The sequence below is a fragment of the Acomys minous genome (assembly GCF_964271855.1).
Source record: "Acomys minous genome assembly, chromosome: 6".
Taxonomy (NCBI): Eukaryota; Metazoa; Chordata; class Mammalia; order Rodentia; family Muridae; genus Acomys; species Acomys minous.
The window spans coordinates 92,517,415-92,578,795 of NC_140487.1; the positions used below are offsets into that span (position 1 = coordinate 92,517,415).

General features: G+C 49.0%; 1 protein-coding gene and 1 long non-coding RNA gene across 2 annotated transcripts; both read right to left on the minus strand.

Moving 5' to 3' along the window:
• Positions 1-26,749: 26,749 nt before the first annotated feature.
• LOC311599294 lies at positions 26,750-60,202 on the minus strand. Its single transcript, XR_014779858.1, has 3 exons — positions 57,417-60,202; positions 57,254-57,324; positions 26,750-26,855 (listed from the first exon to the last, which is right to left on the minus strand). It is a non-coding gene; the product is annotated as an uncharacterized lncRNA (long non-coding RNA).
• On the minus strand, positions 52,631-55,961 carry FOXD2 (forkhead box D2). Its single transcript, XM_084785051.1, has one exon. It carries the CDS (start codon positions 55,168-55,170, stop codon positions 53,692-53,694), a length of 1,479 nt encoding a protein of 492 aa, XP_084641177.1. The 5' UTR covers positions 55,171-55,961; the 3' UTR covers positions 52,631-53,691.
• Positions 60,203-61,381: the final 1,179 nt, after the last annotated feature.

Sequence of the window (61,381 nt, forward strand, 5' to 3'; positions counted from 1 at the left end):
TTCCCAACCATTCGTGGAAATTCGTGGATATGAAGCAGGATACAAGCGGTCTGGCTACAGGAGTGAGGCGGGAAGGAGGAGTACGCCTTCTGGAGCAACCTGAGTGATCAGGAGGAATAGAGACCAGATGTCTGAGGGAGCATCTCTCCTCACCTCCTACTCGGGCCCTGCGCTGAGGTCACCACTGTAGAGGAAGGCTTGGTCCCAGACTGCACCACACCCAAAGAGCGCTAAAGCAGGATGGTAAGAACAACCAAGCCCTAGTCCATCCAAGCATGGGTCTAGCAGGAAGAAGGCCCACGCTGGAGTGAAGTCCTGAGTGCAGGGAGCTGCGGGACAGGTAGTCGCATATAAGCGGAGAGCGGACACGGGGCAGCGTGCACAGTAGGTGTGACCCCTGAGAGGCTCAGAGACCGTGACTGCAAAGCAGTGGTTCTCAAACCTTCTGAGCACTGTGACCCTTTAATACAGTTCTTCATGTTGTGGTGACTTCCCTCCCCCCCCCCCACCCCCGCCATAACATTATTTTCCTTGCTACTACATAACTGTAAATTTGCTAGTGTTATGAATCATAACATAAATATCTGTGGTTTCCGATGGGCTTAGGTGACCCCTGTAAAAGGGTCGTTTGACCCCCCCTAGAGGGGTTGAGAATCACAGGTTGCGCACCACTGCTGTCACGAGAAATACGAGCATAGGTTCAGTGGGGTGTTCTGTGTGGGGAGAATAATAAGGACGAGATGGGAAGAGAGGCTGAGAGTCTTCTCCTCCGCGTCCTCCACTGCCCACTATGTGTGAGATGACTGCAAGCCACACAGGCCTGGGCCCTGCCGCTGGGCTGTGTGGGACCCATCAGAGAAGCCGTAGGGTCAGCAACTCCCCAGCTGTGGGAGTACAGCCACCACAACACACTGACGAGTCCGGGCTTTAGCCTAAAAGCCGCTCGGAACAATGAGAAGGGACATAGTCAGCTTTATATTTTATTTTGTTTTACTTTACTTTTTGAGGCAGTCTCACTATGCACACCCAGTTGGCCTCAAACTCAGAGTCTCGCCTGCCTCTGCTTTTCAAGGGCTGGGATTAAAGACAAGCTGTATTTCCTTACGGATTACCCAAGATTCTCTAGAGAGAAAAGATCTGAGGAGACAGTGTAGAAGAGACCTGCTGGGGCAATTAAAAAGAGCAGTCAGTGACGGTGGCCTGGATAGGACATCGGGCAGAGCGGAGGGTGGATGTACTGTGTTCCCAGCAGCACTTAAATTCATTGCCTTAGGGCGATTGTAACTAATTGTTAACCCCTTCCACCATTTTGTCGTCTGTGAGACAGCCAAAAGGCTGCTGAAAGGCCTGAGTGAGTGGACTCCTGGTCATGGTGACTGTTGGCTGGGAAGTTGCAGGGAGGAGAGAAGCCACTATGGACGCCTTCAGTGGGAAAAGCTGTGGGTGACCTGGGTGAAGCTGTCCTGGGGCTTCTGGCTCTTGGGAAATCAGTCAAGAATAAACTGGAGCTATTGGAGTGTGCAAGGTATCCCTAAGGCTATGGGGGAAAGGAGATGCCCTAGGGACAGAGTGCACACACAAATGGTTCAAGTGAGCACTTTGCCTTTTGTGGCTTCCTGTGCTAGATGAGGGGGGGTCTGGGCCCTGCTCCTGGATCCTCGGAAAAATAGCAGAGATAGCAGTGGCTTTGGCAGTGCCCTATGGAGATAGACAGGAATTCATCCTCCTGACCCCAGTGGCCTTGGCTGCTGGCCCCTCCTTGATTCCCGGGGGAGGCAGGCCTGAGTCAGCTCCTCTGGGCCCTGAACCTGTCTGAGCCTTCAGACCCAGGCTTAGGCCGCTAAGCCCCAGCCCGTGCTGACAAATCCCTTCTAATAGAGAGATCAACTTTTCAATACTTCAGTTGCCGCTCTCGAGACATCCCGGGGCAGCAGACAGCGCACTGGTCCAAGAACTGTACGGAGCTGGCATCCCAGCACTGAAGACTCTCCTCGAATGGCCTCACTGACTTGTCACCACCCACTCCAGCAGCTGCAGGGACTCCTAGGGCTCCTGCTGGAGCCCCATGGGGAGACACGGGTCACAGATGAGGAGTCCCTGTGAGGCTTATGGACCAAATCACATCATGGTCCTTAAGAACTGCAGCAGCTTCTACTCTTATCTCAGGGCCTTTGAAGCTATTCTTTCTGCTAGAAGATTCTTCCTCTCAATATTAGCGAGGCTTCTCCATCGACTCTAGTTTTTATCAGAAAGTCGGGCTTTCAGGGAGACAGACTCTCTAATCCTTTTGAAATGGCAGACACACTCCCGAGGTGCTGCCTTCCTTTCTCCTGCCGTCTTTATTCTTTCTGGAACGTAGTCACCATCTCCCACTCTGTACTTTACTTCTCATTTGTAATTGCTCATGTCTGCCATCCCTGAGAGCAGAAATCCTGCTTCTGCGGTCTCTGATGAATCTTCAAAGGCTAGAACTGAGTCTGGCCCAATAGACAACCAATTATTTGCCTATTAAGTTATGGATGGAGAAAGGGAGAAAGAGAGAGAGACAGAGACAGAGACAGAGAGAACAGGGGTGGCTGGACTCAAAGTCAGAACTTGCATTCTAGTTCCATCTACATCCTTAGTTTCCACATCCCTATGACAAGGGTTGCGATGCCTGCCCAGGTTTGAAAGCCATCACAAAGGATGGGAAGTAATACAGGTGGCAAGGCAGGAAGAGTCAGAGCCAGGGCCTGTGGAGTCAGAGCAGAGAGGTGGGGCTCATGGGAAGTTGGCATTGTCAGCTAGGCTACTCATTGACCTATGAGGCTAAATCTGGAAATAAGTGGGTTGCTAGATGACCCATTTGACTCATTTTTTTAAATATGGAATGCTTCATGAATTTGCGTGTCATCCTTGCGCAGGGGCCATGCTAATCTTCTCTGTATCGTTCCTATATGTGCTGCCGAAGCAAGCACTTGACTCATTTTTGAGTCCTCAGCTTCTACCATGAGATGCTTCCTTCCCAGGTCCAAGCCTTCTGAAAGCCTACCCTCTCTAGCTTCCAGGGTCACCCTCCAGGAGGAGCCTCCTCATCTTCTGTGAGAAAGTTCCCTAGGAAGCCAAGAGAAACTTAGAGAACACACCCAGCTGGTCCCAGTTACCATGGATGTGGAAGGCTTGGAACACAGGAAGGGACGGCCACTCCCTACACTGAGTGGCTAAGGAGGCAAGCTGGAGTCTTGTGAGACCTGCCCACTACCCCACTCCCAGACTGACAAACACCTAGCATGGCCTCCTCTGAGAAGCCTTTATTGATGGCTCGATCCACTCAGTTCATCATAAGGAGACCCAACCACTTCCTCATTTGAACACCCTGTACCCTAGCTAGGCATTCACTCTTGGAAAAGAGGGTGAAAGGTGTTGTTGTTGTTGTTGTTGTTGTTGTTGTTGCTGCTGCTGCTGTTGTTGTTTGAACACGTGTGCCATAGAATGTGTGTGTGGAGGGGTCAGAGGACAACTTTGTAGAGTTGGTTCTATCTTTTCACCTTTACATAATTCCAAGGATGGACCTCATGCTGTCAGGCTCGCACACCAAGACCTTTCACCTGTTGAGCCATGATGTCACTGGGCCTGGGGGTGAGTTTTTATAAAGCGCTCTAAGTGTAGGCTGAGCCCTAGGGGATCTATCCTGAAGGGGTCCTCTGAGTGCAACGCCATGGTCTCCCGCGAGCTCACCAGCTCCCTAGAGCGAATGTGTACCAAGCCTCTTCAGTCCGTCACCACTTACCTGGCTACCTGGCTACCCTCACTCAGCCCTGGGGCCCGCAGACAAGCTTCCATCCACCCGGGAGACAGTACCCCCGTGAAAGCCATTATCTGTTAACATATGTTTCCTGCCAGTCATCCCTACACCTAGAAACAGTTAGCCCAGCGTGAGGGCTTGACTGGTGCTTGGAGAAAGGGAAGAGAAAGGGAAGAGGGGAGTAATGGGGGAGGAATAGAGGGAGCACTCTGACACCCAGACCATCCACCTCTGCACGCTTAGATCTCTCCCTTACCCTTCTGAGATCTGGCGCCCCAAGCTACTCACCCCATTACTTCAGTGTGGTCCTTGGATCTACAGCAAAACCTCAGGCCAATTCCACACTGGCTGGATCTGAATGTGCAGATCAGCAAGATCCCCAGGTGCCGGACATGCACTTAGGCAGGAAGGAAATTCAGTGCCCAGCTCCAAGGAAGACACTGCCAGCCTCACCGACCTCCCAAGAGAGTGGAGAGTGTCAAATGGGTGACTAATGAGAAAACATTTGGATCCTGGAATATACTGGGCAGAGGAGATAAATTGCTCTGACTATTCTTATGATTAATAATAGTCCTCACCAACAAAACCACTTTATAGATTTGTTTCTGAAACCTCATTAAACTCTGTTCAAATGTGCCATTAAGAGTTACGTTCTAGTCCACTGAGTTTTGTAAACCCCAAGCCTTCAAAACAGATTGGAGCCTGGGCTTGGGGACAGGAACATGGGCCTTGCTTGTGATGGTCGCCATGGTCCTGATTGAATGCAAATTTTTTTCCCACAACACCCTGCCAACTGATTGATCCTGGGGAAGCAGGAGATGTTGGGAACTGGTTCCTCAGAGAAAGGAAAAACTAAGTAGAGGCAGAGAGTGGAAAAAGACAAGCATGGGGTTTCACGCTGGTTTGCGGGGTTGTACTGCATGCCTGTAATCTTCTGCCTTTCAGCCTTTGCCAAGCCATGTGGAAGGAAAAGAAGAGAGCAGAAGAGAAGGCAGCAGACGCTGGTGGGGATTACCTCAGCCACAGGCTGGGCCTCGGGCCACTGCCAACAGCCTTTCAGGGGAGAACCACAGGAGCAGCTGTGAGGCGCTTCAGGCTTTTGATGCCCTGACCACACTGGACCCATCAGCTCTCCTCTCCAAGATAAAGGCAAAGAGCACATTGTGGAGGAGCATCATGGATGTAAATTTAGGGAGGAGCCTGAGAGTAACAAATATGGTTACATAGGGTAGCAATTGATAACTGGTCTATGCAAGAAAAGCAGTAAGTCCCCTGTGTTCAAGGCCAGGCAGCCTCTTCAGTCAGCATACCCCGCCAGGTTGGCCACTAGGAGCAGGCTCTCCAGTGGGGACTCTCTGTGTATCTGGAGAATGTGGTTCAACAACAAAAAAGAAAAAGAAAAAAAGAAAAGGGGAAAAAAAACCCTAACTCAGTTTCCCCATCTCTCTTATCTTCTGCCTTATCTCTCTTTCCAGGTACAAACTTACCAACTTTTTAGCTCACATCGAAGCTGCCAGCCTAACTCCATGCCCCTCAAACTGTAAGCCCGAGGTGGAGTAGAGAGAATTCACTTATTCTCCAAGTAAGTTAGTCAGTCGCTATCCAAACACTCCCTGACCTTTCCACCGCGCCAAGCCTATGTGAGCTCCAGAGATGGGGAAAGGAATTGGGCCTGGAGAAGTCTTCAGTCCAGAGCAGAAAGAACACAGAGTAAGTTCTTTCGTGGGGGAGATCGGGGTAGCAGAGAACCCCAATGGCAACAGGAGTCAGGCAGAGACCTCTGCTGGGGGGGGGGGGGTCTATGCTAAGACCTGACCAATGAGCAGCTTCGTGGATAAGAGGAAGTTGTGGGCATTGGAGCGGTCACTAGCGCTCAGAGGTACTCAGCAAGGTGAAATCCGTCTCTGCATCCATCATCCCGGACATATAGTGGTTGAGCACCTGACCCCTAGTGTACTGTCCAGGCCCAATCAGGCAGAGCTCAGGGGAGCTATCTTCCGCTTCTAACAAAGACGCATGCCCTGATCCCTGGGAAGAAAGGCGTGGAAGCACTTACTGAGGCACTGTTTGGCAAAGAAGAGGCATTGCGTGGCTACAGCACATATGGCCGAGGAGTGATTGCCTAGGCTGGCGAGGGATATGCTGTGATATGGATAGACCTTAAAAATGTGTCAAATGAGAAAAAAATCAGAAACAGAAGGTACAGTGAAGGGAAATGCCAGTTGTGTAAATTAAAAGCATACGTAAAGAAAACAACACCCTATATTTTTTCAGAACAACGTGCATTCCCAATGACATGTACCAACACAAGCCAATAGGGAACAGAGAGGTGGGGAAGGGGTTAGGCGTTGGGGGGGGGGGGGCAGAGAATACAACGAAGACTAGGAGGAAAGATGATGCTGTGCAGGCGCACAGAGGAAGGAACAGAATACACTTGTTGTACCTACCCAGGATCATTTTAAAAAGGGAACTCACAGAAATAACCTGGATAGAGGCAAAAATCAAGGGGTGCAGGGAGACCCTAAGGCCTTCCTTAGGGAAGAGAGCAGAGAGCAGGAGAATGAAGCGGAAGGATCAGGCATGATGCACACTGAGGCTTGGACCAGTAAGGGTCCCTGTGCCATCATGAGGGTTTGGAATTTTATCCTATATCCACTGAGCACCCCTGGAAAGGCTTTTAACTGGCTACAGCATGCACAGATATGGGTCCTCAGCATCCCTAGAGAACCACAGACACAAAAATGTCATGAAAAGATGTGGCCATGGCCTTGCAGCTCCAAGACAGAAAGGTCACCTCAGATTTTATTGACTACAAAGCTCTTTCACACTTAAAGCCTGAGTGGACCCCAGAACTCCTCCTGTGGGAGAGGTGAGGCCAACGTTACTCTTGTATAGAGGTCACTGAGGCTTGGGGAGTCAAAAAGACTAATATTCTGGAAAAAATAATAAAGAAAGAAAGAAACAACATCCCTCTTTCCGCTGCTAGGAGATCCAGACTCATCCTGTCGATGAGCTGACTTCAAATATGTCAAGTGAAATTATGCTAGCTCGGTTTAAATTAATTTGCATGGTGCTCAGTTGAATCCATTCATTCATCGAAAAAAACCATTTTTCAGTGCCTACTGTGTATCAGCCTGTGGCAAATGTGAGGGACAGAGCTGTGTGGAAGACAGGCCTGACTGCCCAGGGCTAACAGAAGAGCAAAGGGAGGCCAGCTTTACATCGTTCTCTTGGATCTCACATTGTTCCAGACACGCTTTCCTCCTCATCCTTGAACACACTAGCCTCACTGCTGCCCCGAGGCCTTACTACTCATTTCCTGTTCTCGGAAAATATTTGCCCCGGAAAACTAGAGAGCTCTCCCTCATTTCTTCCAGATATGAGCGCAAACATGATCTTAAGGAGGCTTCCTGTGGCCACCATATTCTTTAATGGCCACCAGCCTTTACCCTGATGGGCTGGTAATCCTACCATTGTCTAATATCACGTACCTATGAAGCATACGTTCATACAGGGTAGAGACCGTCATAATGCAGGCCATTACTGTAGCACTCCCAGCACCAGCTTTTCTGGAACAGAGTTGAGCATGTTGCGCAGCTGATAGGAATGAACTTCAAAAGTCAATCAAGCTGACTTAAGAGTTGGGTAGAGTAGGCATGGGGTAGGTCGGAGGAACCGAGGTCATTAGATGAGGATGAATGCCCTGAGGAAGGTGGGATGGATCAGGTCTTCATTGGACTGGGCTCAGGAGAAGCAGGAAGGCTTTGTTCAACACGCCAGTTCATAATCGCATACTGACCACCTGCTGCGGAGAACGTAGGTGCTGCATATGCTCCAGCCACACTAAACACGCTTCCGTGGACTTAAAGGGCCTGCACACAGCTCAATCAGGTTGAGCTGAGGAGAACGCTGGGATTCAGAATGACTTAAACAAATGAGGATGCCCTTGTAGAGCTCATGTTCTTTTAAATCAATTTTTAAAGATTTATGTCATTTTAATTATACATATGTGTATATATGTATATATATATATATGTGTGTGTGTGTATATATATATAATATATATGGTATGTATATGTATATATTAAGCACAGGAGTGTGTAGAGTCCAGACAAAGACATCAAATGTCCTGAATCTGTTGTTACAGGCATTTGTAAACTACCCAATCTAGGTACTGGGAACTGAACTCTGCTCCTCTGCAAGAGCAGCGCATGCTCTTAACCCCTGGGTTCTAGAGTCTATATGCTAAGGAGAGTTACTGAAGAGTTAAGATATATCAGAGCAAGGAAACTTCAGATGAGCTTCACTGAGTCACTCGTAGTCTGAATTGCTAGGCTGGGAGGCACAGGAGTAGCCTCCACCGACACAGCACAGCCAGTCTATGCGTGCTGAGCCACACGGAGCACTCTTCCGTGGAGTGAAAGGGCCTGCACACAGCTGCACTGTATTAGCTGGAATCAGGTTGAGCTGAGGAGAACGCTGGAGGCATCACGTGTGCTCTGTAGGTGCTTTGCTCTTCACTGGCTAGAGAGGGCATGCTAGGTCGGAGACTGAGGTTATTGGATTAGGGTGGATGTCCTAAGGAAGGAGATGGAGCAGGCCTTCACTGAGCTAGACTGCAGAGAAGCTGTGCTGAGTTTCTGTGATGGCTCAGGTCAGATCAGGTCATGGCTCCTTTCCCTAGACCAGAGATCAGTGGATTGAGATTACAGGATCCGAGAGCAGAGCTGCTCCTAGCTGTCCTCTGAGTCAAGAAGGTCTGTGCTGGGTTAGCCTGCCCACACTTGCAGGACCTGAAGAGCTACAGCCAGCAATAGAGCACAGGCTCAGACAGCTTAGAGGACACAAGAACCCTCCACACTATGTCTTGTCACCTGTGGTGGTGACCTACCTTCCTACTAGGCTGAGACCATCCACACCTTCTGGCTCTCCAGCCTCACGCTGGTCTGGTAACTCTGCCAGATAGTCACTTCAGATCCCTTGGAGATCTCCAAAACCGAGTCTCTCAGCTGTTCCCACTTGGGTCCTCCATCTCCACCACCTTGTGCAGACGAAGCAAGCAATGATTGATGACACACAGTATCTGTTCCCCCTCCAGCTTCCTGGGTGGGTTTCGTCATGGTGGTCTGCTTAGAGACCAGCCACATGGGTGTTCTCAGCCTTCTCGGCCATGTACATGATAAGCACAGTGGGACTTGGGGCAGCAGCCTCTAGGTGCCCAGCAGCATTGGAGACCTGCCAGAGGGGTCTGCCCTCATGTTGGACCCCAGGACACCAGCAGCAGAACCTTCAACAAGCTGAAAAATATATCCCATTACTGCAGTGGTGATGCTCTGTGCACTGCCACACACATAATTTGGTTTTGTGTTTTTCAAGGCGGGATATTTACCCAGGCTGCGATGGGGCAGTCTGACACATTAAGAGGAGGAGGAGAAGGAAGAGGAGGAGGAGGAAGAGGAGGAGGAGGAAGGGAAGGGGAAGGGGAAAAGGAAGAGGAGGAGGAAGAAGAGAAGTCTTTGTGAAATTACAAAAAAAAAAAAAAGGAACCTGAGCCAGAAGAGGAAACTAAATAAAAAAAAAAAAAAAAACAATGGAAATCCTAAGTTATGTCCTTTTGAGAATGGGAAATGGTAGAACTCAAGATGCAAGAAAAGTCTTGATGAGTCTTCAAGAAAAGAAAAGGATTCCTGCCAGCTTCTTCCCTGCCCCTCCCACCCCCAAGGAACAAAGAAGAGAAGGCAGCGTGGGAGCATCCTGTCCACAGGAGAGATATTTCCACAAATCTAATGGGATGGGGAGCAGAGCTCTTAAGCAGCAGAGTCTTGTCAAGTGCTGGGTTTTTCCTACCTCTGGACTCAAGTACGTGCAACTCTCTGCCAAGAGTGCTCCCCTGACTTGAGAGATACAGCATATAACCAGTTCCTACATACCCTTCAGGGCTCTCTTAGGTGTCACTCTCTCAGACGTGTCTCCCTAACTCTCTCAACCATCCGGTGAGCCTCCGAGCACTACACACCCTCTGTGCCGCAGGGATCACCACGCTCGTGTGGCACACTGAGCATCTCTTCCATCAGAAGCTTGGCAAGGCTTGTTGTCTGCTCCCCACCATAGCCCAGCACCTTGTACATAGAAAGCTCAGTTAGCATCAGTGAATATGTAAGTGCAGCCAATATACACATGTGCAGCACACCACACAGAGAGCTAGGGAGGGTCACTCCTCACATTCAGAGCCAGTGATTGGGCCAGGACAAAGACTCAGACCTCCAGTACTGAAGTATGGAACCAGCTCTTCTGCCATGTCTTGACAGGATGCTCTGGTCTTCAAGCATGGGGCGAAGCAATACCACCAGAGAGTCTGCTGCTGTGAATTAGGTTGGTCCCCAGCTCCCTGGCCTCCCACTCCATCCTGAGCATCTCTCCTCTCCAAAGTGCCTGCCAAGGACCAGGCTTGGAAACTGGGTTCCCAGTCTTAATCCACTACATCTGCTATCAAACTCTGTCTTGATTACCCAGGGCAGAGACACAGGCTCAGAATGGAAAGAAAGGAACCTTGTGTGCCTCAGAAGCAACAGTCTGGCAATCAGTCACTCCTGGGCCTTGTATGGCAGTAGGCAGGCAGCTTCTCAGCCCTTGGAAACCGTCTTCAGCTCCCCGTGTTCTACGAGACATCATCCACCCAGTGTGTGCCAGGTCTGGAAGGGAATCTTACTGTGGCAAGAACGTATAGAAGTACACAGTGCTATCCCACTGTACAAATTAAGAAACTGGGGCTCAAAGAGGTCACCTACTTACCTAGAATCACACATCAAGAAGCAGCAGGGTAAGATCCACATGCCTGCAAAGCCACACGCTGTGCTGCCATGGCACCCCACGCTCAGCTAGCCCACACAGTCCATCTCATGGATGTTAGTGGAGTTCTTCCAATCAGTTGGTCCAAGGAACTCAAGAAAAGGACAGTAAGGAACAGAGAGAAAATCTGACAGGCAGAGTTCAGAGCTAAGCCCAAGAAGGAATATACATGTGAACAGGTACATACAGACACATGGACAGACAGACAGAGAAAGAGAGAGACAGAAGGAGAGACAGAGAGACAGAAGAGAAACAGAGACAGAGACAGAGAACACTTCAGTGAGGGCAGAGTCTCCACCACTTTGCCACACCGGACAGGTCTCAACAGAGGTTCTGTGGCTCCAGCTGTCTGAGGGGCACCACGGCCTTGAGAGCCTCTGCTTGTGTGGGTTCAGTTGGCTGAGTACTCATCCAAGTGGACAGGTTGCTGTCCAGGCTCCTCTGCTCCAGTGCCTTCATGTCAAAACAGGACTTACCACCCTCCAGAGGCAAAGTGAGGACTAGTGAAATCCAGAGGAAACATGGAGGGTTGGGGACTGGAAGGAATTAGCTAGAGGGGCAGAGGCCAGAGTCAGAGAGAAGAGTAGCCCTGCCCATGGTCAATCTCAGTTAATCCAGGAAGCATGCAATTTCAGATCCAGAGGCGTTTCGCTAAATAACCAAGCTAGGCTCCTCCTCAAAAGTGCCATTGTCAAGAAAGACCCAGAAAACATAAACAGAAAAGCTGGGAGACTGTTAGAGCTTAGAGACTACATAGACAGGGCAACCAGAATGGAATGTTCTAGAATCTATTATTTAATAAATTGACACTTTTGAATGATATTATATGTTAGATGATAGCATAATTTCAGAGCTACAATTTTAGGGCAATCATTGTGTTGCACTAATGGAGAAGCATGCTTTTTGTCAAGATCCATGTGCCAAAATTGGGTGATAGGACAAATAGAGGAGGGAAGGAGAGAGAGAGAGAGAGAGAGAGAGAGAGAGACAGTGAGCATATGCACACTGGGGAGTGATGAGGGAAGAAAAGAAAGAAGAGACAAATTATACTAAGGATTACTAACTCTAAAAGACAAAGAAGTGTTGATTCTATGGTTCTTATAATCCTTCTGTTTTTCATCTCCCTCCCCCCCAAAAAATGTCAGAGAGGGTCTGAGCATGTGTGTGTGTGTAAGATGTAATATATGTGTGGTGTATGTGTGTATACATGATGTGCATGGTATATGTGTGTATATGATGTGTGTGTTGTGTGTGTGGTGTATGTATATGTGTGTATATGTGTATGTGTGTATGGTATGTGTGTAGTGTAGTGTATGTGGTGTGTGTGTATGTGGTGTGTGTGTGTGTGTGTGGTGTGTGTGTGTGTGTGTGTGTTGGTGAAAAACATAGCAAGAGGGCAGAGGATGCTGGTGGAGAAGACCCAGGCAGGGCTCCCTCTGTCCAGGAAATCTTTCTCTGGAAAGGAGGCTGATGGAGGCAAAAACACTGAGAAAGGTGAGGCACTCTTTCCTTCCTAGAGCAATGTCCCAGGCTGAGGCCACAGCAAAGACCTAAGGCTTCTCAAAGGGGAAAGGGGGGAACTAACACTGGCAGAAGGCTAGAATGGCCCAAGAGCAGCATCAAGCAAACCAAGGATGGCAGAGGAGGAGGGAGCAGCCGGTGTGACCAACCCTCTCAAAATCACCCTGCTCTGAAGCTGACAACAGATGAACGGGACACTCGGGCAGAGCTCACCTAATAGCCCCCCGCACGAGATGAAACATCTGGCCTCCGGTGACAACAATGAACGCCAAGAAGTGGTTGGATAGTTAGTTCCCCTTCTTCAGACAGTCTCAGTAGGTTGCCTAGGCCGACCTCAAACTCAAGTGCTCCTTCAGCCTCAACCACCCCAGTAACTGAGCCTACCCCAGTGTCGCCATGCCTGCCTGATGAGCACATTTTTGAAGGTAGATTGCGAATGGGCAGCATTTCCTGCAGAAGCATGTGACTGTCCTGCCTCGGGTTAGTGAAGTCTAAGGAACTCTTCATGAAAGGTCTCCAGTGTGTGCCAGGGCAAGAGGCATCTGGAACCCTTGCAGGACCACATGGAAAGCTACAGATGTAATCTTCTACCTTGCAGGTCTCCCCAGAGCCCATGGCCCCTCCCCAGCCACTCCCTGCCCAGATGGGCCCACAGAGGCCACAGGTTACAGAGAGGGAGTGAACACCCCAGCAAAGATTGATGCCTTTTAAACAGACCCAGAGCGAGAAGGACAGAGAAAGTCAATATTTGTCCGAGCAAGCCAAACAGGCGGGCTCGCCCAGGAATGTGAGGGAGGGGGAAGGCCAGCGCCCAGAGAACATTATTTCAACAGACAGATATTTGGAAACCGTCGCTGTCCTGGGGGTGGGGGAGGGGCTGGCCATCCAGCTCTGCGTCCTGCTGGGAAATGGATGGGCCCAGGCCAGGTGGCCAGAGGCTGGCAGAAGAGCTGACCCACCACTTCACACGCCTGGTAATAAGGAAAGGAGTTTGAAGCAAGACCCACAGGCCCAATTGCCCAGCATCTTCCAACCTTTCAAGTTGAGCTGCAGGGTCTTGCTGACTGCTATACGTGCATGCTGCTGGACCCAAATCACACCTAGCTGTCCCATCTCACCTTGCTTCACACGCCTGCCAATCTTAGCAACTTAGCTCCCTCCCTCCCTCCTGCCCGCCCGCCTGCCACCATACCCTCGCCCATGGAAGGCGCTAAGCCACTCTTCACCATGCTTTTGCTCAAATCAGTCCTCAAGATACATCTTCAAACCTGGTTCAAGGTTCACCTGCAACCATCTTCCCCCCCCCAACACACACACACACACACATACACACACACACACACACACAGCCTTCTAGCTTTGGGATTAGAGCTTTGGGGGGAGCCCAAGAAGGGCTAGATGTGCCTGTTGCTAGCTGATTACTTAAGCACCAGTGACTCCATCCTCCTGAGTCCTGGTGTTTTCATCCACAAGCTGCTGCGGCAGGCTGCAGAGCCCTCCGCAAGATGTCCAGCCCTTCCTCCCAATGCCTGGGCGTGGCCAGTAAGATCTTACAGATGTGGTTATACTACGGATCTTGAGATGGAGAGATGGTCCTGGGACATCCAGGTAGATCCAGTACCAACACAAGGGCCCCAGGAGAGGGAGGCAGGAAAGTCCTGGTGACAGGAGGGATGACAGAAGCAAAGACTTGAGTAGGCAGGGCCCATGGTAAGAGGAACACAGGTGGCCACTAAAAGATTAAAGAGTCAAGAGGGTGGATTCTCCCCTCCAGCTGCCCCACCATGACCCTAATCTGGTGAGGTGTGCTGTACACGCCACCTCAGGACTGTTAAGGTGGTAAACTTGTAACGAATCTAGATTCCAGCTTCTAAAGTGTGGGTCATAACCTTATATGGGGTCATACAACTCAGGGTAATGGTTGTGACATTTTTTGGGCAACACTAATGGTTTCTGAATGCACAGCCAACAAATAATTTAAAATCAAGCAAGTGATGAATGCCGAGGTGTTCCCAGGAGTGCTCGTACATGCTGTGTCACCGCCACCTCGAGAGACACTGCACACACCCTGACACCAGGAAATGCCCCCAGGTCTGCCTGTCCCTGCCATCTAAAACACCTCAGCTCAGGGCAGAGCCGACTGTAGCGTCTGAACTGCAGAGTTTTTATTGTATATACACATTTTTTGTTTTTATAGACACAGTGGCTACAAATGAAAAACAAAGACTTTTAACATTTTCTTTTTTGTTTGTTTGTTTGGTTGGTTGATTGGTTGGTTGGTTGGTTGGTTTTTCAAGACAAGATTTCCCTGCATAGCCTTGGCTATCCTGGACTCGCTCTGTAGACCAGGCTGGCCTCGAACTCACAGCGATCCACCTGCCTATGCCTTCTGAGTGCTGGGAATAAAGGCATGGGCCACCACCACCTGGCTCTTTTAACATTTTTTTATCACCATTCTTTAACATATAAGCATCAAAGTAGTATATCTTTGGATTGGATTGGATTAAGGATGTTTGGCTTTTAAAAACAAACAAAACAAACAAACAAAAAACCACTATTTCCAAGCAGGTGAGATGGCTCAGGGGGTAAAGGCTGACACCAAGCCTGAGGACCTGAGTTTGATTCCTGAGACCCACATGGCAGAAGGACAGAGAAACAAATCCAGATTTACATTAAAGAGTAAACATAATTTTTAAAAATTGTAATTGTTTCGATTCCTGGCTTGAATTTCATTTTTTTAAGATTGTTAAATAAATTTGGCTTGGTGTTAGGACATAATTGCCAACAGCTTCTGAGATGACACAAAACACACTTCTGCCATTTTACGTTATGTATTTATGCAAAACAATATTCTCAGAATTGGCAACTATAGAACCAAGATACTGGCCAACTATGAAAAACACTGGAGATGTTCTTCGTCTTGCAGGACAAAATATTCAGCTAAGATTTAATCTGTTTTCCTTCTTTCCTTTTTAATGTCTGTGTGTGCAGGTGTATGTGAATGTGCATGTGTGGAGTGTATGTGTGTGCATGCGAATGTGTGTGCATGTATATATGTGTGCACGTGTATGTGTTTACATGTACATATGGAGGCCACACGCCTCAGGCACTATCCATCTTGTTTTTTGAGACAGGGTCTCTCACTGAAACCTGGGTTTCACCAATCCGGCTTGGCTGGATGGTCAGCAAGGCCCCCGGATCTGCCTGTCCCTGCCCCCTGCTTCAGGATTATAAGCATGCTTTTATCTAAGTTCTGGGGATTGAACACATGTCTTTATGCTCATAGACTTATTGACTTAGCCACCTCCCCAGCCCAAATTTTCATTATTTAAAAAATATATATTTCCATTCTCACCCTCCCTCTCAACCCCCAAATCCCTCTCCCAATATTTTCTCCTTCCACCTTCATATTCTTATATTTTTTAATAGCCCACTGAGTTTGATTAGTGCTGCCTGTGTACACAGGGATGTGGACCATCCACTGGAGTATGGGCAAACTACCAGCAGCTGCACTCCCAAAGAAAGATTACTTCCCTTTCCCCAACAGCCATTGATGTCAATAGCTCCCAAGCTAGAGGTAGGATTTTATGAACCCCTCCCTCTCCCATCAGTGCTGAGATTCTGCCTGCCTTGATCTTGTGCAGGTAACCGTAGCTGATGAGAACTCTTAAATGCAATGGTGCTGTTGTGTCCAGAAAACAGCATTTCACAGCATCCCTCTCCATCTTCTGGCTCTTCCATCATATTTCCAGAGCCTTGAGAAGATGGGTAATGTAAGTATCCCATTTAGGGCTGGGCACTCAGCAGCCACTTATTTTCACCCATGAGTCTCTGCATTGACTGCCTACAGCAAAAAGAAGTTTCTGTGGCCTAGGCTGAGAACAACACTAATCTATGTGCATAAACACACACGTTTAGAAGGCAGTTTGGCATGCACATCTAGGAAAACAACAATAGCATGCTCCCTTCTAGAACCTATGGCCTCAGCATCCATGTACTTTTGACAAGTATCAAGCATAAGTTCCCTCCTTTGAAACAGGCATCAACTCCAATCAGAAAGCAGCTGGTTGCCCCTCTCACAGTCAGGCCATTGTTGTAGCCATAGGTACTCACTTGCCTCACAAGTCAGTGCTATAGCATGCAAAGCCCAGCACAGGGCAAAATTACTGGTGTCTTTTCTCATCCTGTGGCCTGCATAGCACCTTCCTGCACTATAAAATCTAGCCGGTAGAGAAAAGTCTCCAAGGCCAGTTCCAGCTTGCTTTCTCTAAGTGTTGCAACCAAAGTGTGGTTTGTCTTCCATCTAGCTATATTCCATATAATGTTATGAAATGGTTTCTGCTGTTTGGGGTCCTAACTGACCAGTAACTCTTAGGAAAATATCTCACACCCGGCACTGAGTTTCCATTTAATAACTCATGTCTTTTGTGGGAAACATTTGCTACCCATGCAGGGCACCTCCATTCACGTTCTTTCTTTGTTTTTGTTTTTTTAATTAAATCTTTAATTAACTTACAAAGCAGTGAGTTTTTGTACATCTTTAGTTTTGGTTAGTCCACCACTACCCCTCTCTTTTCTTGCCCGCCTTCCCCATTTCCATTCTTATTTAGCCAAGATAGAATTCTTTAACTAAAAATAAACAAGGGCATCCATCTCATTAGAATACAAATTCATTTTCACTCTTAATAAATGATAACATTATATGCATTCTAAAGAACTATTTTAAACAGTGGTCTATATGATTTCCTGTCATAAATGTTTGAGTTGTATATGTATTTTATGTGCCTTATGCCTGGGGTTAAATAAAGTCTTCTTGGGTAAAAGGGGGCAGGTGGAAAACACTTAAGAAACCCTGGTCTGGTCCAGAAAGCTTATGCTAACTTGTCAGAGCTATAACAGGAAGCTAATTGATTTGAGCATCACCTTCATGCCTCCAGGACTCTGAGAAACACTAGTGACATGACACTTTGAGAATGCCTAGCCTCCAACGGAGAGAAGGCTTGGGAGCTGCTGGACATCCCCACAGGTGCTACCACATCCATGGCCCCTTCATGGTCCCCATGATCCTACTTTGCTTGTTTCCATGTCTGCCTATCCCTCCAAGATAAGAGCAAGTTGAGGGCAGACATGAGGTAGCACATTTATCTCCGTATCAATAATTCCAGCCTCTTAGTAGGGAGTCAATAAATTGTGCATAAACGAGTGAGTGGATGAATCAATGCTGCTATTTGTCCACACATAGCAAAGCTGAAGTCATACAATTAAAGGCAGGCAAATCCCAGAGACAGAGTAACAAAACTCTACAACCCTTCAAGCCAAATGAAAGCATGGAAGTGCTAGAAGAGGAACTTGACGCCAGCTGGGATCCATAGAGAAGGCTGGTGGATGTCTCTCTTGTCTACATTACAGGGTTCCCAGTGGCCTTTCCTTCCTGGCACAAGGAAAGGCTGAGGCCTCTCAACGTGGGTTTCACACATCCCTTCTTTCTCTGGTCAGAGTGGAGTGCATGTGGCCAGCAGTTCCAGGCATGGAGCATGGAGACGCTGAAGTGCATGGCCAACAGCTGTACTGCATCTCAGGCACAACAAAATCATGATCGCACCTCATGTACAAGTGTCTATTAATATTTGCCAGGGACTAAACTGGAGACCAGACAGGTGGTGCAATCGATCCACAGTCACACATCTCACTGGCCTCACCTAAGAAATCTGCATAGACTCTCAGGACAGCAATGTTGCCTGGGGGTACTTATCAGTGACTTCTCTACACTCATCCAACAATTACTTGTCAAATCTTCTCTGAGTCCAAACTTGTTCTGGGTTAAGAACAGAGATATGACCCAGTCCAGTGAAGAGACAGACCCTGGAAAACTACAGTATAATAGTGGGACATGGCGGGGATGTAGCTGGAGACCCAGGTATGGGCATCTAAATCTGATGAGCATCAGAAATAAAGCTCTCTTTGTAACAGCCGAGCACATGAAATTGGGCTGGTGAAATTTTTGGAGGAGGGAACTTCAAGCTAAGCAGGCAGTACACACAGATGCCCAGACATAAAGGGAAAGCACGTTAAAAAAAAACACAGGACAGTTGGAATGACAGAAAGGTAGTGGGTAAGACAGGGACAAAATTGAAGAGGACAAGGACCAGACAGAGCCCTGGAGGCTAAGGCTGCCCTCACACCTGAGGGCAACGGGACACATTGGAAAGGATTGCAGCAACAGAAGGGCCTTGGTCAAATGTTATCTTTCTAAAAATAACACCTATCTTGTACGCAGGATTTACGAACTCTCAACCATTCTTCCAACTGCATTGGGTCGACTTCCTCATTTGATCCTCCGGAACGTCATCCATCGTCTTACAACATCTCAGTCTACAAATGAGGAAGCTGCAAAACAGATAGGTTGACGGCCATGTCCAAGGTCACACAGGTAGCAAGTGGCAAAAAAAAAAAAAATGAGACTTGAACACAGACACTCTGGCTCCAGAGTCTAAGTGCTCACCCCAGCTCAAGTGTTCACTCAGAAATGAGGGTTTGGACGCGTTTTGCATAACACTGGAGCCTTGCACAGGGCCAAGCAAAGAGGAGGCGTGCATCCAGGCTGTCAGACAAGCGGCCTGGCTCCAAGAGAGAAATACTGTTCTCCACGCATCTCTGGGCACGAGGTCAATTGGACTTGGGTGGGCAGTCACTGATGCTTCAGAAACACTTCCCCTCCCTCCCCCTACCTCACTGCTTTGTACCCACCAGCCCCGCAGTGCTGCACCCCAAGCTTTGGAGCACTTTATCAGCTTCCCAGATTTCTCTGGGGTTTCTCCCAGCTTGGATTTTCTGGAAGTCCTTTCCGCCTTGCTGCTGATCCTATCTCCTCACGTGGTTCCCATTAGTGGAGCGATTAGCACTCATCCATTTGCATAAGCTGGGAGGCCCCCCACACTCAGGAGCTCTGCCTGGCTGGAGAGAAGCCTACAGAACCGGCCCACAAGCTTTCTGGGAACCCTCTTGACCTTGTTAGATGCCTTAGTTTCCTCTTGAAGGGGGGGGGGGGGGAGTGGTGACATGTCACCCTATGGTGACACGCAGACAAAACATTTAATCAGTAAAGAACCAGACATAGGTGTTATGAGTGCAGTCCAACCCATCATTCCCAGTTCTGTCAAGCACACTTTTCACTTAAGAGAACAGTATTTGTTGAAAGATAAAATTGTGTGTATTCACAGTATACAGATGATGTTTAAATATATACATTGGGAAAAATAGCACAATTGAGCTAATTATAACATGTTCATGTCTCAAAGTTACCATTTATGAAAACATGAAGGATTTGCTGCCTTTACAAACTTCAGTTGTAAGTCATGTGATGTAATTAGCCACCGTCACCATGCAGTTTCTAGAGTCCACAACCTATTTGTATTGCACTCCTGAAACTTGGTACCTACCCTCTGCCCAGTGCCTGCCTCCTGCCTCTGAGTCAACTTTTCCAAGTTCACCTTGTAAATAAGATCATAAAGAACTTGTCTTTCTATGGCAGGCCTGTTCCATTTTGCAAGACTTTCGGGTTTACCCGCATTGTCACAAATGACATGCTTTCCTTCTTTTCAAGGATAACTCCAGTGTGTGTGTGTGTGTGTGTGTGTGTGTGTGTGTGCGCACACGCGCGCGCGTGCGCGCACGCACACGTGTGTACTTCTGACTCATTCATCTGTAGATCTTGCATTGTTTCCATACCTGGGCTGCTGAGAACTGTTGCAATGAGCACGGAGCATGCAGCAATGCTCTCGCTGTACTGACTAGTCGTCTCTGCCTGTGCACCGGTTGTGGGATTGCCCGGTCTGCCACAGCACAAAGGACAAAACCTGCACTCCTTGTTTATCGGGCCATAGGGATCACCATGTAGCACACAGTGAGCCTAAACTGATGTTCTCTCATATAATTCTCGTCATTTCTTATTAGAAAAGAATTGTTATTCTCATTTTACAGACAAAAAAAAATTGATGTGTAGAGATGTATGGTTACTAAAAGCAAAGTCACATGTGCTTGTGAGCCCAGGTCAACTACCACACCTACTGCCCTCACAGTCACCCTGCTCAGACCCAGGCCTCTCCAGAAACACAGGAAGGTGACGGGCCTTGTGGAGCTGAATGGGCCCCTGCCAGTGCATAAAATAGACCAGTAGGAAGTGCCCTGCTCACTTTAACATAGGCGAGAGTCAGCATTTCTTCAATTCATTCTAGATGCCAGCCTTCTTTTTTTTTTTATTATTTAAATTTACTTTTTAAAATGTATTCACTTTACATCCTAGTGGTAACCCCCCCCTCATCTCTTTCCAGTCCCTCTCTCTTCCCCCTTATTCCCCTCCCCTATTCCTGGAGAGGGGGAGCCCTTCTCCCCTACCATCTGACCCCAGCCTACCAAGTCTCATCAGGACTGTCTGCATCCTCTTCTTCTGTGGCTCAGTAAGGCACCCCACCAGGAGAAAGTGATCAAAGTGCAGGCAACAGAGTCCATGGTAGGGACAACCTCTGCTCCCTTTAATAGGAGACCCATGTGGAGACTGAGTTGCCTATCAGCTACATCTGAATGGGAGACCTAGGTCCTCTCGATGCATGGTCCTTGTTTGGTGCATCAGTCTCCACCAGATGCCAGCCTTCAGAACTGCCCTGTAATATTAGTTACCCCCACTTCACACATAGAGAGACTAAGGCACCCAGAGGGAGAATCCATTGCCTAAGATCATGCAGTTAGTAAACAAAGTGGCTGAGCCAGGATTTGAACCAGACCTCATGCCTTTTTCACACAGTACCAGAGATGCTAAAATGCTCAGAGATTCAGTGAAGAATGTCCCCTGCCTCTATCTCACACACACACACACACACACACACACACCCTACCCAGGTGTTCTCAATGATCCAGGCCACTGAATCCATCTGGCCTGCCCCACCTACTTTACTACATCCAAGATGTCCCTGAGTGAGGATGCCTGGGGTGTGGCAGTATGGAGTTTCTAAGGAGTCAGCTTCCTGCTGTGGAAGGAGGTGGCCAGCACACAGGAGGTGGGCAGCCCAAGGGCAGTCTCCCTATCAGGGCTTGCTGCTATTTACATTCTGTGGGCCTCAGATCCTGCTCATGATAGGAAGATTTGCTGCTATTTTCCTCTGCCCTCACCATGATCCATCTGTTACCTCTTAGAAGGGCCTCAGTGGCCCTGTCTGAGTTGCTGGGAAGCAGAACCCACCCTGCTACCTGCAGGCCATTCACCCCAGAAAAACCCTCAGGCTTCTCCCTGTCCCCCATCACTATAGACCCCAAGTATCTCTGCAGGGTACCAGGTTTCTAGGAATGGCCTAAAGGAGATGCTCCTGACCCTCCTGGGAAACTGGCAGGTTCTAAAGATGCCCGGCACAGCCATCTGCTCCCACTCAAACTCAGTATCCCATCCATCTGGACCGCCCAGCAGAACCAATAGTGGATGGGGTAGATGAAGTCACTGTCTACACTAACAGGCCAGATAGAGGCTGGGGAGGAGAAGAGAAACTGTTGTTGAGAGCGTGAACACAGTACAACTCCTCAGAGCCTCCCAGAGGCCCAAGCTCCTTCTCCTCCTCTGTTTGTTCCTCAGCCTTCTAGACAAGTCAGCCATCACAATGAACTCAATGCCAAGGTCAGAATTCAGCTTCTGAGTCCCATGCCTGGCTTCCTGCGTTAGTTACCTGGGGAAAGATCTTCCCTCCCAAGGCTTCTCTAAAATGAAGGCTTGGCCCTGCAGCCATCTAGAACTCTGAACTCAAAGGCCCTGGTCCAGAGTGACTGGGATGCTGCCTCCAGGCTCTTAGAGAAGCGGTCCCTAGGGAGAGCTCAGGTCATCACAGATGTGGCTGCCAGTCAGTCCCCCTCCATCTCACCCCATTCTGGCTGGCCCTCATTCTGTCCCTTTATGTAAGAATAAGCCAAGAGGCCAACGCTGGGGCAGGCTTAGGAAAAGATTCCCAGAGTGTCTTAGATTTGCCAGCGGGAGGCAGGCTTGCTGGCTAGAAGCCCTAACCCCTCAAGACAAGCAATGGTCCCCTTAATCAAATGCATACCCCGTACTCTAGAGACAGCCAGTGGGAGCTGACTCACTTACACTTGGACCTGCTCTCTGGCTCAGAGTAGGAAGTAGGCCTTTTAATGGAAATGACTGGAGCTTTTCCCCCACTCAAGAAAAACAATCTTTTTCTTAAAAATAATAACAATAATAATTTTTTTAAAATTCTTTCAAGTAAACACAAGTTTGGCCAAGTTAGAGATTCTGCTACAAGCTCTAAACCACAAAGTCCAAGCCTCCTTCCTCCCATCACCCCTGGGTTTCTCTCCTCTGTGGGCACAGAACATGCATAGTGACTAGAGTCACATGACCAGAAACTTTTGAGATGCTCCAGGAAATGGCAGGTTAAGATGGAAAAACACTTGAGAAGGAATAAAATTATTTATCTGAGTAGACAGGAAGTGCAGGTGAGCAGCTTCCAAAATGAGAAAATGACAGAGACAGTTTGCTGCCTGAACAGTCACCCAAAACTCTCTATAACCTTGGAGCATCATCTTCAGCTTTCTAGCCCAATATTTGTGAGGCACGAACTATTGAAGACTTGCTCACCCTGTCTCGGCAGAGTTTGGCCATTGACTCTGCCTGCATCCAAGCTTGCTTGTTTTTAGGCAGAATTCTGTTTATAGCAGAAACAAGGACATTTTGCGCAGTGGCTGGTTTGCCACATTTGAAGTCATCTCCAAAAGGAGATTCATTGATGCTCATTATCTTCTTTGAAGTAGGCTAGGTGTTGCCAGGAGTTAACATGTCTTATTGTCAAAGAATTTTTAAAGCAATAAAAACATCTTTAAATAATTTATTCTGAAGGTCTCTGAGATTTTTGAGGACCTTATCTGGCTATTTTACCTTATTAGGTCTTGATAGATGTTTTGAGTTGATAGATAAGATATGACAGATATTGATTTCCATTCAGAATTTTAGACACACCAAGAGAGGAAAGATGTTTTCTTCAAGGCTGACAAAAACAAAGATCCAAAACACTATGGGTGTAACATTAATATAATCCCTCCTTGTTTCGTGGTTCTCCTTGCTGTAGGTAGTTGATTGTATATGTGTGTAATAATATAAATGTGTATGTTAAAAAAAAAGATGGACATACACTACCATCTTCTCAAGACCCACCTCCTCAGTCACCTCCTGCCTCAGTCTCCCCCCCACCCCAGCCCCTTGTGTTCTGTCTGCCTCCTCCAGATCTCCATCTCCATCCATGCCGAGGGCCTCAAACCCCTCACCTGTCCACCACAGGTATCCTCTCAAATTCCGATGAGAGCCAGAAAATCCAAGGACTTCTCCCTTCAGTTCAGCCCCTGAGGTGGGGAACCCTTTGTTTCTCCTGGGACCAGGCGCCTGTTCACAGAGCAGGTACAGGGCCTGGTCTAAAGCCCAAGTTTAAACAAATCTCATTTTTTCGTCTACTCCTGCCTCCCCACCAACCAGGAGGAGGGGTGAAGGTGGGCCTCTGACTGAACAGCCCCTGTGGTCCCATGGTGTCGCACACGTGATGCCATGGCTGACGGATCCGTTTTGCAGCCTCCCCACCCTCACTTTACTCCATGCTGCTTCTACAGTCACTGCCCTCAGCCATGAGTGTCCCCAGATTTGGCTTTGCCTATTTCAGAAGATCATCCCCATACGCAGGTGGGAACAGAACCAGCTCTAAAGAGAGTCTTTCTACAGTACTGAGTCCCTCTTGCCCTTGTATGCCCAGGGCGCCCTGTTATTTGTAGCCCATCCTATTCCACATAGCTTAGGTGCTTCCGCCTTCCCTAACTTCAAACGGAGCCTGCTGAGACGGCACTGGAGCAGGGCCGCTATCGTCTCTCCCTGAGTGCAGGCTTACAGGATCTGAGGGGTTTGCCTCAGCTTCCCTGACCCTGCTTGCACAGGAGGCCCGCGCGTCACTAAGCAGACATGGCAGGGCTCCCTGTACCGCACACTCACTGCGGAAACAGCAGCTGTAGCTGCAGTCAAGATGAACCTTGGGAAGTTGGGACTTTGAGATGAGTGGAGGATGGCCTTGTTCACTGTGCTCCCAGCGACCTCAGCGACAGGCTTACCACTGAAGGAGCAATCAGGAAAAGCACAAATCGATTTGCATAATGTTTGTGCTCAATTTGCTTCTTATTTGCATAAGTCCGTTAGCCTACCCTCCTGGGTGAATCTCTGCGTGAACACAGTCTCTCGTATCCTAGCAAGTGGAAGTCTGTCTTGTAGCCTCTGGAGGCTCCTCTCTTTAAACTGGGTAGGTCACCTAGGCTGGGGTTGGATCCCTAGAATCAAGCACCAGGCTGATCAGAATCCTGCATAAGGACACACAGGCATGACTGAGCTCAGGGAGAGGTGGGTGTCGAGGAGAGGCACCTGTCTGTCTCTGTTTGTTCTCGCTCTTTCTCACCATCTTCATATCTTCATTTAAGAAAAAAAACCCTGGAACAGTAACAGAGAGGGAGGGGGTGGGGGGATTCTAACAGGGGTAGAAAAATCAAGAAGGATTTTCAGAAGTGAGTTCCTGAGCTGGGTTTCCAAAGATGAAGGAGACTACAGTGGTGAGGGGCAAAGGTCATGTGCGATATGATTATTTATTCTTCAAATTGGGGCATAGATAATAGATGGCAAGTGGTTGACAAGCCATAGACTTATAAGCTGAATCAATAGATGATAAATGATTGATAGGAACAAGAAGACAATTAATATAGATAATTGACAAATGGCTAAGAAATTATAGACGATGGCCAGAAAATAAATACTAGATCTACATAGATGGATGACAAATGAGAAATGCTGGACAGTACATATATGGATGAATATTTGACTTTGTGCCACATGCCAGAGAAACAGTGATGGTTAAGCATGCTCCCTCCAGCCTGTGAGGCAGACCAGACAAGCAAGCAATTAATTAAAATTCAGTGTGGAGAGAGCTATGCTGGAGAGATGTGCAAATTGTTGTTGGAGTACAGAGACGGGGGACTATTAATTCATCTGGGAATGGAATAGCAAAAGATGTGGAATAGACCATGTTGCAAGGTTGACATGTGAGCTGAGGGTTCTAAAGAGTTAAAAGAAGGTCACCAATAGCTCAGGAGGTGGGAGGTGGGGGGCGGAGAGCATTTAGGCAGAGAAAATGGCCTGAATCAATGTGTGCAGGTACAGGTGAAAAGAGCAAGGCCTAGGGAGGATCTACTGAGAGACAATAAGAAAAGGCCACCACCATGCTAGCAAATAAACAAATGCAGAATCAGGAAAACTACACCCCTTAAAGGATGACAAATGCTCTGTACAAAGTACATATTTTCAGCCAGATAGAGTGAAAAACACCTGCAATCAAAGCACTCAAGAGGTAAGAAGTGGCAATAGTACCAGGAATTCAAAGCCAGTATCTGCCTCACAGCAAGTTTGAGGCCAGCCTTGGTATATGATACCCTGAAGAAAGGAAGAAAAACAAGAAAGAAAAAAGAAAGAAAGGAAGAAAGAAAGAAAGAAAGGAAGGAAGGAAGGAAGAAACAAGTTTCAAATTTCAAAGGAACATTGCCAGATTACAAGATTACAGCCTGGGAGATTGGGGAAGAAATTTAGAGACATGAGTAGTCAGATATAAAAAAAAATGATCCAGAAAGGAAAAGATTAAGTGTGGATGGGTTGCAGGTGGTTAACTGGGTAGATGTTTGAATGGGAGCATCAGTGAATGATTTGTGTGAATGACAGGCAGGCAGACGGTAGGTGAACGGGTGGGTAGATGGTAAGCAGATGGATGGATAGGATGGGTGAGTGGGTGGGTGGACAAGGATGGGTGGGTGGATGAGCAGGTGGATGAGCAGGTGGATGAGCAGGTGGATGGATGAGCAGGTGGATGGATGAGCAGGTGGATGAACAGGTAGATAGATGAGCAGGTGGATGGATGAGCAGGTGGATGGATGAGCAGGTGGATGGATGAGCAGGTGGATGGATGAGCAGGTGGATGGATGAGCAGGTGGATAGATGAGCAGGTGGATGGATGTCTGATGGGTATAGCTAAATGGTGAATGTTTGGATGGATGAATGGAAAGCTAAATTCACCTGACATTTTTATAACAATTTGACTAACTGAACCATTGGGTGAATGGTTGTTGAGAGAGGTATCAGGGAGTGTGAAGGAGGGAGACTGTCTGGCCAACAGAATAGTAGACACAGAAGAATGGATGACGTTGGGGCCAGACAGGAGCCTACAAATATGTTAGGACATCTGAAAAGCAGAAAGCCTTCCGGCTTGATAGAGAAGATGATTTCTCACCTGAGAGAGGTAAAGATACCTTAGTTATTAATTTAACTTAATTTAATTTCTGAGGCGAAGTCTCACCAGATACTTGAGCACGGTCGGGATCATGCTGTGTCACCCAGGCCTTGAACACGAGATCTTTCTGCTTCAGCCTCTGGAATGTGGTGATTACAGATGTGTGCTGCCACGCTCGACTGAGAGATCGCAGTAATAACGGCAACGGCAATAGGGGAAACTTGAATTTGAAGTAATCCTTGTGCACGCAGATAATAACTGCATACTTCTTGTACTTTCTTTAAAACGAAACAAAACTTGCAAAGATGTGAAGCTCAGCTTGGAAACTGCACAATCACCTCAGCTGGAAGCTGCACGGCCAAAGGAACAGATTTTCCTAACTAAATTTAGCACATCTCACTTCTTCCTGCTTTATAGAGAAGAGTGGTTATCAGTCTATCTCTGGCCGCACACCAACAGTGACAGCAGAGGTCAGACCCGTAGGCCTCCACTAGGTCAGGAGGGACCTGTGGAGGAGGGAACACAGGCACATGAAGTGTCTAAAAATACAAATGGGAAAAAAGCATCCACACACCCAGATGCCTGACCTGGTAAGCCTGACGTGACCAGCGCTTGGTAGAACAGGTACTGGGCACCCTAGAGGAGCAGTGGCTTGGGGGGTAGAGGAGGTGGGCATAGCCAGGAAGAGATGGCATTGGGAAGTGGTAGCCCCTTTTCCCATCTGGATACTCATGTCTTCCCCTCCTTTGAAATCTCCAAGGCTGAAATCTTGGCTCCGGGATAACCAGAGTCTATGGTGCGGAAGGGCAAACCTACAACTTGGTCCACACGGCAGCTGAGAACTTCTCTCTTCCATCTTGAGCCAGTTCTTCCACCTTCTTCCCTACACCCCAGTGATCCAGGTCTAATATTCCTATAAGATTCCCATCTTTTCCATCCCAAGTCCCTGAGCTTGGCTGTGCATCCTTAGTCAACTGGAGGCCCTCTCCTCAGATTCCTCACCCATAAAACAAATCTAATAGTCCAAAAGCCTTATGAGCATAAAATGAAATGCATGCTATCACCTGACTTTGCATGCGTTCAAAATATACACAGTCACCTTAAGCAAGTTTTTAATTTTCTTCTTTTTGCTCAAGACAAAATGTCCCCAAAAAGCCAGATAGAGTGGCGCATGCCTTTAATCACAGCATGCCAGGAGGCAGAGGCAGGTGGATTTCTCTAAGATTAATTCCAGTCTGGTCTACATAGAAAGTTTCAGGCTAACCAGGAAACACAATAAAACCCTGTCTCAAAAAAATATGATTTTCAGGGGGGAAAAGTATTTTCATGCAGGAACAATTATTTTTGCTTATAGCCCCAGTACTCAGGAGGCAGAATTGTAGCTTAGACAGCAAAACATGACCCCAACTTTTTAAAAAAGTTTCTGAGTACTATACATGTTCTTAAAAATTAGGGACTCCAGGTTTAGCTTAATGGTAAGTTGTTTGCTTAGCATGTGAAAGACCTGAGGTCAACTTCCAGCACTATAGAAAAACAAAAGCATAACACTATACTAGTACTCCAAAGGCAGAGGCAGGAGGATCTCTCTGAGTACGAAGCTAGCCTGGTCTACATATCAAGTTCCAGGCCAGCCAGAACTACGCAACAAGGCTGTCTCTAAACAAACAAACAAACAAACATAAATAAATAAATAAATAAATAAATAAATACACAATTATTTAATAGACAAAAAAGCAAAAATGTAGAGGGGGAAAAGGTTGAGAAAAAAATTAATATTTAAAATTGTAAGGGGCATTTTCTATATTGCTATTTCTTAGATTCTCTTAGTTAAGACTCTGTATAGCCCAGGTAACCTTGAACTCATGTCGCTCCTGGCTCAGCCTCCCAAGTGGCGGAACTACAGGTATGAACCGCCATGCCTAGCTGAAAGCCCCTTTTCTAAATGTTATTGTCCTCATTAGTTATATGACATTATCTCCATCTTACTCATGTAGGAGCTATTGCTCAACAACTCTTAACCAACCTGGTGGCCCTGTCACTCAAACCCTCCTTCTGCCAAGCTCCGTGACTTGGAAACAAACATGCTTTTGTATGAATCTTCCTGATGTTGACCTTGTCCCATTGTTATTGCTCCCCAGTGCTGGGAATCAACCCGTCAGGCAAGCACTCTACCTCGGAACTGCAGCCCTGGTCCCTTCCACTCAACGTTTACTTGTCCAACAGTTATCAAGTCTGTTGGACTGGGACCACATCTCGATGTAAGCATAAGGAAACCTCAGCTATCCAGAACCCTTGCTTAATGCATTATTCCAGAAACCTGGGCTTCTGGACTGCAATATAATTGATCTTTTTTTTTTTTTTTTTTACTTGTCTGCTACAGGCTGGAAACATAAGCCAGGGCTTGAGCACTTGCCTGTCAAGCCCAAGGCCCCTGGACTTGGCCCTTAGCTCCTCAAGAGAAAAGAATGAGCTTTCTGTCTGGCCCACAGAAATTGTTCTATAAAACTATGAAACTGGGTGTGGCGCTATGGCTCAGCGGCTAAGAGCATTTGCTGTTCTAGCAGAAGCCCTGGGTTTGATCCCAGCACCCACAAGGCAACTCATAAACCACTCATTAGCTCTAGTTCCAGGGGAGTTAGCACCCTCTGCAGGCCTCCGTGGGCACCCGACATCCACGTGATACACAGACATCCATGCAGGGCAAACACTCGTATGCATAAAACCTTAAAATCTAATTTAAAAAAAAATAAATTAAATATAAATATAAAACTCTTAGTGGGGGAAATCGATGGCTCAGTGGTTAAGAGCACATACTGCTCTTGTAGGGGACCTGAGTTACATCCTACCACTCAGGTCAGATAGCTCACAACTGCCTGTAACTCCAGCTCCTGGGGGACCCAGGAAATGGGGGGACAGGTGTTCAGTGCTCTGGCTTCTGAAGACACCTGCATTCATACCCAAACGCAGAGAGTAGGTAAGGGAGAGAGGGGCATAAACATGAATAATTAAGTTTTTTTTTTCCAATATGGGGTTTCTCTGTGTAACAGCCCTGGCTGGCCTAGAATCACTTTGTAGACCAGGCTGGCCTTGAACTCACAGCGATCCCACCTGCTTCTGCCTCCCCAGGATTAAAGGCATGTGCCACCACGCCCAGCTTTATATAATTTTTTTTAATGAGACCCTTTCCCTAGGTTCTTACTCAAGACATATAGAAAGTAGCAAGTAATTTAAGCATTTAGTGCTGAGGGCAGTCAGCTCTCCTCCCAGCCCAGCCTGGGCTGGGTCTATCTCACCACATGCCATCTTTCTCCTGTCTCCATTTCCTCAATAATAATAGAAACCAAAAGTCCCACTTGCTGCACGTGACCACATGTGTGCTTCCAGACAAGCGTGAGCTCACACCATTACTCCAGCTCCTGGCAGGTGCATATTCTCACTCTTTACACAAGGAGAGGAAGACACCCACCTAGAGGCTGAATGATGCACCCCAAGCTACAGCACAGGCTGCCCAGGGAGGGAGCATCTGAAGCAGGCGGCCTGCCCATGGTAGAACCAGAGGCTTCCGGCTGCTCTCATGCTGAGCCTAGGATCTAAACGCAAAGAGGAGTCTAAGCAGCCTGGATGCCTCCCCAGCTCCAGAGTGACAAACACACATTACCCACAGCTCCCCGGGGCCTGCTCCAGGCTGTGGACAGTACCTCTGAGACCTGTTTTTTTTGTTCCCAGTTTCCAGCTGTGGCCACCACCATCTGCAAAACTGGAAATCCAAGCCCTGCAACCCTGCCAGTTTTGAACTTTGTACCTTTAGTTGGATTTTTTTCTTTCTTTCTTTTTCTTTTCCCTTTTTCTTTTTTTTTTTTTTTTTTTTTTTTTTTTTTTTTTTTTTTTTTTTTTTTTTGGCTCTACTTAAGTGGAAAAAGTATCATTTTTAGGAGCCGTGTGTGTGTGTGTGTGTGTGTGTGTGTGTGTGTGTGTGTGTGTGTGTGTTTCCCTGGCCATAGGAATAAAATGACATCCTTGGCCTTCCCCCAACTCCCAGTTGTATAACCCCAGAAAAGACAAGGAGACAAGCAAGGAGCTGGACAGAAACACAAGGAGGTGACCACAGCCTCTTGCTCACCCGCCCCCATCGCACCACAGGCCACACAGCAGCAGCGTTTCCTCTGCGGCCCAATCCCTTTCCTTCCCTTCCCTTTTGCAAAGAATGACTGTTGTGGCCTCCCTGCCGACCTGGAAAAATGTAGCATTCCTGCCCACCTTCCAGCCTCATCGCCCGCCCACAGTGCCCTGGCAGAAGCCCCTTTTTCCAGACAAATCAGGCTCCTCGTTGATCTCAGCACATGGTTCATGCTTTCCTACCTCTGTGCCTCAGCCCACATGTCTTCCAGGAGCGCCCTCCCTCCTCTTCCTGCACCCAAACCTACCACCCTACAAAGGCCTCACTGAAGGTAAGCACCTGCCTGAGAACTGACTGTGCAGTGCCAGGTGCTGAGACGCACAGTAACCAGGAAGCCAGTGAGGGCCCAAAGCAGGAACAGAAAAGGGATTATAAGCCACAAATAATGACAGCCCTGACATACACTTCTGCTCAGATGTGCACCCTACTGTCTCCTCCCAGCTGGGGCACCACCATAGTCACCAAGACCAGTGCTTGCTCAAAACTTGTTCAGCAGTCCTTGTCCCTCCCTTCTGCTACCGCCCTCACTTAGAGACAGTAAAAGGCTTCAAAGCCTCCAGCCATACCTACTTCCTCCTCTAAGGAAGCTTCCCGAACCATAGCCTTCGAAACACAGCCTCACTAGGTCGAAGGGCCTCTCCAACAGTAGCCCTTTGTCAAATCTCATTGACCTACTCCAGTGGCCTTGCAGCCTAAGGGGTCTTTGACCTGCAACCTGCCTTCCTCCTGGCCCAGTGTGACACAGTGCAGCAAGCCGCAGAAATACCTCAGTACTGTGGTGAGTGGACAGGGCAGTGAAAGCTACAGCATGCCCCAGGTGAGCCAGAAAGGCCCTGCTGATCACTGGACACATCTCCACATTGTGCTAAGCAATGTCATTCCTATGGTCAGGGGAAGATGGTTTTTCACTTTTCTGCTTGGTTCAAAATTATTCTCTTGGGTAGCTTTTGACTGTCTTTTTAGAACTTTGAGTGAGGGCTGCAGCAGGGAGATGCAGCTCCATCCAGCAAAAATTCTTACCTGGCCTAAGATGAAGCTCAGTAGGACAGTCTTTATTTAGCAAGGGCAGGGCTCTGGGTGCCATCCCCAGCATCCCAAAAAGCAATGATTGATTGATTGGTTGATTGATTGATTAATTAATTAATTAAAATGATCTCTCCATTTACTGTCTGGGAATTGAGATAATGAATACTTTTCATTAATGACTCTATATTTAAAATAATTTGAGGGCTGAGAACACGGATCAGTAGGCAAGAACAGTTGCTAAGATAACATAAGGACCTGAATTTGGATCCACAACACCTATATTAAAAGCTGAACATGACCATGGCCACCTAGAGGACAGAGACAGAAGGATCACTTCATCTTGCTGGCAGAAAAAATAATGGCAAGTTCCAGTTTCAGTGAAAGGCTCTGTCTCAAGGGACTAAGACAGAAAATGGTAAAGCAAGGCACCCAGCATCCTCCTCGGCCTCCACAGAGGAGCACACACCATCACCATCACCATCATCATCATCATCATCACCACCACCACCACCACCATCACTATCATCATAGTAGTAGTAGTAGTAGTAGTAGTAGCAGCAGCAGCAGCAGCTGTTGTTATTGTTGTTGTAATGCATGGGCTGGGAAGGTGGCTCAGTCGTAAGTGTGTTTGCCATACATCATGTGTATCTGGATTCAGATCCTCAGCACCCATGCAGAAAGCCAGGTCTGAGTCATGCCCCTATAACCCCAGCACTGGTCAAATGGAGCTAGGAATATCCTGGGACTACTGGTCAGCCAATTTAGCCAAACTGGTAAACTCCAGACCAATAAAGACTTTGTCTCAAAATAAATAAATAAATAAATAAATAAATAAATAAATAAATAAAGTGGAGACCAATAGAAGATGACACCAGGCATGTACCCTTGCCTTCCATGTGCACATACACATGTACACAACAAACACATACAACGCACACACAAGATAATAATAATTTGAAATCACACACACATACACACACACACACACACTCACTAACACACACAAGCCCCAGTGGGAGAAAGGGCCAAGTGGGAGGAAGGCAGTGTTCTTTATGGGGGACATGTAGGAGATAAAGGCTAAATGAAGCTCTCTAGTTCTGACAAGTAGAGTGTTGTGAAAAGACAATGATAATCAAGGGTGAGATTTAATCCTTCTCAGATTTTTTTTGACAAACATTTTTACTTTCATAGAGTATTAGCTCCCCAAAGCAGATCAGTCCTCTGCCTGTTTCCAAAAGGATGCTGTGGACAGGGGAGAAGTACCAAGGGCTTTGCTATCGTCAAGTGGTGGCACCATCCGTGAGCTGGAGTATGATTTGGCTCTCTAGCACTGCAAGACTCTTCTATGAAGTCCCCATGTGAAGACCTTAAGGAAATGGCGGAGTGGTGTGTCCTTGCCTACGTGGCCAGTTACTTTCAAAGCCACGTATTGATGGATGCAGAGCTTCACCTGGCCCCACGTCAAAAGGGCAGGCGTCTTGGTTCGAGGATTCACCATCCTCTGTAGACCTGTGCTTGGAACGACCTCACCCAGTTCTTATAAGCAGGGAAGGCTTGATACTCATCCACCAGAGCTGCGGCCACACGGAAACGTCTCCACAATGAAGGGACTTCTGTGTCTCCCGGCCAAGCACATATAAGATACTACGGCTCCAGGAAAGACTTCACATGGGTAAACTCAAAACCCAAAGACTAACCATTGGAACGCACGACTGCTCCTGAGAGCATCAAGAAAGGAGTCCTTGTGGAAGATGGAAAGTTGCAGAGAGGATCATAAATGTCATTATTGCCATTTTCACAATTATTGTTGTGAGCAGAAGGAACAGAGATTGTAGAAAACATGGCTTTCTTTAAAGCACCCTCCTCCCCCAAGTCTGAGCAGGAAACACTGAACACAGACCCAGCAATAAAAGCAATGTATTAGTGAGCTTTCCATTACTGTAAGAAATACCTGAGATGATTAACTTACAAAGAAAACAACTTTTTTTTTTTTTTTTGGCTTGTGGTACCAGAAGTCCCCGTCCATGGTCCATTGGCTGTGTTTGTTGGTTTAGGCAGTAATTCTCCATACATGTTTTTAAAGGGGCATCTGTCCAATATGCACCCACAGGTCTAGCCCTTCTGAGTAAAACAAACCCTTCACTGGCACAGTTCAGAGGTCATCAGGATCCCATTGCAGCGGAACACCAAACCCTGCCTTACAAAATTAAATGGCTCTCAGGAAAGTGGAGGATACATTAACAAAATCCCAACGATGGGTATCTAAGCGATGGGTAGAGACGTCATTGTACTACTTGGAAATGTTCCTGTGAAATTAATTCCACCAGACAACGGCACAATCAAAGTCTCCAACACCCACGAGGCAGAGTCAGGGAGACTGTGAGTTCGAGGCCAGCCTAGGTAGCAACCATATCTTTTCTCAAACATCAAGTGGCTGGAGAGATGACTTAGCAGTTAAGAGCAAGCACAGCTCTTACCTAGGATTGGAATTTGGTCCCCAGCTCCCACTAGGACCGCTCACAACTACTTGTAATTCCAGTTCCAGGGAATCTGATACCCTCTTCTGGCATCTGCAGACAATGCACTCATGAACACACACACACACACACACATACACACACACACACACACACACACACACACTTAATGCTTAGAACAATTAAAATGTTCTTTTAAAGCTTAAAACAAACAAACAAACAAAAACAAGACCTAGGGATGCTAGCGCTTGCCTAGCATTCACAAAGCCCTAAATTTGATGCCCGGCACTGAAAAACAACCATAACACTAACGGCTTTGAAGGAGTCCAGAGCTGCGGTTCCGGCTGTTAAGCTTCTGAGGGTTGGGTGATCATGGAGTGGACAAAAGTGGATTTAGAGATCTTTGGAGTGTATGCAAAATAAAGATTCCTGTGTGTGGAGAAGACCAAGGGTTAAGAGTAGGAAGGGAAGGTGAGTGAAGCAGAGCCCGCCCAGCAGGAGGATTGTGAGCTTGTGTAGGAGCTGGGCCAGCTGCGGGTGCAGAGGTGTGCGCCACTCTCTCGGCATCTATCTTTTTTTCTTCTATAACTCAAAGGCTGCCCTATAGGCTTGCTGTGGACTGTCAGTAAATAACCAATGAGCACTCGGCACGTAGTAGGTGCTCAAGAAATCTGGGGTATTTTATAAATATCTGCACTTTAAAAAAAAAATAGATAGGCCCCGGAAATTCCTTTCTTTACAAAAGAATTCACCATGGGGTCCCTTTAAGCCCTTAGCCTTGTGAGTGCATTTGAAATGGAATTGTTTGCAGAAATCCATTTACACATGACTTTTCAAAACCACGGCCAAGGCTCTAATGAAGGCAGGCGGATGGAGCTCCCGGGGCACGCTCTCTCAGCCTCAGATCCTGTCCAGCAGGATTCCCTGAAAAGACTGGAGACTAAAAACATCTTCTCTGAAAAACCCACAAAGACCCAACTGGTTGCCCTCTGGGAAGTCTTTTTTTTTTTCCATGCGTATTTGGAAGGCGTGTGGTGTTTCCAGCTATGGGCCCAAGATTATGAGGACAATAGCAGTAGCAATAGGCTAAGGACATTAGCTAACATTTATTGAGGCTTTCCTATGTGAGAGGCACCGTGCTAATTCCCATGCATTATCCCACACAAGATGAGAGAGGCTAATATCTGTAGCATTGCAACGTGCGCTTGTAGATGAAAAAAAAAAGTTCCCATAATTCCTCACAAAGAAAAAAAAATCTCACAGGCTATTATCTCTGTTGTTGTTTCTCAGATAGGGAAACAGAGGCAGAGAGTGCTTAAGTCATTTGCCCAAATTTTCCCATCTGAGTTATTTTGAACAAGTCCAGCTCTGAAACCCACCCTGTTACAGACTACTGCTCTCTGTCCGTGATCTCACCCCGCCAGCGGTGCATTCAGCAGAGGCAGGACTGCCAGGCAGAGGGTCCCTATGGGAGGCACTGGCCCTCCCTCTGCCCCCTCCCCATCTCACTTAGCCCTCCACAAGCTGTTGTCAATTGCACTGAAGTATTTACAGCAACCAGCGACCGCTGACACCTCTGTCCACGTGGGCTATAATTTGATGCTCAAGTTGTTAAGCAGCTGCTTTCTAGCAGCCGCTCTTCATACATGAGTGTCTCCCCCAAGAGCCAGGCTGCCAGTCTCTCCACTGCTCCGCACGCCTGCACACCTCTCCTACTAGCCCTGGGTGTGTACACATACGTGCACTCACCAAACGCATCATCATTTACAGACTCCGTGTGCATGCACACACACACACACACACACACACTTACACACACAGGGGTCTGCACAAAAACACACACACACATACACATTCGTGCACACATACAAGTGCAGACTCCATCATAAAACCATCACAGTCCTCTCTTAAAGACATACCTGTTAATACACACCATGTGCACCACAAATTACTGACCTCACCCCATTCCCACAGCTTGTGTCACCCACTCACAACGCCACAGAGAGTATGGCTGGGGGGATTCTGTATTTGAAAGTGATGACGGCTAGTAATGCCAGCTCAGATACAGTCACAGGAAATATATTCTCTTCCATGTAGTAACTCATCAGAAAATTACTCATATCTTCAACTCTTTATTAGGGAAAGCATGTAAAAATCCAACCTGCTTTGTCATGACTTGTATTAAGGCAGCTGTCACTCACATGTGCTTGCATCCATTTGCTTGCAGGTTGGTGTGTCTACCTAAACCCCTGGGTGGTAGAGACCAAGTGGGCATATCCGTCTTCGTGTAGCTGAACACAGCAGTGGCAGACCCAGCACATTAGCTCTGTTGTAGAACATCTCCTCACCAAGTTTACAGAATAAAGCCTCCTTCCACCTAGCCCCCAGAGCAAACACATCCCCGTGTCCCAGGAGCCTTGCTCCCACACCATCTTCGCTGATGGAGCAACGGGAAGATGAGAGCGGGGGCAGAGGCCAAGTGAAGAGAATGAAGTGGGCAAAGCCATCAGTGAAGGGAAGAAACTGCCCCCTATGCACCCAGAAGGCGATGGAGTCAGGGATATTTCACCAACACGGAAGCAGCCCAGAGCACTGGAGACTAAGCCACTAAGGGTCAGAGGAGAGTGCAGCTTCCCTGGCCCATGAAGGCCCGGAACAGCCTTAGACCACTTTCAGAGGGGTGGGGAGGCACTCAGGTGGCTCCGGAGGGTTGGATAACAGAGTGATCCTGAGCCAAGATAGACCCCCCCCCTCCTTCCTTTGGAGGCTTGGACAGTCTGTCACACACAAGGAGTTTCCCACTAGCCCTAGAGCTAGGCCTGAAAGATAAACTGGGCAACAAAAGAGAGCAGACAGAAGCTCTGAGTTAGACGGGTGAAAACACGTCCAGGAGACCCAGGGCTGCAACAGGGGTGAAGAATGGAAACTAGCCAGAAGATTGTGAGGCAGACCTGAGCTACATAGTGTGAGTCTGCCTAAAAAAAAGAAAGACTGAAACTCTCCTAGAACCCAGGCCGAGTTTTGGAGGGTGGTCACCCTCCATATCAAACCACCAAAACCCTGCCAAAGGAGCCTGGTGGTGACCTTGGGGCAGCAAGAAGCTGCTGGGAGAGAGAACAGGCAGATACACCTGGGAAGGGACACCACAACTGTGATGCAGAGACCTAGTTTAAGTCCCTGTGGAAACATAACACTGCTCCTGGTGATGGTGCAACCCTACGACAGCCATGGGGTTTTCACCAAGTCTTATCAGGAAAACCATGGCTCAGACGCATCTCACGGCATCGCGAGCACAAGGGTTGGAAAGCTCTCTCTAGCGATGTGTGTGTGCCTCCACATTGACCCAGACTGCCAGGAGGAGATGATCTGAGCCGTGAGGAAATGGCTCAGTTACATTTTACCGTTGTCACTCTTCGTGTGTGCTCTGTGGCCTACCTCTTTCCACACAGGCCCTGTTGGCTGGTAGGGCAGGATTACCAGCCTGCATGTGGGTGCTGAGAGAAGGAAAACAGAACTAAACAAGAGGACAAGAGACCCCCAGGGCAAGAAAGCCGTCCATTCAGACTTTCAGTACAACACTTACTCCCTGCATACCAACTACATGCCAAGCACTGTTTGATTTAAGCCGTGGCGTCCATAAGTGAACACAGGTTACCCTGAATAGAGAGATCAGCCCATTTGAGTTTATTCCTCTGCCTTCCACACATGATCATGAGGGCTCTTTCCTGACCCCGTGGTTTCCGTTCCACAGAACAGCATTTCCCTGGGAATCTAGCAAAGAGAAAGAGCTGTAAGTAGGAAATGAGTCAATCGACTGGACGGGTCTCCATCTGGTGGTCTCTGGCCAGCCAGAAGCCAGGGCTGTCCTGAGTGGGCTGCCTGCATGGAGTGGACCTTGCAGCTGGATGCAGTAATGAGAACAGGACGAGGAGCACTGCCGTCCAGAAGCCATTCAGCGCAGGTGATGTCAAACATCTCTGTCTCCCCCTGGACTCACTGTACACAGTATACAGGCCTGTCCATCTCCCTCTGTACACTCTCTATGGTATGGGTACAACGTTCACTGAGTAGCAGACAAGCAAGACACAGCCTCCTAAATACTTAGACACTGAATGGAACAAAAGACTCAAAGAGACTATGGCAGTCAAGGCTATGCAGTCACCAAGCCCCATTCCCAACCTCACCCAGATACACAGTCAGACTCCATACAGGCAGGTGGAGCCATAGGACTGGGTTTTGGCCAAGGAATATGGTCACATGTTATAATTGTCACCTCTAGACACCGGCATGGCCCTTTAACAAATAAGTCTTCTAGAATCTTCTATTCCCTCTGTCTTTTCCCCTTACTGAGTTTAGAGAACCTGGAGCTGGGATTCCCTAATCCCCAAGAGACCCATGGATAAAATCTGTTGGGTTTGGGTTTCACAGGTGTGTGTGTGTGTGTGTGTGTGTGTGTGTGTGTGTGTGTGTGTGTGTTTGTATTCACAGCTCTGTAAACCTGGCCATAAAAACAAATTTATCTTTACTTCAAGAAACATCTAAACCAAAATACAGCATTTTATTCAATAATGGATGTAACAGAGCCTGTCGGTATTTTTCTGTACCTACAGCTGTGCTTCCTGTGGAAAATTAAAACAAGTTTTTGCAGCAATGTCAAATTTCTTCTGTTGACCACTTTGAAAGTATACTATAACATCACTGCCATGTTGCATGTCATGAGCCCCATTTGTTTCTTGTTTTTCTCTTTTAAGACAGAGTCTTGTTGCGTTGTACAAGCTAGTCTACAATTAGACTCCGTCTTCCTAGTAGAAGTGTAGGCATTATAACATCCTACACTGCTTCATTACTTCCACACCACAAGCTATCTTACCGTATATCTTACTATATAGCAATTTTAAAAAATATTTTAATATTTGAATCTCAGTAGACTTTGTTATTTTGTAGGCCTGTAAATTTGATTTTTTTTTTTTGCATTTAAAAACTTTTATTATTAGAGTGGCGGGGGAGGGGGGGGAAGGTCTATGGACTTCACTAGTCTTCCCAAGGAGGTTCCATGGTATTTAAATTTAAATAGCAATCCGTTAGGGAAGGATCAAGAACTTTGATGGGGGCCTCTGAACCCCTGAATGGTTGTATGCCCATTACCGCCACCATCGATGATTCAGTATTGGACTATGGACAGATAAAAGAATAATAATCTTCATTTGTTCAAAGACAGAAAAATTGAGGACCTCTTACAATTCAGAGGGAGCCCATGTGACTAACAGAAAACAAGCAGGCGGGCCTCTCAGCCTTGCCTTGGGCTCGCTCATCTCTCCTGAATGCCCTCCCTCATTGAGAGCTTCTTTTTCAAACCCAGCCTTTTACTGTCCAACATCTCCCCAGACTAAGGTCTAATTCAAATGCTACTTCCTCTGGGATGTCTCTTGGTCCTCTCCTCTCAGAAGATTATTGTCTCAGAGTTGGACCCCCGAAGCTATCAACATCAGACTGAGCTTTCTGGGGGAACATTAGATAAATCTCCTTCCTCTGACCCAGCCAGACCTCTGCTGTGAGCCTGTATCTGAGATGCCTAGTCACAGCAAGGTCAATAACTCTTTGCTGCATGGCAGGTGGGGGTAATCAAGGAGCCGTATGACTAAGCTCCTTTCCCCAGCAGGCTATTCCAAGTCCACAAAGTAAATTATGATCCATGTGGAAAAACATATCCGTGATTTCCCACAGTGGAGTCCTGACTTCCCTTAACAATCCATAAGTTTTAAATAGCACTTTTATAATATATTATTGTTAGACTCATACTGTGTTTAATATATGTTAAACTGCATCACAGGTGTGTGTGTGTGTGTGTGTGTGTGTGTGTGTGTGTGAGTGTGTGTGTGTAGATTAGAAACACATAGACCCTGGTACCATCTAAAGTTCAGGTGTCCACATTTCTGGACAACACAAACTCGCAAGACTTTTGAGGCAATGCGACAAAGAGGCTTTGAGGAAGAGAGGAATGCAACAGGTCTCCGACAGTATACCGCCAGGAGTAAGGGGAACTGCTGTTGCTTCAGCAATCAGGAGCCAGGCAAGGACTAGAAACAACGATGGGTCCTCTCCAACCCTTGTGGGTGACCCCTGACCTTGCTGGGTGAGAACCTGGGGCAGTCTCTTTCTCCCACATCTCACCCTTGAAGTTACATTCTCTGCCCGTTGCTTCCTCCTTCTTCCACCTTGCCTTACCCACACGCAGCCCTTGGAGCCACAGCCCTTGACCTGGAATGCTGGAGACACTTGCCCCAGCAGCTGGTGTGTGATGGTGTCGAGGAGACAGATCTCTGACCTCCTTTAGATTGTAATGGGCCAGACCAAGCTCTTTCTGTTTAGAAGATGGAGAAGCTTTAAGTGTGAACAAAGCTCACCGTGCAACTCTGGCTGCATAGCGCTGTTCCAGCTTCCTCACCATGCCATGCCAAGGACCAAAGGTCATTGTTTCTCAATAATTACGTTTTTGAATTAAAAAAAAAAAAAAACAACCTCACAATGCAGTACACTTTTGGAAACCTTGCACCATGTGCTAGGAACAGAGAGATATAAAAATTCAACTACCACTCTCGGGTGCTTCCAACAGGGTAAGAGTGGTGAATAGAAAACAACATGCCAAAGTTAGTTCATGAAAGCACTAAAAGGGATGTGGCTCAACGATAGAGTACCATCCAGCATTTGCAAGGCCCTCAGTGCTATCCCCAGGCACAAATAATACACTAGAAATGAGAAAGATGGGGGGAGGGGAGAGGAGTAATGCAGAAAGAAAAGAAGAACAATTAGATTGATAACTCTAGAGTCACTGGCTAGTGGCCTCATTGAAAGATACACCCCTAGGCTTAGAGAATCATTCTTATAATCAATAGTTATTTATTTTTGCCAAAGGAGTCTCACCACTCCTACAGCTAGGCTGGTTTCCACACTCTGCCCACGAAAGGCAGGCTACCCCTTACAACTCTAAGATATGAGAGAAAGAAGTGGGTCTGAAGGTGCTCTGGATGTCAGGGTGAAAGGTGAGCCCCTCCTCGCTACGCCTCGGGAAGGCTGTGCAGTTGGGACTTGGGAAGGACAGTGCAACTCTAAAAGGATCCTGCTTCCCTGGGGAGCTTTAGTGGCTGAGCCACCCAGGAACCAGAAGTTAGAGCCCACTACACAGTTTGTTTGTTTGTTTGTTTGTTTGTTTGTTTGTTTTTCAAGACAGGGTTTCTCTGTGTAGCCCTGGCTGTCCTGGAGTCCATCTGTAGACCAGGCTGGCCTCAAACTCACAAGAGATCTGCCTGCCTCTGCCTCCCGAGTGCTGGGATTAAAGACGGTCACCACCACCACCACCACCACCACCTCCCGGCTACATCGAAGCTTTAATTGGCTCTGTATCTCTGTGCTGTCTTCATAACCTTAGGCTGTCATCCTTTATCCTGAAGCCAGGAACCATACGTGGTTTGTTCATCATCATATATTCTGTGTAAGAAAGAGGACGCAGTACAAACTGAGTCCTAAAAGACTATTAAGTCTTGGATCCAAAGGGTGGGCATGGGAGCACAGCTCAGTTGAAGGCGGCCTCGCTTGAGCTTCTTTTGTCTTACAAAGAGAGGGCTTTGGGAAGACAAGAACTTAAAATGGAATCTCAGAGTTGGTTTGATTTGCATTTCTCTGATGACTAAGGTAATTGAGCATTTTTTAAAAGTGTTTCTCAGCCATTTGATATTCCTCTGTTGAGAATTCTCTGTTTAGTTCTGAACCCCATTTCTTAATTGGGTTATTTGGTTTGGTGGTGTTTAACTTCCTGAGTTCTTTATATATTTTTGATATTTGCCCTTTGTCAGATGTAGGGTTGGTGAAGATCTTTTCCCATCAGAATGGCTAAGATCAAAAACTCAAGTGACAGCACATGCTGGTGAGGATGTGCTGGTGTGAGTGCAAACTTGTACAACCACTTTGGAAATCAATCTGATAGTTTCTCAGAAAATTGGGGGAAACTCTACCTCAGGACCCAGCTATTCCACTCCTTGGAATACACCCAAAAGATGCTCCACCACACAACAAGGACATATGCTCAACTATGTTCATAGCAGCCTTATTCGAAATAGCCAGAATCTAGAAAAGCCTAGATGTCCATCAGTCGAAGAATGGATAAAGAAACTGTGGTACATTTATTTACACTATAGAATATTACTCAGCTTTTAAAAACAAGGAAATCTTAGAATTTGCAGGCAAATGGATGGAATTAGAAATGATCGTGCTGAGTGAGTCAACCCAGACCCAGAAAGATACACATGGTTTATACTCACTTATAATTGGACACTAGCCCACCATGGGTGTCTTCTTAGAGTCTTCACTCAGTGGGGGATTGGGACAGATGCTGGGACTTGCTACGGGACTCCAGGTGAAAGTAGTAGGGGAGAATGGGAAGACAGAGGGTCCAGGAACCCTACAAGAAGACCATCAAGGCTGGCGGATCTGGACCCAGGGGGGGGGCCCTTCACAAACTGTTGTACCAACCAAGGACAATGTATGCACAGCTCATTCTCCACAGTTGTGTGGAGAGCAGGGACTGACTCTGACATTAACTCTGGTGCCCCCTATTTGACCACTTTCCTTTGGTGAGGAGACCTGATGGCACTCACAGGAAGGGGAAGCTGAGACCTGATAGGTAACCATACAGTGGGGGAGGAGGTCCCCTTCTGTCACAGGTCTAGGGGAGGGGAATAGGGTGAAAGAGCAGGCGGTGGGGGGGGGGCGCGCGGGAAGATGCAAGTGAGGGGATAACAACTGGGATGTAATCTGAATAATAAATTTTAATAAATGAAGACATTTTAAAAAAGAAAGAACAGACCGTGAACTGTGGTCACACCTCATTGGTAGGACACCTGCTTATGCATGAGGCCCCTGAATGCAAGGGAGGTGGGGAGGAGAGGGGATGGGAAAAGGGATAAAAGAAAGAAGGAAAACTAAAGACGGTGTATCTGTAGAGGTGAGAGTGTGACAGGACAGGAGAGGACCAGCGCCAAAGACAAAGAAAGGTACTCATAGTCCTCGTCCCTAAAGTCTTCTTCCTAGAAAGGCTGGTTCTCTTTAAGACTCTCTTCTCCTCCCATGTCCCCTCCCCCAGCCACCTTCTTGAGGGTATAAACTGCCCCAGAACTATAGCACCTAGCCATGCCACCTACTCTCAACCAGGTGTCCATGAAACTACTGAGAGGGCAGAAGGGGTGCTACCGGTGTGTGGGGAGTCCCTGCTAGGATACAGGGGCCCCCCAGGACAGCCTGAGCCTCTAATCTGCACAGGGCACACTTTGAGAAGGAAGGTAGAGAGACACATCAAGACAGCCCAAGCACATGACTGTTAGCATGGATTTGCTTAGGGGTCACTGTAGGGTCATCTCTGTAAGCAGAGGGTCAGACCCATTTGCAGCAGGGTCACCTTTGTTGGCTTAGGGTCATCCCTTTTTAGCACCAGGTCATTTACTTTGGGGCAAGGCCCTCCTGGCTTACAGAATCAGCCTCCAAGGAGGGTCGTTCTGAGGCCCCGTTAGGAGGGCCATCTCTGTTAGCTCAGGATAAGTCCTGGGCTGCACAGGGTATGCTCCTGGACTTTGGGGCCAGTGGCGCCCCCAGGTGGCTGGACTTAGCCAGCCAGCACTTGGCTCCCTGCCAGGGAGAGTTTCAGGGGCTTTATCGCTGAGATTCCACTCTCTCTGTGTCTCTCACTGTGGTGGGAGGGAGAGAGCCCACTCAGACCTTGGACCCTTCAGGAACTGAACTGCTACCAAACATGCTTGCACATGTCTTTTGGAATCCTGCTCCCAAAATACAATCTAGACACTGGAGCACATCTGTGACGCAGAATCTTCCCCAGTGAATCTGTGAAGTAGGCAAAGAGGAGATGGGCCACACGGGTAAGAATCACATGGCCAGGCTGCACAGCCAATTCCCCTGGATCTGGGCGCAGACACTCACTCTTCCAACTATCCTCTGAGAGTCCCACCCCTCCTCTAAAAGGAAAAAAAAAATCTTAAATTCTCAAATTTGGTCTCAGTGAAGTGGAAGAGGTAGGGCACGCCCACTTCTCTTCCCAAGATTTGGAATGGCTCTTCGCCTATGTTCATCCTGGCCCAGGCACTTCCGGGAGGAACTCTGCCTCCCAGGACCCCTCCTCGTTCACATCCCAGCTGGGTTTTAGGGAAGAAGAGGAAGCTTAGGAAGTGTAGAAGAAAACCCAGTGTGGGCAGAGGCTCTTATCCGTGCTTTGTGCTGCTGTTTCCCTCTTGTGCTCTAGAGACCACGATGGGTGCTGAGTTCAAAAGCTGCCAGGTGGCCACTCCTTCACAGTGGAGACAGACTCAGTCCTCCATGGAGACGTGGCTTCCATTCAGTCCTGCTCAACATTTTAGGACCCCGCGCAATAGAGAAGAAAGCCCAGGGTTCTACATATAAGCCCCACCACCACCTAGAAAGGAAGTGAGCCAGTCCTTGCTGGCCTACTGTACCACTGGCCGCAAGCACTGCCTAGGCGTCTGCAAAGTCCCACAGTCAGACCTAGCACCCTCACTACACTAAGATAACTTGGTTTGGAAAAAAGACTCTTAAGCCTTCCGAGAGAGGAGAGCTAAGACACAGCCACTGACCCCCAGAGAAGAAGGCAGGATCAGGCTTATTCCAGCTCCGTTTCTCAAACCGAGAAACTGAGGCCCTATGAGAAGTCCTAGTACAAGGTAACAGAGAATCCACACCCTTGCTAGAACTGGGGATCCTTTCTCCTCCCTCTCTACCCCTGATATAGATAATCATCATCACAGTAGATGCAAAGATAAAGACCCAGGAAAAGAAAGAAAGAAGGAAAGAAAGAAAGGAAGGAAGGAAGGAAGGAAGGAAGAAAGAAAGAAAGAAAGAAAGAAGGAAAACCAAAGCCTACCAGGCACTCATAGGCTGAGTATAAATCAGAATTGCTATTACCACACAAAAGTGCATAAACACACACACAGCATGCGCAAAAACATCCAACCCAAGAAACAATGGTTACAGACATCCAGGGCCATCTTTAGGACCAACTTTTTGAAAGGCTGGGCATAGGGTGGGGCAAAGCCTGGAGCATCCAGATAGTCCAGCAAGAAGTTAGAATCAAAAGGATTCATCTATCTGGAAGAAACAGAGGGGTAAGGAAGCCAGTACCTCCAACAGCCACAGGAAAGAGATGACTGGCTGGCAAAATAATAACTCCTACCCTCATTCCCCCCTCTAAGGAGGTAGGGGATTTTGCTCCTCCCCCAACCCTAAGTTAAAGCAGCATCTTGCTCACCTGCACTCCCCTCCCCTCACATCAGTGCGTGGTTCACCTAAGGGCTATCTGTTTCATCTTCATCTACCAGGATCATGGACTGCTCTCCTTCATCCTGATCTTAGCTTTCTTTATGTCCTACCTGTGGGAAGAAAGGGAAATTTAAAGGCATGGACAGCCCGGTGTCTTGGGATGTCTCAAGAATTTAAGGGCAGTTAGAAGTTTGAAGTTCTTTATAATACCCAGATAAATACTTTGTCTATGCCGGTTTACAGCGGATACAGAGGATGCAGGGTACCACCTGTAGACCCAGGATGCTGCTAAGCACCTTTAGGCAAACTCTGACCCTCATCCTCCCTTTGCAGATTAGAGCCATTTCCACAGCCAAGAATCAGCCTTGACTACGTTGTAAGCTCTGGTGGCTGTACAGTCTGCACCTGCACCTTCGACACAGAAAGACAGTTTCCTGGGGATGGAAACAGAGGCTCCAAAGCCACTTAAGACTGCTAGCCAAGTCCCTCTATGCACACTGGAGTAGAGGAGGCTGTCCAGCCATCCTGTGTGGGAGGCAGGCCAAGGCTGAACAATGGTACATGTTAGCTAGTCTAGAACAAGCTGGATCTAGAGACCAGGTAGGATACCCTAACTATCCGGAGTGGGCAAGCGTGAGGGGCACGTCAGCCTGATCCTCTGCTAACCAAATCACAGCACCTTTAGCAGTTTTGCCCCACACTCCAAACCCCAGTTTTGTCTGCGTCTGGGGAGGAAGATAGAAGATAAACAGGTCTCAATTGCTGTGAAGAGAATAAAGGGCAAAGCCAAGAACCCACTGCTCCATCCCAATCCTCTCCACCCAGTCTCTGCCGCGTTCTCCAAGGACATTAGCGCACAAGCAGACGCACACTGATGGGAGTCACAAATATCTTCATTAGCATATGCAAATTCACATATACTTGTAAGCACAGAAGCAGGAGCAGAATGCATATCTAACCCTTCACATATGTCAACAAAAATGATCACATACTCCCCCCCAAACATGGGATACCTAGAGACATCATCACAAAGTGGATGATTACATCTTTAATTCTATACACACAAATACACACTATATATATATATATATATATAGTGTGTGTGTGTGTGTGTGTGCATAGTGTGTGTGTATATATATCACTTGCTCTGTCTTTCCAGTTCTCAACTACCAAGCTAGGTAGCTTTTAAGGAGGGCAGGCAGATATTCAGTATTGCAACATCAGGTGTATATAACACCCAGCACACAGCAGGTGCTCAATAAATACGGGGGAGAAAGGGAAGGAAATAAAGTAACCCAGGCTATGTTGTATTAAGTCATCTATCTATGTGAAATCTCTCTCAGACTGAAAAAAACTGGTCCCCACACTCTGCAGATGGAGGAGCGGGGCACAGTGGGTGCCAGTGCTTAGATCAGAGGTAGGAGAGATCGCCTGGTGCGTTAGAGCCCAACTGGAAGTTGCTTCTAAATCTATATGCTTGTTGATTTGTTTTGTCTTGTTGTTTTGAGACAGGGTCTCACTGTGTAGGCCTGGCTGGCCCAAAAATCACTTTGTTTACCAGGCTCACCTCCAACTCCGAGACCCATCTGCCTCTGCCTCTGGAGCACTTCGATTAAAGGTGTGCAGGTCCACTCCAGGCCGCCTAATCTATTTGTTGTTGTTGTTGTTGTTGTTGTTTTCCCCAGGGCACGCTGAAGAACAGTGGTTTTGCAAACACACCCTATCAATGATCCTAGACGCTCTGGTGCAAACGCGGCTCCACCAAGCAGGGCTGGCTGAGGAGACCAGGACGCATGATGAATCGGCACGAAACCGGCGGCCCACCGGCGTCGGACACCGGCATACTAATTCCGGGTGTCCAGATCCTTGGCTTTTCTTCCTAGGTCCACGACTAAGTCGCTAGATGACCTCAGGCTGGTCCTTTCAGCCCCAACCTCTAAACCCTCTAGCTACGACAGTCTGGGTCCTAGCCTAATTTAAGCTACCGTCTCCCCAGCGGCTTTCTTTAACATTAAAAAGCGGAATTGATTTCCAAAAGACTGAAGCATATCAGAGTAACCGGCAGACGCGGCATAAACCCAAAGGCACAGAAGTGGCTGACAGGCGCGTAGCTGGGCTAGAATTAGGGCAAAGAGGTGGGCTCCCAACTCCCAGGGGCGTCCAGTACATCTACATTTGAATGGGAAGCCCTGGGGTCCGCCCCGCACCGACACCTGCTGGAGGAGGGGGCCTCAAAGTAAGGGTCTTCGGATACTACTGGCTAATTAATTTGAACAATATAGTCCACTCTAGTGTCCTCAAGGCTCTGAACACACCATACCCACCCCATTCCCAAACACACACACACACACACACACACACACACACACACACACGCAGTGTCTACACAGATACGTGGAAATGCACTTCTCAGGTCAGCAATCAGTTTTAGGAATCAAAAAGATGGGTTTAAATATTTTGTTCTCCCACTGAAGAATTCGCTCTCTCCAGCCCCAAGATTTATGGAACCCCAATTCCAAAGCTATTTCTGCCTGACTAGACAAAAGTGGCTCAAAATGAGCCAACCCTAAGGCAGTTTCCAGATTCCGTGGAAACTGAGCACAGACCTTCAAGACGCTGGCTTCGAATTCTGAAGCTCTCAGAAACCCAGCCGCCGAGACCGAGCGCATCCTTCCCAGTGGCGCGGACCCCAAGTCTGAAGCGTGTTTCACGAGACTCGGGAGTCTGAGAAAGATTGAGGAAGGGTGGGTAGAGCGGTGGTGAAGACTCCGACCTACTGAGCTCCACCGGACCACGAAATTTAGACCGACGAAGAGAAGGGTAGTGAGCTTGCAGTAAGGCTCACACAGAGGAAAACCCAGCCAAAGGAGAAACGCTGAGCAGCGACTACGAGCCGTCTCTGCTTGAGTCCGTGTGGAGCGAAAAGACCACACTCGGTAGGGACCCCCCAGCCACAGAGGCCTGACCAACGGTGGTGGGAAACAAGCCCGAAGATGTTGCCTCAACACAAGCAGCCTAGCCTACCGCGGAAGCCTTCCTTTCCCGGCTGACTAGAGCCCCTCAAGTCTAGCGCGGCGCGGAGTTGTCGTCGCAGCGCGGGACCGGCTGGAAGGAGGCGGTGCCCGCTCCGCCCAAAGGCGCGACGCACCCTCCAGCCTGCGGAAAAAATCGTTCTCAAATGCAGAGCCCGGAACTTCTGTCTTTCCTACAGAGCCCTCCGTTGGTGTGCGTCTATGCCAGCCTTTAAAAAAAAAAATCAGAAGCTCCAGCTCTAAAATCCAATCATTTGTTTCTTTTCAAACACTCTGATATTTGAAAGTTTAAGGGACCGAATTCTCCCACCCACCCTTGCCCATCTTTAAGTCTCTCCAGAAACCTCACAGTGCAAGCCCCAGGGACAAATGTGGGCTGGGTCTCACCGTCCTGGTTAGCCCTCCCGGACGCCAACCCAGGCTCCAGCCTAAACAGCCTTTTGAACTATGCATGGAAATAATTTAGACACAAACCCAAACTCTCCTCGCCTTTCTTCCGTGGAAAGCGCAGGGTTGGGAGGAAACTCCGAATCCTGTCCGAGAAGACCTTAGGCGCACTGCCTCCTCCCACCGCTTCCTAAGCCGCAAGTTTAGAAGGCACGCTCCGCACTCCAAATCTTTTCTCTCTCTTTCTTGCAGAGACTGTCGTTTAAACTGCGTCGACGCCTTTATTCGCCTGACCCTGAGCGCAGGGAAACCAGCCTGGTCGGTCATTGTCCTCTCCGGACTGCCCCCACCCCCGCCCCAATCAGTGTCACAAAACGCCCTTTTCAACAGATTCCAAACCCTCTTCACCTCGGCTCACCGAGCCTTCAACTTCATTGAGTGAGCGCAACGGCGGCGCTGGAGGAGGCGAAGTTTAAATAAACCCGAGCGCAGAGGGGGGAGGCGGTGGGTCGCGGGGGGTTGGTAGTTGAAGGGGAGGGTGGAGGTAGAAGTGTTTTTGAAAAGGGGGAAAAAAAGTCATCGGGGAGGGAAAAGCGCTTTGTAACCACGAAGACGCGCCTGCTGTGGCAAGAACAAATTGGAAAGGGAGGGGAAGTGTCCCCCTCCAATCCAGCTCCTGGGTGGTCTGGGGGGAACCCCTAGAGAAAGAAAGAAAGATGGGGAGGAATACAAGGTGAAAAGAATTAACCGACTTAATTGGGTCGCAACAGAGACTGGCCTGCAGGCTCCGCTGATGGGCCTTGATTACTCATACCAAATGCTGGTCGATAAAATAAAATGTCTGCCCTTAGCCACTGCTAAAAAACGTACGTCAAAGTTGGAGAATCAAGACTGTTCTTCACAGCTGTAGAAAGTAAATCTGCAAGAGAGAGAAATTCTGCCCGGAAAGACACCCCCCTCCCCCTCCTTATGGCCTCGGGCCTCCCGGTGCCGGATGAAAAGAAATGAAATTGAACGAAATTGAACGAAATGAAGTGAAATTGACCAGTGAAATTCGCCAATTTTCTTCCCCTTTAAACTGGCCGCTCTCAACAGCACTCTCTGAACCTCAGGCTGATTTCTTACCAATTTTTTTTTCTCACCTTGTAGAGATCAAGGTGTGCCCTGGATATTTTCTTATTATTGTCACCAATTGTTGTTACCTATGGGGCTACAGACCTCAGCTGCCTCCACCCAAGTAAGGAGGGAAGCCTGGGAGCCATTGAAATGGGAAGTCCTGATTCGCTCACCCTAAACTGAGCCCTTGCTACCCCTATGCACCCATAGATGGGAAAAGAGTTGCCGGGTGAGCACCTCCAAACTTAAAGGGCGACCCAGGAGGATTCTGTCACACAAATCCTGCACCCCCTCCCTTCTTGCATTCCAGCTCCCAGCTCCTAACATCTTAGCTCTGAACACAGCCTAATGATGTCCAAAATTTCAAATACTCCCCCTCTCCCTTGCTTTTAGCATCTGGAGCCTTCTCTAGGGTGGCCAGCTGAGTTTGGGTGGTTTCTCTAGACTAGGCTTGGCCTGTTGACTCATTAGGAAACTAGCATCTGAGTAGAGGGTCCCTTGGGACCCGAGAACCCTAGAAAACTCTTACATATTGCATCTTTTTCTGCAACCCCATTATTTCTACCATTGGTGCACACACAAACACCAAGCAACGCAGACACACACACACACACACACACACACACACACACACACACCAGACAGACAGACAGAAACTCATCCAGACAAACCTTCCACTTTTCTAGCCATAGCTCACCTGCCTATCTACCATCCAATATAAATTCCATCTGACTTTATCCAGCTGATAAGTCTTTTACTCGACACTACAAACTAATTTGTAGAATCTAATGTTCCTAACTAATAGCTATATTTAACAACCATGGCAAAGGAGATCATGAAGTTGAAAGGTGCCTTTTCTTTCTTTCTCAAAGCAAACAGACTCCCCAGCAAGTGTACACACAGACAAACGTATTCGTCGACTTGCACCAGTCACTTACACCCCTCCTCAAAATAAAAAATAAAAAAAAAAAAAAAGAAACCATACTCATCAAATTTGGAGCAATGGAAGTCAGTAAAACAACCAGTCAGAGATCATTATCTCTGTACTGGCAAATATTCCTCACTCCAGACCACTGAACTTAATCATACTCCTGGACTATTTGATAAGATGGTGCAAAGGTAGCCCCACCCCACCCCCACACCCCGCTGCATTCTTTCTCCCTGACCCCTTAGTTTTTCAGAGATGCAGAAGAAGGACCCTTGGCATCTGGGCAGAAGAACTGTGTTCGCCATACCCAAGCCTAGACACTTCAACAATCGTTCCCCAACTACAGAACTTCCCCCCCCCCCCATGCAGGGCCTCTTTCTCATACCTCCTTTCTCCAGTATTGCCAGCTGTGGGGTGCTAGAAGGTTCTAGGTAACTTCTTTTGTCCAGACCCTCAAGCCCTTTGCATCTGGGTCTCTGACACCACCCCCTTCTTTCTCTGTTATCTCCTAACCTTTGCCCCCCCCCACCCCACTGTGTCAGTTTTCTGTAAAGGCTGAAAGAACCACCTCTTCCTGCACTTCCACAAGTCTCTCCTACAATCTCAGTGGAATAAACGGGAAAACAGAGTAACCATCTTTGCTCTGCCTAAAGTGTCACCTTCGCCCCTGATGTTTGCAGAAATGGCTGCTGGGAATCCCAACCACAAGGCAGAGAGCTGCAGTTTCTCTGATGCACTGTGGATAGTTAGCCAGACCAGAAGGTTTGTCCTTAGGCAGGAGTTCTCCTGGCTACGAAAATGGCTCCAGGAACCAAGACCTTTGCCCTAGCGGAGTGAACCCCCCACTTACTCTTTAGCTGATCATATTTTCTAGCTGGATGAAGGTAAGGTTTCTAATTCAATTTGGAGAGTCCCTAAATAAAGCCTCCCACTGTCAGAAGTGTGTAGGAGTGGGGGTTCTAAAGACCCTCTAGGGGCCAAAAAAGAGCCCTCCCCTCTTAAAGAGAGACAAGCAACTGATAACATAACACGCATTCATGGACACACATAGAAATAAAAGCTCAAACGTGCCTGAAATGTGCTTCTCATACACAAAAGCAAAACAAACAAACACCAGGTGACCAAGACAAATAACAAAAACAAACCCAGGGCTTCATAAGAGGCGCCCTGCACACACAGAAACACAGTCATGCAAAATATGCTTCAAGAGACACAGACTTATCCTCGCTGGGCACAATGCTCCGGTACTTAGCACTTGAATCCACCCAGGCCACACTAAAATCTAAACTAGAAGGAGGTTGAGAGTCCCGTCCCCAGCACCACCACCACCCCCCACCACCATGTAATAGACAAACAAAATCCCTCTGCCCAGCCCTAGATTTTTGCCCTTCCTTGTACCAGAGTGAAAATGAAAGTGCAGGATTGGTCCCAGGCTTCCAGAGACCTGGCCCAGTTTGAAGCAGAAGGCCACAGCAGTGTGCAGAGGCAGCCTCCCTCCATCCCTCCAGCATCATCTGACTGGCTCAAAGCTTCCTTTGCTCGCCAAGCTCCTTCTTCCTTTCCCACTGCTGGGAAGCTTGAGATCTTTTGGGAGAGGCCTGGGGAGGACGCGTGAGAGTGCAGGCGCGCGGTTAGAGCTGGTGACTGCTAAGTTCCACGTACATTTATTCAATTGACACCAATGAAAAGGGGGGAGGGAGACAGCTTTCTTTTCTTCACATAGACCATCGGACGATTTCACAGAGTCTCCACTAAGTGGAGAAGTCTAAATCAACGCACACCAGTGGACAGAATGCAGGGGGGGCAGCCCACTGTACAGATATTTACACATAACTATAGGACCCCCCCTGCCACAGCTCTGTGCCCTTGCCCACCCGATTCCCACCTCTCCAGACCCTGACTCAGACCCTCTTCTCCCACCCAAACTCATTGCCTTTAACTACAATAAATATCACAGGGCCTGGGGCAGAGCAGAAGGCCAAGAGGGCCACTAGCCCTGGATGGCTGGGCCTCTGGACCACGGCAAAGGCCAAAGGGAGCTCCTTAAAAACAGCCAAACACCAGAGAGAAAACATTTTCCTTGAGAGGGATGGGCTCTGCGGTTTCTTCAAGGACTGTGGATACCCCCATTGGCTTCTTCTCTTAGCTTCTCGACTGTGTAGACACTGCCTTAGGGTTGGAGGGAACTAGCTTCCTTGAAGAACAGCAAAAAAGAACAAAAATTGAATTTTTCTCTCAAGCACAAAGCAGATAACATGTCTTTAAATTATAACATTGGATAAGCCGGTCTCAAAGTTGAGGAGGGAATGGGGGAGGCTGGGGTGTTTTTTTTTTTCAAGCCATAGGTGTTTCTGGCGGAATCCACCAACCGACAGGCGTCTTTCTGCCAAAGCATTCTTCTCTGTGAGAGGTACACAGAGGCCAGAAAAAGCGAAGGTTCCTGCCCTCTTCTTTTGCTGATCAAACAGAAAAGGGATCTCTGCTTTGAACCTATTGCGTAGACTCGGGACTCGACCACAGCCGCGGACCCCCGCATCGTCCCAACTGTCGGCGACATTCTGAGCGTTCAGCTTGAAGTGCCTGGTCACGCGCGCCCGGCCTAGGTCTGGAGAATCTTCATAAATAGACTCCCTGAATTCCGCTGGGACAGGCCGAGCTCCCCAGAGAGGTTTAGGAGTGAGGGCCTAACTGGCCCTGAGCCCGCTGTGGTCAAAAGTGGCAGCCACTGAGGCCAGCGACTTTGCTGGCAAACGAGGGCCCTGAAGACAGGAGTGCGTCCCCCGGGTGCGAGAGGCGGATATGGCCCGCCACCGGAGTCAGGGCCGGGGCAGTCAGCATGGCTAAGACTTGGGCTTGACCCCCAGGACCCGCGCCTGCCGCGAATGGTGATGCCGGGGAGCCGTCGCCGCTGCCCGGGGGTGCGGTCCCGCCACCACCGTGGCCCATGATGTGGTCTATAGAGAAAGAAGGCCTCTGGCCTGCCCCTGCGCCCCCGCCACCCGCACCACCGCCGGCGTCCGTCTTGAGGCCCTGGCGCAGGAGTGTAGTGGACAGGCTGGCTGCTGTGCCAGCTGCGGGAGGACTCAGAGACGCGGGGTAGAAAGCCTTGGCGCAGCCCAGCTCTGCGCCTAGGAAGGCAGGCAGCCCTGCCGGGCCCGGGCCAGATCCTGGGGCAGGCGCAGGGGCCGGCGCCGAGGCCGCGCTGGCGAACACCGAAGCCGTCGGAGGTCCGGGTGGAGGCGCGGCCGCGCGACCCGGGGGAACTGACAGCTGGCAAGGCGCGGTGGCTGCAAAGGCGAAGGCGTGCGGGTGTGGATGCGGGTGAGGGGCCGGGCCCGGTGGAGGTGCGCCGTAGGCCGGGAGTGCCAACCCGTAGCCGTAGCCGTAGGCGCCGTAAGCGGCGAAGCCGGAGAGGAAGGCGGCAGGGTCCCCGGCCGCGGCAGCCCCGCCACGCAGTAGCAGCTCCGGGTGAGGATGCGGGTGTGGGTGCGGCGGCGGCAGCGGCTGCCGCTTGAAGCGCTTACGGCGCCTCAGGAAGCTGCCGTTGTCGAACATGTCGGCCGACTCCGGGTCGAGCGTCCAGTAGTTGCCCTTGCCCGGGTTGCCCGGCTCGCGGGGAATCTTAACGAAGCAGTCGTTGAGGGAGAGGTTGTGGCGGATGCTGTTCTGCCAGGCGGGGAACTTCTCCCGGTAGTAAGGGAAGCGGCCACTGATGAACTCGCAGATCTCGCTCAGAGTCAGGCGCTTCTTTGGGCTCTGCAGGATGGCCATGGTGATGAGCGCGATGTACGAATACGGTGGTTTCACTAGTGGGCTCCGCGTCGCCGCGCCCCCCGACGGCGGCCCCGGCCCTGGCCCCGGCCCCGCTGCACCCCGGGCTGCCTGCACGCCGGGGCCCGGGCTTCCCGCTGCGGCCGCCGCCCCCCGGGGCGCTAGAGCGCGGGGCTCGCAGTCCGAGCAACCTCCCGACTCCTCCTCGTCTTCAGCTACGTCCGCCTCGGCTTCCTCCTGAGGAGGCTCGTGGCCGTGCGGGAGCACGTCCCGGGGGGCGCGGGGCCCGGAGCGGGCTATGAGCTCCCCCCCACCGCTGCCGCCGCCCACCACGTCTATGTCTGCGTCGGGCTCGGACAGCGCGGCCGGGGAGCTCTCGGAGGACATGATCTCGCAACAGCAGCTGCCCAGGGTCATGGTGCCGCCGCCGCCTCCGGCGCTCTCCGGCTCCGCTCGGGCCGCGGCTCCGGCTCCGCCGCGCTGCCTCTCGGACGAGTGTGTTTTGCGCGCGGGCGGGGAGGGGGCGGAGGACCAAGGCGGACAGGGAGGGGAGCCCCCCCCAAGCTCCTCAGCGCCCTCTGGTGTTGAGACTTCAGGACTCTCGCCCTGCAGGGCGCACCCAACTGGTGCTGCCCCGGGACTAGTAAACTGGGCACACTGGAAGAGCAGTGAAGCCACCCGTTACTCAGTCGAATCTAGGCCCCTGGGCCCCTAGAGACAGAAGTAGGGCTTCGGGAGGTTAGTCCCTCCCGCCTGGTGGCCGCCTAAGGCGGAAGAACCGTGGGCCCGGGGCGGAGCTCCCCGAGCAGGGTGGGGCGGAGAGGAAGGGGGCGGGCAGAGGTCCTCGGCACCCGGGCCCGGCAGGAACAAACTGCCGCGGTGGCGGGAGGTAGGCTCGCGTGGCTGGAGGCGGGTCATCCTTCTCCTCGCAGCTCCCGCAACTCCGTGGCTCCCGGAGCCACCACCTTCAGTGCGCTCAGCCGCTGGCTTACGCGGGCGCAGCTGCTGCTAGTGCCAGTGGCTACAAACCTCGACTTCTCAAGTTCCCCAAGGCGGCGCCCTGGCCACCCTGCCAAAGCGCCGGCGGATCGCGAGTGAGCCGAGACTCTCAGACCTACGCCGCATCCTACTGGAATCCAAAGGGATTCCGGCTGCCTAGAAGGGAGAGTGATCCGGAGAAACAAACTTGGCGTTGTCAGATCCCACTCAGAAAGGTAAGGGATGTCTGCTGTGGTCCTGTTTTTAACCCCACTAAGGTTCCGGCCCTTCTCCTGTCCCCCGGAAGATCTCTTGCTCCCGCTCTCCTTAGTGACTTGTCTCCACTTATGCGTCATTCTCCGCACGCCTACAGGTCCTTAGCTCGGGTTTGCCTGGCTCGAATTTTTTTTTTTTTTATCTCGGCATCTCAATCTCTGTAATTGTCTCTCTTGACCCCCGCGCATTTCCTGCGGAAACCGCGTTTGCCTGGATGTTTGTTGCTGAGTCTAACAACCTCGCTCTTAATTTCTATATGTAGAGAGGTTTTAAAACAGAGACCTTCCTCAGAAACCTTCCCGGTTGAACTTAGCCTCAGCCCTGGGCAAGTGTTGCCTTTTTATCTGGGGACCTTCTGCACAGAAAGATGATCCAGTGCGCTCTTTTTACTAGCCATTCCTGACCATCCTGTTAGGCCCCCTTCCCTAAGACCCAGAAACAAGTTGCCCCCAGCTTATACTGAGCCCGTTTCAACCTCCTGGGGAGCTGGAAGGGATTGGGTGAGTGTAAGAACGACCGACGGCTGCAACAGCGCCACGCAGTGGCCAGGGCTCCCGCATAGGAGGCCTCAGTACCTGCTGTGCACTATTGTCCAAAGGCTCTGGGACCCTTACTCCTTTACTTTCTTTCCGAGCCCTACTTTCCTGGTGTGCACCGCGTGGTTAAGGGCAGAGCCAAAGAGGTTAAACAACTTGGGACCTCAATTTTGGCTTCACCACTTACCAGCTGTATCACCTGGCTAATTCTCTTAACCTTTTGGCCTGTCTCTTCCTCTAAAATAAAATTTAGAACACCTACCTCAAGCCTGACATGGTGATAAAAAAAAAAACCCTTCCAGAGTTAACTCTAGCATTCAGAATGCTGACGCAGGAGGCTTGCTTCAAGTTCCAGGCCAGTCTGAGCTACAGAATGAGACCCTGTTCTCAGAATTAAGTAAATAAATAGGATAAGATGAATTTACCCTGTGACCGATAATATGTAAAGGCCGCTGATTATGTAGATTCTAGGTGCCCTATTCTCTATAAGAGAAGGAGGGTCAGAGGATTGGTTCTCAAGCCTCAAGCATCTCCAGGCATTGTGCTAAAGCCTGCTTCTCTCTCTCTCTCTCTCTCTCTCTCTCTCTCTCTCTCTCTCTCTCTCTTCTCTCTCTCTCTCTCTCTCTGAGAAATGAGCAGTCTAGGTGGGTTGAATGTAAGCCTTTATCAAACAGCAACCTGCATCTATGAAGGCAGAAATATCTTCTTACCTTTTGAGAACAAATTTTCCAAACCCTCTCTGGGACTCTTAGTGTGCTGCGTCTGCATAAACATAGTATCCCTGGAAAACAGAAGAGGCCCGGCACTCAAAACAGGGACAGTAAATAGACTAGTGGCCCTGGAAGTGGGAAGTTCTGGCAACCACACACATACCTCAAGTTCGCTTTACTTCCTGGAGCTCCCTCTCTCCCTCGGGAGGGATCCCGGTCATATGCTCCACACCACCAACCACATCGTTACTCCTGCCCAGCTCTTCTCTGCTAATATCCCAAGAAGTAGAGAGGAAAACAGCGTTGCCATCATCAAGGTTCAGCTCACTTTTACTTCAAAACTGACAAATCCATCAATAACCCTCTTGCTTTGCGGTACCCTTCCAATGTTTAAGGCTTCAGCCACATATCCATTCTCAGGGTGGGGCTAGCTAAAGCATTTGTTTCCAAGATCTCCTTTAAAGCTTCCTGCAAGACACAGCCAGCCCTGGCTGCTAGCTGCTGCCCCCTTGCCCTGCCACGCATTCCCTGAGACGGAAGCTCATGCCGAGCAAAAGCAGCCCCAGACCCCCAGTGTCTGTTCTGCAGGACAGTAGTGGGGCACCTCCTTAAGGAATCATTCAAACTCCACAAACCCCAGCAAGAGTGGAAAGAAAAGGGCCAGGGCAGGATATTGCCTGTCAGGGTTTTGAGGTGTTCTACATTACAACCCGCCCCCCCCACCCCCCAGAACGTTTCTATTTATCCAAATAACTGCTTTCCAGACCCCTTCTCCCCTGCCCCTTGCCTAGGGAGGATATCTCTGGTGCCCGTTTATTCTTTTCAAGGCTCTGGGCCCATTTATTTTAAACGCTGGCCAGAGCAGAGGCACTGGAGGCTGGGAAAAGGGGCTCCCCTAGGATTCTGTGCCCCCTGCCTTTCCCACCTTCAGACTCAGCCTGCCGCACAGCTGTGCCTTCACTCTAGGGGAATTTGCTGTTTCTCCAGCAAAAATCTGGGCATAGCCCACAAAGCCGGGACACCTCATGCCTAGGACAACCCCAAAGAGCAGGAATCATGGGAGGGAGGGGTCCTGATTACAACATTGTCTCTAGTTAAGCCCCCAGCAACCTCACTGCGTAGCCACCCAGCTTGAGCAGCGTGGAACAGTTGGGAAGCTCTCGAGGAGATGGTGTGTCTGCGCAGGCTCCATTAGTCCACAGTGCTTTTATAAGCCGCCAGTTGTGCTTGTTGCGAAGTATGTGTGAGCTCCCATTGGCTTCTGAGTCACCTATCTCTCCAGCCTCTCTTAAGGCCCCCACAGAGAAGCCATTCTCCACGGATCTGGGAAAGGAGAGCTCTCCCGAAATTGTACAGATATAATTAAGTCAATGGCGAAACTGGTAAAGTACTGAGCTGCTGACAGGGGAGTTCATCCCGAGACTGGGGCAGAACATAGCCTGCAGTCTTTGGGTTTGGAGCGTGAAGAGCGTCCTGGCCTGCCCTGGGCACTACTAGGCTGTGGAAAGAGGCAGGAGCTGAACAGGGCATGCCATGCCTACAAACTTCTACAAATTTATTTACCCAGCCGGCTAACCTTGGGGAAGCTGCAGAGCCGATGCTAGCACCCGCCCCCTCTCCAAGAGTTCACAGCCCCAGTTTGAGATCTAGGGGATTGTGTGGCCGGCAGCTGCTACAACTCCCTGCCTCTAAACCTGCAGTTGGAACATAAATTTCCCTTGGCTGCATTTGGAGTCAGAGACGCCAGATCCTGTGACTGCAGAGGTGCACTTAAGGTGGCCGTGGTGGCGGGAGACCCTAGGCGCAAAGATGACAGATGATCACAGCAGCCCAGAAGTCCAACCCCAGGCGCCTCCTCCACAGCTCAGGGGGACAAAGTCACCCTCTTCCTCCGATTCTATCACTCCTGACCACGGACCTCTCCGAGCCATGCATCCTCAGTCAAAGTAGTGGAAAGCTTGTTTCTGCAGTAGCTGTTGAGACCAGAGCAGGCTATGGATCCTGTAGACTTCGGTTCGTGGGAAGAGGGTTGCAAGCTCAAGCGAGGGTGAAAACAGCACCAACCCCCCCAAAACAAACAAACAAAAACAACAACTAAAAAAAAAACGCGCAGAGCGGAGGCGCCTTCTCAACCAGGGTGCAGTAGAGCCGGTAAGTGGGAGCACTTCCTTGTGTGCTGGAGCAGACGCCCCAGATCTACACTTTCCCTAGTGGATTCCTTGGGCTCTAGGTCCGAGACTCTGTTTGTCTGTCCAGGTGTATCTTTTCCCTCGCTTGACTTGCTCAGTGTTGCCAAAAAGGCCCCAGAACTGGAGGCGCTGGTCCTCTTAGAGATTTCCGCTACTGACCTCACGCGGTGTTCACTGAGCCAGTGTGACCCGAGACTTCCCTGGAAGACGGGCTGTTCAAGCTTAAAGCTTTCCTCTGTAACCTAAAGGAGGTCTGGAACTGGCAGCAGGACCTCAGAGGCAAGGGTTGTGTGCTTGCGCATAGATCCAGAAGGGAGCGGTGTGAGTCTGGGACACGCGCACGCTGAAAGCTACTGTGCTGCCCTAGAGCCTTGTGGGCAACCGCCATGAACTCCTTCTTACCAGTTACCGTACACACTGTTTAGAACTGCGGCGCTCCGGGAAAGGAACGCTCTTCCTAGCGTCCTGAATTGCAGTAGGGCTGAAGAGAACTGTGCCTAGCCTCAGGGACTCGGTTTCCCTATGCGCTGTCATTACATTTCACCTTCGCTAGTGATTGGTGAAGCAGTAGGTCCTTGCATAGGCAGGGAAATACTGGAGAATTCCCAGGCTCGTGGGGTCTGTACGAGCTTCTTAAACCTACGGGAACCTGAGTGAGGGACTAGCCAGAGCCCGGGCCTCAGAAACTATGGGTGGACGGATTCCTGGAGAACAGCGACCTCTGGAGGAGCGTTGCATCCACGCAAAGTCAGGAACTGCACACCAGGTTGAGACCGAATGCCATCTTCCCACCCCACCCCCACACACTTCTTTAGTACTCATCCAGAAATTTAAGAAAAGCTAGACCCTGCTTTTTGCTCACCTTGGCTGCCTTTCCCAATCTATGGGCATATTTCAAAACCCTCTGAACTCTCCTGGGAGAGACAAACCCCTCCCCTCTTCCTGCTCTCAGGTTCCCAAAATCTAAGGCCTGGACCCTCAGCTCCAGCTCTGCTCACCACTGCAGGAGTCCACTTGCTTTTTGCCCCACCCGTTTTCAAAGACACTGTCAATTAACTCCACACCCACCCCTTTCATGCCATGCTAGAGTGTGTGTGTGTGTGTGTGTGTGTGTGTGTGTGTGTGTGTGTGTGTGGTTGGTTGAGTCTCTCTCTCTCTCTCTCTCTCTCTCTCTCTCTCTCTCTCTCTCTCTCTCTCTCTCTCTCTCTCTCTCTCTCCCCCTCGCTCTCCCCTCCCCTCCCTCCCTCCCTCCTTCCCTCCCCTCCCTCCCTCCCTCCTACCTCAGTAAAGGAAAACTGAAGTCTAAAACAGGACAGTAAGTTTTTCTTTCTCTTTCTTTCTTAATTGTCAATGTGTTTATTATTGCAAGGTAACATATACTTATTAAAGAAAAAGAGATAGTGCTAGAAAATAATTCCTTATATCCCTAAAGTAATGAGTTTTTCAGAGATGAAGGTAGCAGGTAAGTTTATTTTTCTGTAGGTGGAAACCCCATGATGAGATTTTTTTTAAGCCATGATCTCTCTGGATTCTAGGAACATGTATCCACAGTGCACTTAGAGGCAGGCTATTTGCACCGTTTCCTGTTGGCCTGTGAGTTGTGGTAATAAGACCCAGCATCCTCAGCAACTTTGGTGGGTCTTGCCCTACTGGTCTGCCACAGAAAGTATTATGTTCTGAATTCCCCTATAAACTTAGATTTTTCTTTCTTTCTTTCTTTCTTTCTTTCTTCTTTCTTTCTTTTTTTAAAGATTTCTTTACTTATGTATACAATGTTTTGCCTGCATGTACACCTGCAGGCCAGAGGAGGGCACCAAATCTCATTATAGATGTTTGTGAGACACCATGTGGTTGCTGGGAATTGAACTCAGGACCTTTGGAGGAGCAGCCAGTGCTCTTAACCTCTGAGCCATCTCTCCAGCCCTAGACTTAGATTTTT

Excerpts from the sequence above, each read along its gene's own strand:
- FOXD2 (XM_084785051.1), bottom strand. The coding sequence starts at position 55,170 with ATGACCCTGGGCAGCTGCTGTTGCGAGATCATGTCCTCCGAGAGCTCC.